Consider the following 72,089-nt stretch of genomic DNA (forward strand, 5'->3'; position numbering starts at 1 on the left):
CAATTTAATTTCATACCTGTGAAAACCCAAAATGTCCATCTATTTCTTACACTAGGATGACAGAGAGAGAAATAATACTTTAGGTTTACTTAAAAAAAAAAAAAAAAAAAACTTTCCAGGGCAGCTAGGTGGTGCAGTGGATAGAGCATCAGCCCTAAAGTCAGGAAGACCTGAGTTCAAATGTGACCTCAGAAACTTAATACTTCCTAGCTGTGTGACCCTGGACTAGTCACTTACCCCAATTGCCTCAACAATAACAACAAAAAATACTTTCCTCAAAACAAACCTGCCAGGTATTCTTAAATATTATTTTAAAACTATTATATTATAATACATATCATATATAATATAATATAAAGTCATATTATATTATAAAAATATTATCAGCATGATTTTAGAGAAAATGGAAACTGAAGTCTAAAAAATGTACCTGCCTTATCCAAGATTACACAATAATAAAGGGGCAAAATTGGAACTAAAGACCAGGAATCCAGGTCTACACAATCAAGTCTTTATTGCAAGTCTATTACATGCCAGGAATTATGTTTAGTGCTGAGGATCTGAAGAAAGGCAAAAGAAAAACCTTGCTCTTATGGAACTCATAGTCTCATAGTGGTGGGAGTAGAAGGGAGAAATAATATTGTACAAGCAAACTACATGCAAAATAAATTAGAAATCATGGAGGGGAGGCACATGTATTATATTTTTTGGTTTTTCATCAAATATTCTTCAATTACATGTAAAAAAATTGTAACATATTTTTTGAAAAATTCAAGTTTCAAATTCACCCTTTTCTGCTCTTCCCCCACTCATTCATGGAGAAGGAAATCAATGTGCTATCAATTATACATGTGAAATCATACAAACCATATTTCCATATTTGATATATTAGAAAAATGCAAAAAAACAAGAAAAATAAAGAAAGTAAAAAAATGAGTGTGCTTCAGTCTGCTGTCAAGTGTTCATCAGTTCTCTCTCTGGTAGTGAATAACATTTTTCAATGTATGTTCTTTGGAATTTTGTTGGACTGTTGTCAATCAGAGAAGCTAAGTTTTTCACATTCATTCTTACAATATTGCTCTTACTGTTCCTGGTGCTGCTCACTTCACTTTGCATCTCTTCAGATAAATCTTCACAAGTTTTTCTGAAACCCTTTTGCTCATCATTTCATATAGCCCAATAGTATTCCATTACATCTGTAAAATGAACTCCAAAAGGAAATGGCAAATCACACCCAGTATCTTTTCCAAGAAAACTTCAAATGGGATCACAAACAAATGAATATGATTGAAATGAATGAACAAGAAGATTCCGTTACAACCATATGCCACAACTTACTGTTATTCCCCTTATTATGGGAAATCCCTCAATTTTTAATGCTATGTTTGTACAGAGAGCTACTCAAAATATTTTTGTTTATTTAGGATCTTTTATCTTTTTTTTTATCTCTTTGGAATATAAAACTAGCAGAGGTTTTACTCAATCAAAGGATATGCAGAGTTTTATCACCTTTGAGGCATAGTTCTGAATTTTTTTTTGGAATAAGTGAACCAGTTCATAATACTATCAACAGAAAATTAATATCCCAATTTTCCCACATCCCTGGCAGATTTGTCATTTTCCTTTTCTGTCATATTAGCCAATCTGATAGGAATTCATTTCATGGAGTCATTTTAATTTGCATTTTTCTAATCAATAGTGACTTAGAGAAAGTTCCTTTTTCTTTCTTGCTTGTTTCCTAGGAGAGAAGGGGAGAGGGAGGAAGGGGGAGAGAGAGGGGGAGGGAGAGACAGAGGGAAGGAAGGAGAAAGAGGGGAGAAGAAGAGAAGGAGGGAGAGAGAGAGGGTGGGGAAAGAAAGGAGGGAGGGGAGAAGGAAGGGAGGGAGGGAGGAGGAAGGGAAGGAGAGAAAAAGGAAGGAAGGGGGAGGGAGGAAGGAAGGGGGAGGGAAGGAGGGAGGAAGAGAGGGAGGGCATGGAAGGACAGAGGAAAGGCAGGGAAAGAGGAGGGAGAGAAGGAGGGAGGAGGGAAGGAAAGAGGAAGGGAGGGAGTGGAGGAGAGAGGAAGGGAGGGAGGGGGAGAGGAAAGGAGGGAGGAAAGGAGGGAGAAAGGAAGGGAAGGAGAAAGAAATGGAGAAATGGAGAAACAGAAAGAAAGAAAGAGAAAAACAGTGAAATATCTATAAACATATATCTACATAAATATTTATATCTATTTATATGTATATTTATTGTGTGTATATTAGATACAGGTATAGTGAAAATTATAAGAATATGACTCATTTCCCCAGTTGATAAAAGGTCAAAGGATAAAAAGGAAGCAGTTTTCATAAAAAGAAATCAAAGGTATAGTCATATGAAAAAATGTTCAAAATTACTATTGATTAGAGAAATGCAAATTAAATCAACTTTGATACCATCTTACACCTATCAGATTGACTAATATGACAGAAAAAGAAAATTACATGTTGGAAGGGATGTGCAAAAGCAAGGACATTAAATGCACTGTTGGTAGGTTGTAAATTGATTTGAGCAATACCACCACTAGGTCTGTATACCAAAGATATTAAGATCCTTTCTTGAGTTGAATTGCCAAGTATCCATATTTTACTGCGAAGAGTGCATCTCTGATGGGCTGGTCATGTTATTTGAATGGCAAACAAATATTTGTCCCAAAACTATTTTAAGGACAGTTCACATAGAGGTCAGAGGAAGCCAGAGAAGGTCACCCTAAAGGTTTCTATGAAGAACATTGGCATTGATTGTGAGACATGGGAGACATGGCACAGGACCACCTCATATCAGGTGCCCACACCAAAGTAGGCATTGTTCTATAAGCAAAACACAGTTGTAGTAGCTCAAAAGAAACAAGAAACTTGAAATTTGGAAAATCTCTATCCCAAATAGTCAATAGACTATTTGCACCCACCTATGGTAGAGACTTTTGAGCTGGCATTGGTATAATCATCTATATTTGAACATACTGTACTTTGATGTTGACATAATTTTGATCATTTTGGTCCTCCTAAATTACAGAGAAAAAGAAATAAAAACAATACTCCAAAGAGATAAAAAATATATTTATTTATTATATTTATTTATAGTAGCTCTTTTTGTGTTGTCAAAGAATTAGAAATTGGGAGGATGTGCATCAATTGGGGCATAGCTGGAAAGGTTATGGTATATGATTGTGATGGAATATAATTGAACTATAAGAAATGATGAGCAGAATGTTTTCAGAAAAATCTGAGAAGGCTTACATGAAGTGAAACAAAGTGAAAAGAGCAAAATTAAGAAAACATTGTAACAGTAATAGCAATTGTAATCCCAAAATTGTAGGATAAATTGCGAATAAATTATATATTCTCAGCAATGTAATGATTCAAAACAATTCCAAAGGACTCAGTGAAAAAATGCTAACCACTCTAGAGAAAGAACTGATGTCATCTGAATACAGACTGACACGTACTTTTAAATTTTTCTTTATTATTCAGGGGAGGCATCTTTTTCTTTTGAAACTTGGCAAATATGGAAATATTTCAGATAATTACACCTTATAATCTATATCAAATTGTCTTCTCAAAGTAATGGAGAGGAGTAGAACAAGGAAGGGAGAGAATTTGGAATGGAAAATTTTAACAAACAAATGTTTAAATTTTTTGGTTTAAGTGTAATTGATTTTTAAAAATTAGTAAATGTAAAAAAAATTGTTAGCTACATTAAAATGAGAATGTCTGTTATCCTCTGGATTGGTACATTGAACTTTCTTTCCAATATTTCCCAGCCATGTCCTTGTATTTTTACTTCTAAAAATCCTAAACTTTTCTTTAGATTTTGTTGGAAGGCCAATAGTACCTAGAATGTTTTGTTAATTCCAGTAATCTAATTTTCTTCTTTTTGGTTGGAAAAAAAAAAAACCAGTCTTGTAGTTGCCATTGCTGAATTTTATGCTTCTTCTCCCTTTCAACCCAAGACCCCATCTTTTTATATCTTAAATTCTCATGTTACTCTTCTAAAATTATTTTTTTCCTCATCATTCTGTTTCCAATTTTATATATTCTAGATGTTTCTTGGGATCTATTATGATTCTCAACTATAGTAGAGATTCATGTGACCTGTGCCTTCCCTTTTATAATAGTCATATTACATTCTTTATTATAATCTTCTTTCCATCTTGAGCTTTTATTTTGCTTTTTCATTTCAGTGGGCCCTTTTTCTTTATTTTTTGGTCTATTAGTTTTTTGGGTTTTTTTTTTACAAGAACTTTCTACTTGCCCCCTTTTTTGGGTTGATCTTATTTGTGGTATGGCACTATTTTAAGTTGGTACAAGTAAATCTGAGCTTAGTCCAAAAAAAAAAACAGTTTTTCTTCTTAGGATTTTAGAGAAAAATTCATAGAATTTCAAAAATTAAAGGGACATGAGCATCTAATCCTACACACAGCTAAATCTCCTTACCCATATTCTTGATAGGTGTTGATTCAACCTTTTTTTTTTTTTTTTTTTTTTTTTTTTTTGAGGCCTCCAGTAAGGGAATATAATTTCCTTTGTATTCTGACAGACTTTGGGAAAGCATTATTTAATAGAATATTTTTCCTTGATGTTCAATCTAGAATTTACTTTCTTGTAGTACTGATTAATTGATTTAAGGTCAGAATGAGTGTGTATGTGCGTGTGTGCGTGTGTGTGTGTGTATACACACCTACATACACTATTACTACAAAAATATCTGTAGCTACGTTATTTGTATTAGCCCAAAATTTGAAATGTCTAACAAAGAATGACAATAAATCATGATATACTTACATAATTAAACAATTGCTTTATTTTAAATGATACATAAAAACATGGAAAGATATGAAAGGGTTTTTAAAAACGATATCATGAAAATGATGACTAGAGGTACATTATCTCCAACTTGAGATGAAAAATAGTAATTAAAATTTTTTCTTAATTGTCAGCAAATCCCTGTTTTTTGTAACATGCTACGGGTTTCAGATGTGATCATTTTCTTATTTTGCAAAGTGGATTATCTTTCCTAGTTAAAATTTATTAAAAAGTTTCTCTTAAAAAGAGAAATTGAACTACCATCATTATCATCATGGAACTATGAGATTCTTCTCATTTATGGTAGTCAATGTATTACCGTAGATCAAAATAGTCACCCCTATCAAAGCTAAGACTTGTGGTAAACTCAATGGCAGATTCTCCTCTTGTTTTTTGTGTGTCCTCCATTTCTCTCATGACCGACAAAAATTTGTCATTGTCAAGATAATCCTCCAGTAACTGAGGAAGAGGACCATGCTGGGGCAGGTTCTTACAACAATCCAAGAAAATTGAAAACGATATTAACTTCAGATTGGGCAGTTTATGCTGGCATGATCCAACAAAATAGAACATATTGAAGCTAGTTAGGGGATTGCGAGATAGACCAAGATGAGAGAGCCTGGAACAGAAATATAGATGGGGCAAAATTTCACAAAAGTCAGTGACGCTGATCCCACACATTGTCACATTCAGCCACCTCAGTGAGTTTGAGACTGACTTTAGAAGTTCCAAGAATGAATCTTGTTGCTCTGTTATGTTATTGCCTTCAAGATCCAACTTTATGAGCTGGGGGCTATGGTGACTTTGGGAAAGGTAGATTAAGTCTTCATTTGTTAGAGAGCAGTAAGAAAGTTGAAGGCTCTCCAGGGAGCATTGTAGACCTCTGAAAATAAAATAAAAAATAAAGACATGTTGTTAGTATGCTGAAACTCAAAGATCCACTTCTATCTCTATTTTCATCCCATGCTTGTGAAATACCTTCAGCTTCCAGACTTTCACTTGTATTGGACACATTTGCCCTATAGTTGAGAGATTTAGGTTTTGATCCAGATAAAGGTATAGAATAGAAAGAAAACACACAAATGAGGAAACTAGATAATACTGTAGATTTTTAAAAATATGGTTTAAAAAAACCATTCAATGATGACTATGATGAATCTTTTATGGTACCAAAAGAAAGTTTAGATGTAGGAAAATGATTATAAGAAAGGACTTTGAAAATGTTGTTAAGAAGAAATAAAAAGTATTCAGGCTGAAAGCTTGAAGAGATTTGAGAGAAACTAGCCTGGGGAGCCATATGGGACCTGTCACTCTAGAAATACTAGAATCAGAAATCAATCTAAGATTTACTTCTCATCTAGAAATAAGTAAAAGATTCTAATGTAGGTTGTTGACCTGACTTTTAGAAAAGTTAAAATCTCAATACTATCCCAGTATCTATGAAACATTCTCAACTAAAACTATAATGGCAGTTCAGATAAGACTTATCAAAATGTCAAGGCAGTGACTTCAGAGACTAAAGGAAGGGTCTTCCAGAAAAATCTAACTGATCCATGAGCTCAGAAACCTATCAATGGGGAGCAGAGAGATTCCATAGGTAAATGAAACCCACACTGATGGATCTAAGTGCTAGAAAATTATGAAGCTAAATGAACAAATAGGCATGGATAAAGTCAAAACAAGATACTCTAGGGACTCTTGAAGTATTAGGCAAGGCTGATCTGATATACCATTGAGGGCAAATATTCTGGGTACAAAAGAAAAAGTCTCAACAATATGGAGGATAGCTGAGGAATCTGACATCACTTGAACCTTAATTTCATTTGAATTAAGTCAAAGATTTGAACACATATGAAAACACAGAGTTGGGCGAGAAGGGGGAGGGAGGAGAGGAGAGAAATAAACTACATGAGGAAACAGAAGCTCTATTACAGACTAGTTATAATCAAATCCAACTCCAAATATGGAGATTGGTTTGTCACAAAAGGATAAAAAGGATAGATCTTAGAAATCTGAATAAGGGAAAGAAAAAGAAGAGGAGTAAAAACAGATCAACTGTTAGTGATACTTCACATTCAGCAGATTGGCAAAGATGATAAAGATAAATGATGACCATTGGTAGGGATTTGGAAAGAGAATAATAAGCATGTACTCTCACTGGAACTGTGTGGTAGTCTCCCAGCCTCACTTACCTAAGCAGATACTCCACCTGGTGAGAAAGACAAATACTATGTAGACTAATCTCCCTGAGGTGATTTAATTTGCTCAATTCTGCAGCAAGAATGTCAATGACAGTCTTCAGCATAGGGTGCTTCCCGCTTTGCATATCTTCATTAAAATGAGGTAATTTCAAGCTTTGCAAGTTTTGGAAGGTTGTAATCTGTGACATAAGGTTCCTGATATCCATCAAGATTAAAATACTATGACTTAGGTCCACTCTGCGGAGTACTAAAGGGTCCAAAAGAGCCAGGATTTCTAGATCACCATGAACCAAGCTGTGGAAAGTGTAGAAATCTTGGCAAGTCAGGTGGAGAGGGCTGTAGGTGTTGTCCAGGAGAGCTTCCTTTAGAAACTCCTGAGAGATAGAGCTCATCTGGAAATCCACTAAAAGTTCCACACGAGCTTCTACTGGGAAAGTCATAAGTGGGGATCCTTCTGCCACCTGGTTTCTTGCCTGGCTTTCTGAGTAATGTGTCTTCTTCTCTAAGGATTTACTGTAGATTTTCGCTCTAGCAATTGAGGTAGCCCACAGCCTCATGAGTTTTAAATTCCAAAGGTAATCTTTACCAAGTAATCCTGTCATATCCAGCTGTTGTAACCTCCTACATCAAGGACAAAAGAAGAAAAATATTAACACCCAGCCCAGAAATTGTTACCTTCTGCTTATCCTCATGATAGAAGGGCCTACTAGTTCCAAAATACATTCTTCCTTTGAATTCTATTTATTAAGACGTCATCAAACAGAAAACTAGCTGGGTTGTAGATAGGAATGTCAGAGCAGGTTAAATGACTGAGGGAAAAAAAAGTCCTTTCTATATAATCCCATAAGTCATTTGCTCCATGATCTTTTTTGGACTGAATAAATTTTTCCCAATCACAGACTTCTCCACTTCCACAATAGAGATAGATACTCCAGAATCTAACATCAATCAAAAAATAATCACAGCTCAGCAAGACTCTATTTGAAACAGCAGCATTCAAAGTCAGGAAGACCTGGATTGAAGTCTTTTATCTAATGTACTGAATGGGAAGTCATATAACCTTACAGTGTTCTAGCCAACTTCCTAAGATTTTTGGTGGCAGAAAAGTCAGCAACAAATATGGATTGGGGGGTGAGCGTGGGGAAGGGCAATTCATCCAAAAGTTATATATATATATATATACACACACATATATATCAGGAATATATTCTGGATCCAGCCATTACTCCCATGAAAACTACTGAAACATGAGACCCCAGACCAAATCACTCATACCTTCCTTTTAAACTTCTCAATCTCACCACACACACACACATACACACACACACACACACACACACACACACACACACCAGTCTTGCTTAATTTCATTTTTGGCTTTCAGATGTTCAAGAACCCAGACTTTACTGCCTTGGGGTATCACCAGGATCATAATAATACCCATTCTTTTCTTCCTGGCAGATAACATTCTATGACTTATATAGACTTCAGAAAGTTTCTCAGTGCAGAATCACACTGCTTGGACAGACATGAAGCCAGAAAATTAATGAGAGGGTCTGACCTTGAAACAAATCAAATATTAACTGATAAATCATAATTCCATAACCCCCATATTCAGTTACAAAACCCCATATGGGGATGCAACCCACAGTTTAAGAATCTTTGTTCTAGAACATCTTTTCCATCCTGTCTTTTCTTTTAAAATATGTCCTTTAGCTCCTTCAATTTTCTGGCACTCATTGAGATGTGGTTCCCTCCAGATTTCACTGCATTCGTGGCCATTGTATTTTCTATTGCTTCCTCTTTCTCTTACAATTCCTTAACTAACCGGTCTTGGTGGGAGAAGTCATGAGACTCCTCGATTTCCACCGACATTCTTCTCCCCTCTTATCTCTCAGAAACTATTCCTTCTTTGACATCCACTATTCAAACTGATCATCCAGGCTAGATCCTGAAAGTTTCTTCTGATCATTAGATATTTTCCTTCTCACTCTGGTAATTGACTTCATAGTAGAGGACATAGTGAGATTCTCAGTCTATTCAGCCCCTATATTATTCACTCTGTCATTCTGCCTCAGCGATCAACAACCATAATTTTGCCATCATGTGTGTTCCACTTTCATAACCATGAATTCTGAAAGTTCAGTTACTAATCATCATCTCCCATCATGTCATTTCTTCCTTTATCAAGTAAATCTGAAACCTTGAGTATGCTGGAGCCAGGTCAACAAGCTCTTGAGAACCACCTGTTAAAATTTTAATTTGATGTGGGAGAGAGGGAAAAAATGAGGAACATAAAGTTTTGCAAACACAGGTAGGTGAATGCTGAAAACTATTTTTGCATGCATTTGGAGAAATAAAATTCTATTAATTTAATTTTAAAAATAACTAAAAAGAAAAAAAGAAAAAGAAAAAGAAACCTTCCAAATCAACTCCTTTTTTAAAACATGAGTACCTTGAGACCAAAGAATGCTTTTCTTTGGACACCCCCTGTTCTCTGAAGAGTGCTTTGCATATGATAAGTATTTAATAAATGCTTAATTTGCCCATTCATTCAAAACTATGAAGCATAAAAAGCTCTGTATTAAGAGGTATAGAGTAAAGTAAAAAGAACCAGGAAAATAAAATATGCAATGATTACTATATTGTAAATATATAAAATATAATTAAAAAGGAGATGGGGGCTGGGGTGGGATAAAGGGAGGGAGAGAACTATGTAATTACAGTTATCTAACTCAGTGCTAAAGAAGGAAAAAGAAAATGCACTTCCCTGCCTTCTTTGCAGAAGTGGGAGATCATGAGTATAATTATTCTATATATCATACCCAACTGATGGGATATTTAATTCTAAGAAGCTAAGTGGTAGAATAGATATAGCGCTAAATTTGTACTCAAGAAGACTTAATCTCAAATCATGCCTCATATACTTATTAGCTATGTGATTCTGGGCAAGTCACTTAACCTCTACCTGCCTCAGTTTCTTTATCTGTAAAATGGAGATAAGAATATTTCCCAAAACTATTGTAGGACAAAATGAAATCATATTTAAAGTGCTATGTAAAAGTTAGCTTTATTATTTTACTGAACTGCTTTCTTTTTTTCTTTCCTCTTCTTTTTTTTTTTTTTTTTATTCTTTGTTATAAGAAATGGCTTCTGGGGAGTCAAGGTGGGGTATATTTCCAAATAAAATTAATATTAAAAATTTTTCAGTATGAGCATTGATACCTCAAATTGGTAACTGCTTCAAATCAGAGTTTTATTAATGTTTGTCTTGTTTATCTAGTCTTTAGAAAATGATAATAAAGACTGAACTTAAGAACACGTCATATGTGCAGGGGGTGAAGGAGGAGTAGCTGTTTCTCCCCTAGAGAGCCAGTTTTTAAAAATTGGCTAAAATACTTGACTCTTTTGATCTGGAGTTCCTATTATACATACATGCATGCATGCATACATACATACATGCAAATATATGTACATGTATATACATATATGTGCATATATAATATAATGACCCCCCCAAGGAGTTAGCTGTCATATAATCGAAAATATTATAATGGCATTTTTTGTGATATCCAAAACTTGGAAACCAAGTGTATATATATGTCCATCATTTGGAGAAAAACTAAACAAATTGTGGCATATAAATGTAATGTAATATTATTATTCTGTTATAAAAACCATTAATAGTAATAAACATGCGAAGACCTAGATGAATGTGATCAAAGTCAAGCATGTCAAGTCACAAAACTTATCCAATGACTATAACATAAATGTAAAGATCAATAGAAAATGAATATTTCTCTCATGTACCTAAAGATACATGTCTCTCTTGCAAAATTGTAACCATTCAGAGATTATTTCTCTTTGATAATTTTATCTCCAGTACCTAGTACAATTCCTGATAGGACTAGTGACAAGATAGGGGATGTAATTACTATATGAAGTTCAAGAAAATAATAAAGCTCATTTTCCATAGCACTTCAAAGATATGATTTCATTTTGTCCTCACAATAGTTCTGGGAAATATTCTTATCTCCATTTTATAGATGAAGAAATTGAGGCAAGCAGAGATTAAGTGACTTGCCCAGAATCACATAGCTAATAAGTATATGAGGCATAATTTGAAATTAGGTCTGTCTGAGCACAATACGTGTATACACATACATATATATGTGAGAAACTCCCTCAACCAATGCATGTCACCACCTTTTCTGCAAATTCTAATGAGCATGCCTGGAACACTGAAAGCTTCAGTGACTTGCCCAGTCAAGTATCAGAGGTGGGCTTTGAACCCAGGTCTTCCTGACTCTGAGACCAAATCAGTATCTGCTTTGTCAGTCTAAAATCCTTATCACCAACAGGCTGGCAACCATCTCTAAATGCTTTTGCTGTGATCCTTTAGGACCACAATCTTAGTATCATCTTTGCCTTTTCTCTTTCCCCTTAAACTCCATAGCTAGTTTCCTATCATTTAAATTCTTTGAACACATCTCTTTTCTTATCTCCTTATGGCCTTATATAACCTAGTTCAAGCTAATTGAACTGTTTGAATATTCCCGTGATTGCTTTCCTGCTTCCAGAGTCAGCCCACTCCAATCCAGCTTCCATACTGTCTCCAAATCTACAAGCCTAAAATGTAAGTCTGATGTCACTTCCCTATTCAATCATCAGGCACTTCCCATTTCCTCTAGATTGAGTTTTAAAAAAATCCTCAGTTTGACAATTACTTCTACAGTCTAACTTCCATACCTCTTTCTAGTCCTTTTGTGGATTTATCTCACTGACATCACTATATATAGTCCCAGTCAAGCTGACCTGTTAGCTATTGTTTCTTCCTTTCTGAACTGAACCTATTCTGAACTGACAGCTGGTTCCCATACTGAAAATACAATCCCTCTTCATTTTTATTTTCTTCCTGCTAGCTTTGTTTGAAGTCTAAAAAGAAGATTCCATCTCTTGCCACTCAGATGATATAATAAGTTTTAGCTTTATTTCTCCAAAAACTTATTCAAGTCTATATTTTCCTGGTTGCTTGTCTTTCCGTTAAATGTATCCAAATTTCAGAGAAACACATCACAGTTTCCTACTATTTTTTTCTTGTGGTTTAGTTAGTGTTCTCGCAATTCAGATAATTTTGCCTTAGTGAATTTAGGTGATCAAAGTTCTACTCAATATTTCTTGCATGTATGCTTTTCTTATCCTCCTATATCTGTTAATTTTCTTTCCATCTTGAGATTGCTCTGTATTAAGTAATCTAAATATGTGCTGCATCCATTCTCCCTTTGAAGCCCCACCCTAGTATCCTTGCATATAGTAAACACTTAGCAAATGTCAGCTGAAATAAATCCAGCAGAAAACATGTCCCAGAATGAGATAAAACCTTCCCGAGTACCCAAAGGACAAACCTGCATGGGATCTGCTGTGCACCACAGATGATTACTTTCCTTATATAACCCAACACTCCCAAGACGATGGCATCAATTGTATCTTTGTTCGACTCATTATATGTGAGTGGCCACTGATACTGAGGATATCTCTTAGAAGTCCCAGAATCGAATGGACATGTCTGAAGCAGCTTTTGGAATTTAAGTTGTGAGTGAGGCCATATCTTCAACAGTTCATACAGCAGCTTTGTCTTATTGTTTCTGAAAGCCACCTTGAATAGAATTTCAAACATGTTCTGGGGCATGAATTTCAAGATTTTACACATTTTCTCCTCATCTTGAGCCAGTATGCAATCACTTACAAAACTTGAGAAGTACTTAGTGTGGGCCATGGAACCTGGAATCCAAACACAGAATTGCCAGTACCTGCCAAAGGGAAAAATCACAAAACTAAGATTCAGTCATAACTGTAGCCTATCTTCTAAGTAACACTTATCTCGCTCCATATAACTACAGCATTTTTTCCCAACATAGTCGGCAGTATTCATTTGACAAGCTATTTTTTGAGAAGTTGCATAAGTAGTAAAGTCCTTAGCTAAGGCTAGATTCTTCTTCCCCCTCTACTCTTGCGATTGGCGCTGATCTGCAATTACTATGTTATAGTCATTTGCCTTTCTGGAAGATGCACTTCCAGGCTCTTCAATTTCTCTATCTTCCAGCCTGATTTCTTTAAGTCAACCAGTACTTTTCTTCTCACATCCACTAATTGAACCCTTTATAATTATAGCACAGTGCTGACCTTTATTTAACAGGCACCTCTATCTTTACCATTCTCAACATCCAACATCCTTATCTTTTTAACTGCGCCGCTTGTGATTGTTGATGCTGGAGAAAGTTATAAAGTTTGCCAAAAATATAAGTCCTGTCCTCAAGGAGTTCCTATTCTAACAAATGGAAAGGATGCCTCAATAATTATGATATGCAAGTACATTCAGTTATGAAAATAAAATTAATTGTTCCTTGAGCTATAAAGAGCAGAGAGTGAAGGACATAAGAAAAGAATAGTCAAAACTTCCTGAAGTAGTTAAAGTTTTATTTGAGCTTTGAAGGGTAAGTAGAAGTTCTGTGGCAAATGTGGGGTCAAAAGGAAAGGGAGCTGTGGTAATAATCTAAGAGATTCTATTAAGATGATATTCTAAAAGAGTGGCAGGGGGATGTTTTTAACAGATATAAAAACTGAACAAACAAAATATACTAGTTGTCTAAGAAAAATAAAATAAGGCAGAGTCTAAGATGATTTTAACATACTAAAAATGGGAGATCTCTGTCACCCGAGAGAAATAGTGAAGTCTGGATGTGAAAGAAATAATGATTTTGGCTTAAGGAATTAGTAGGAAATCAAGGGTTCAAGAATGGAAATGTGGCACTGGAGTTTAAGAATACAGCTGGTTTTAGAGCTTTCTACATTTGTTCAGAAAGCAAAACAACATGAGCTTGCCAAAGGAAATAAAAGGAAAAAAAAAACAAGAAAATCACAGGTAGACTTTTAGACTAGTCATATGACAGTCAAAAAGTGACTGATTAGAAAAAATGATTAGAGAAATAAGTGAATATCAACTGCTTAAGTTTAAGAATAATCAGAAAGCAAGCATTTATTAAGCACTTACTAATTGTCAGGTTCGGTTCTAAGCACTGAAGCTATAAGGAAGGGAAAAGACATTCCTTGCAATGGAAGGATTCCAATCTATTTGGGAAACAGTATTCAATAAATTACACCTAGAAAAATTATATACAGGATAAATTTAAAATAGCATAGTGAAAACACTAGAATTAAAAGAGCTAAGAAAAGACTCCTGTAGAAGGTAGAATTTGAACTGGGACTTGAAGGAAGGTAGAAAACCTAGGATTAAGAGTTGAATAGGGAGAGAATTCCAGATATGAGATATAGTCAGTAAAAGTGAAGTATCTTTTTTGAAGAAAAGTAGAGAAATCACTGTATTATGATTGAAGAATATGTGCAACAAGGCATATAGTGTAAAAAGACTGAAAATTCTAAGAGGTTCACCTAGTGAATGACTGAACACAAAACAGGTTTTTGTTGTTGATTTGGCAGATGAGAGTGACTGAAGTCACTTGACTAGATGGGGGAACATATGTAGATATGAACTTTTAGAAAATCTCTTCACTGGCAGAATGCAGAAGAATTAATCAAGGTCAGATGCAGTCCATTCATCAGTCCACTACTTTAGTCCAGGTATGAGATGAGGTTCTGAACCAGAGTGATAGCATTATCTAAAGATAAAAAGGGTCATATCTGGAAAATGTGGCAAAGGTGAAATCTAAAGGCCTTGGAAACAAATTAGATATGAGTAGTAAGTGAATAGTTAAGGAGAGAACTTCCAGCCAAGATGGTGGAGAGGACACACACATCTACTTAATCTCCGTCTTTGGTCTCAGAATTTATTTCATGACAAGCCTTGGAATTAGTGCTTGATTGAAAAAAAAAACACAAATAATTACCAACAGAAGATATCCTTGAAATTCACCAGAAAAGGTCTGTTTTTGCTTGAGGATGGGGATGGTTAGATCAGGTACAGACTGAAGGCAGGGCAGTGAGAGCACAGCAGACAGTGAGAGTATGGAGCTGACTGAGGGGGGTGGGGTGTGATCTCAGCCGTTTCTTTGGGGAGATCTTTATCACAGTGTGGATACTTTGCCCTGGCAGCAATCCAGTAGATCAGCAGAGGAGCTATAAAAACAGGAGGTAAAGACTATAACCCCGAAAAGCTAGGGTCTCTTGGGACCTGGCCACACCCACCGGGAGTGTCTCAGCATGTTCTCAGAGTTTCAGAGCGCAGACGCAGCACAGCCATTGCTGTCCTGACCCCCACAGTCTGTAGAGGAAACTTGGTAATACAATCCAGCCCTCCCCCCCCCCAAAAAAAAGCAGACTGTATTTGTTTTGGGTTTTTTTGCTTGTTTGTTTTCTTTGATTCTTCTTTGACAAAAGTGAGTAAAAAATTAAAATGGACTCTATTGATAGCTTCTATATGGATAGAGAGCAGACTTTAAACCCTGAGAAAACTAAAAACAGACTGTCTCCAGATGAATCCCCAAAAGGGGATATGATCTGATCCTCAACACATAAGACTCTCATAGAAGAAATTAAAAAGGCTCTCACAAGAGAGCTAGAAGAAAAATGGGAAAAGGAAAGGGAAGTTTGGCAAAAGAGTCTGGATAAGTCATTCAACTCATTTAAAGATAGAGTGGATAAAGAAATCAAATCCTTGAAAAACAGAATTAGTAAAGTGGAAAAAGAAAATAATTCTCTAAAAAATAAAATTGGCAAAATGGAAAAAAGTTCCATAGAACAAAACAACTCACTTAAAAACTCAATTGGACAATTAGAAAAAGATATAAATAAAGTGAATGAAAAAAATAATTCATTGAAAATTAGAGATGAAAAAATGGAATTGAATGACTCAAGGAGATACCAAGAATCAGTCAAGCAAAACCAAAAAAAAAAAAAAATGAAACAATGGAAAAAATGTCAAATACCTTCTTGGGAAAACGATAGATCTGGAAAATAGATCTAAGAGAGACAATTTGAGAATTATTGGATTCCCTGAAAAATATAATGAAAAAAAGAGCCTGAACACTATTTTCTATAACTTTTAAGCACTATTAAGCAAGTGGTGCTCATAAGTTTAATACTGGAGAGGGAGGTAAGAGGGAAGGAAAGGAGAAAAGCATAAGTAGGGGTTAACAAGATGGCAAATAATACAGAATTGGTCATTTAAACCATAAATGTGAATGGGGTAAACTCCCCCATAAAGAGGAAGTGGTTAGCAGACTAGATTAAAAGCCAGAATCCTACAACATTATTTACAGGAAACACACTTGAAGCAGGGCAATGCATACAGAGTAAAGGTAGAAGGTTGGAGCAGACTCTACTATGCTTCAGGTGAAGTCAAAAAAGCAAGGGTAGCCATCCTGATCTCAGATCAAGCAAAAGCAAAAACTGATCTAATTAAAAGAGATAAGGAAGTGCACTATATCTTGCTAACAGGTAGCATAGATAACGAAGTAATATCAATATTAAACATATATGCACCAAGTGGTGTAGCATCTAAATTCTTAAAAGAGAAATTAAGAGAGCTTCAAGAAGAAATAGACAACAAAACTATAATAGTGGGAGATCTCAACTTTGTACTCTCAGCATTAGATAAATCAAACCACAAAATAAATAAGAAAGGAGTCAAAGAGGTAAATAGAATACTAGAAATCTTAGATATGATAGAACTTTGGAGAAAACTAAATGTAGACAGAAAGGAGTATACTTTCTTCTCAGCAGTTCATGGAACCTATACAATAATTGACCATAACCTCAAATTCAAATGCAGTAAGGCAGAAATAGTAAATGCATCTTTTTCAGATGCAATGCAAATTACATTCAATAAAAAGCCAAGGGAAAATAGACCAAAAATAATTGGAAACTAAATAATCTTATACTAAAGAATGATTGGGTAAAACAACAAATCATAGACATAATTAATAACTTCACTCGAGAAAGTGACAATAATGAGACATCATATCAAAATGTGTGGGATGCAGCCAAACCAGTAATAAGGGGAAATTTCATATCTCTAGAGGCTTACTTGTATAAAGTAGAGAAAGAGAAGGTCAATGAATTGGGCTTGCAACTAAAAATGCTAGAAAAGGAACAAATTAAAAACCCCCAGTCAAACACTAAACTTGAACTTCTAAAAATAAAAGGAGAGATTAATAAAATTGAAAGTAAAAAAGCTATTGAATTAATTAATAAAACTAAGAGTTGGTTCTATGAAAAAACCAACAAATAGATAAACCCTCAGTAAATCTGATCAAAAAAAGGAAAGAAGAAAATCAAATTGTTAATCTTAAAAATGAAAAGGGAGAACTTTCTGCTAATGAAGAGGAAATTAGAGCAATAATTAGGAGTTACTTTGCCCAACTTTATTTCAATAAATTCATTAACTTAAATGAAATGGAAAAATACCTTCAAAAATATAGCTTGCCCAGATTAACAGAGGAAGAAGTAAATTGGTTAAATAGTCCCATCTTAGAAAAAGAAATAGAACAAGCTATTAATTAACTCCCTAAGAAAAAATTCCCAAGACCAGATGGATTTACATGTGATTTCTACCAAACAATTTAAAGAATATTGCTATATAAACTATTTGAAAAAATAGGGATTGAAAGGCTCTTACCAAATTCCTTTTATGACACAGACATGGTACTGATACCTAAACCAGGTAGGTTGAAAACAGAAAGAAAATTATAGACCAATCTCCCAAATGAATATTGTTGCTAAAGTCTTAAATAAAACATTAGCAAAAAGATTACAGTATGACCAAGTAGGAGTTATACCAGGAATGCGGCTGTGTAAATATTAGGGAAAGTATTAGCATAATTGACTATATCCATAACCAAATTAACAAAAACCATATGATCCTCTCAATAGATGTAGAAAAAGCATTTGATAAAATCCAACATCCATTTCTAATAAAAACACTTGAGAATATAGGAATAAATAACCTTTTCCTTAAAATAGTCAGCAGCATATATTTAAAACTGTCAGTAAGCATCATATGTAATGGGGATAAACTGGAACCTTTCCCAGTAAGATCAGGAGTGAAACAAGGTTGCCTACTATCACCATTATTATTCAATATTGTATTAGAAATGCTAGCCTCAGCAATAAGAGTCAAGAAAGAGATTAAAGGAATTAGAGTAGGTAATAAGGAAATCAAATTATCATTCTTTGCAGCTGATATGATGGTATACTTACAGAACCCCAAAGATTCTATTAAAAAGCTATTAGAAATAATTCGCAACTTTAGCAAAGTTGCAGGATACAAAATAAATCCACATAAATCCTCAGCATTTTTATACATCACCAACAAAATCCAACAGCAAGAGATACAAAGAGAAATTCCATTCAAAATAACTATCAATAGCATAAAATATTTGGGAATCTATCTGCCAAGGGAAAGTCAGGAACTATATGAACAAAATTACAAAACACTTTCCACACAAATAAAGTCAGATTTAAATAATTGGAGAAATATTAAGTGCTCTTGGATAGGCCAAGCAAATATAATAAAGATGACAATACTCCCTATACTAATCTATTTATTTAGTGCTATAAACAATCAGACTCCCAAGAAACTATTTTAATGACCTAGAAAAAATAACAACAAAATTCATGTGGAAGAACAAAAGATCGAGAATTTCAAGGGGATTAATGGGAAAAAAAATCAAATGAAGGTGGTCTAGCTATACCCGATCTAAAATTATATTATAAAGCAGCAGTCACCAAAACCATTTGGTATTGGCTAAGAAATAGATTAGTTGATCAGTGGAATAGGTTAGGTTCACAGGACAAAATAATCAATAACTATAGCAATCTAGTGTTTGACAAACTCAAAGAGACCGACTTTTGGGATAAGAATTCATTATTTGACAAAAACTGCTGGGAAAATTGGAAATTAGTATGACAAAAATTAGGCATAGACACACACTTAACACTGTACACCAAAGATTAAATCAAAATGGGTCCATGATTTAGGTATAAAGAATGAGATTATAAATAAATTAGAGGAACATAGGATAGTTTACCTCTCAGACTTGTGGAGGAGGAAGAAATTTGTGACCAAAGAAGAACTAGAGATCATTATTGATCACAAAATAGAAAATTTTGATTATATCAAATTAAACAAAATTTGATATAACAAATAAATAAACAATTTCAAACAAAACTAATGCAAATAAGATTAGAAGGGAAGCAACAAACTGGGAAAACAGTTTTATAGTTAAAGGTTCTGATAAAACCTCATTTCCAAAATATCTAATTAACTCTAATCTATAAGAAATCAAGCCATTCTCCAATTGATAAATGGTCAAAGGATATGAACAGACAATTTTCAGGTGATGAAATTGAAACTATTTCCACTCATATGAAAGAATGTTCCAAATCACTATTAATCAGAGAAATGAAAATTAAGACAACTCTGAGATACCACTACACACCTGTCAGATTGGCTAAGATGACAGGAAAAAATAATGGTGAATGTTGGGAGGGATGCATGAAAACTGGAACATTGATGCATTGTTGGTGGAGTTGTGAACTAATCCAACCATTCTGGAGAGCAATTTGGAATTATGCCCCAAAAGTAATCAAAATGTGCATACCCTTTGCTCCAGCAGTGTTACTACTGGGCTTATATCCCAAAGAGATACTAAAGAAGGACAAGGGACCTGCATGTGGCAGCTCTTTTTGTAGTGGCTAGAAACTGGAAATTGAATGTATGCCCATCAATTGGGGAATGGTTGAGTAAATTGTGGTATATGAATGTTATGGAATATTATTGTTCTGTAAGAAATGACCAGGAGGATTAATACAGAGAGACTTGCAAAGACTTACATGAACTGATGCTGAGTGAAATGAGCAGAACCAGGAGATCATTATACACTTCAACAACAATACTGTATGAGGATGTATTCTGATGGAAGTGGATATCTTCCATAAAGAGAAGATCTATTTCAGTTCCAATTGATAAATGATGGACAGAATCAGCTACACCCAGAGAAGGAACACTGGGAAATGAATGTAAACTGTTTGCATTTTTGTTTTTCTTCCCAGGTTATTTTTACCTTCTGAATCCAATTCTTCCTGTGCAAGAAGAGAAATGTTCGGTTCTGCACACATATATTGTATCTAGGATATACTATAAGATATTTAACATGTATAAGACTGCCGGCCATGTAGGGGAGGAGATGGAGAGAGGAAGAGAAAAATTGGAACAGAAGTGAGTGCAAGAGATAATGTTGTAAAGAAATTACCCAATCATATGTACTGTCAATAAAAAGTTATAATTTAAAAAAAAGAAAAAGAAAAGAAAAGTTAAGGACACCCATATTGCAAGCCTGGGTAACTGGAAGGATATTGACACTCTCAACAATAATGAGGAAGTTTAGCAAAGATAAAATTTTTTTGGAGCAAGTTAATGAGTTCAGCGTTAGACATGTTCAGTTGATGTTGTCTATAGAAAATTCAATTTGAGACTTTAGGCAGAAATTTGAGCCTGGAAGTCAGCAGAGAAGGTAGGGCTGCTTATGCATATTGAAAATCATCAGCATAGAGATGATTATTTAATCCAAGGGAAATGCTGAATTCACCAACTGCAGTATTACAGAAGGAGAAGAAAACAAGATGCAGGACAGAGTGCTGAGGAACACTCAGAATTAGATAATATATGCTCAAATGAAGATTCTGCAAAGAAGAATGAGAAGGAATGATCAGATAGGGAGGAAGAGAACCAACAGTGAGAAGTATCATGAACCTAGAGAGAAGAAAGTATATGAAGGAGAAAATGAAGACCTCTTGAATCAAAGGTTTCAAGGAAGTAAAGAAAGATAAGGATTCAGATAAGTGTATTAGATTTTGTCATTGAGAGGTCATTAGTAATTGTGGGCAGAGGGATTTTGGCTGAATGATGCAATTGGAAACCAGACTGTAGAATGAATGTGAGAGAAGACATGAGCAACAGAATGGTGGACTAGATACTTTCTCTATTTCCAGAACTTCTCAAATATCTCTACAACAGAAATTAAAGAACCAAAATGTAATGTTCTTCTTTTTCTAAAATGTAATCATTCTCTGGGAGCAGATTTCTTGCAGGGCTTCTGGAGGCAGCCTTAGTTTCAGCTCAAAGTGTTAATCACCTCAAATGCAGCCAGGGATTAAAATACAGTCTTTTATTGTCTCTTCCAAAATAGCCCAATAAGCTTTCTTTGGTTCCAACAGTTCTTGTTGCTAGTCCTTTGCTTCTGCTTCTGCTAGCTTCAGCCTCTCCTCTTCTGAATCCCCAGTTTAAAGTACCAAAAGTAATTTCAGCTATCTTCATGGTCTAGGACTTGTGAAATTAAAAAGAAAATTTTAAAAATTACTCTATCCCCCCAATTACTCTTTAAATGGACCCTTGATTGCATTCAGTATGCTCTCCTACTTCTAACATTACCAATAGGGAATCTGTATTAGCAGATCCAAAGACATGACACAGGCTTTCAAAACAGCCAAGACTACACCCCTCAAGCCAATCCCTTGTTCCAGTTGTTTTTACTCTGTGAAAGGCAGTCAGCTTACCCAGAGTAAAAACCTCTTGGCACCATGATCTGGTAGCACAAGCAATACAAAGGTGTGAAATGCTGTTGCTGGGGCAGACATCAATGTTGCACCAGTAGAGTCAGGGCCCATCCAGTATCCTCATTTCATCTGCAAATTGGGCATTAGGACAGAAAACTTTGAATTTCTGCAAAAACCTGGAGTTGGACCCATACTTGCACAGTCTAGAATTACTTTCAACATCCCTATGGCATCAGCAGTAAAAAGTTCCAAAAGATTGAATTGAAGTCAAAGAACTGAGAATTAGAGCAAGGAAGACAAGACACTATTCATATGATGGGGTCATGTAGCACTCTACCATACCTAAGATAAAGAGCATAGCAATTAGCTGGGGCCAATTCTGACCACCCAAAAGTCATTTGGGACAGAGATCTAGATTGGTTAACCATGAATTGTTCAAAATGGAAGAAGTCTGAGGCACTTTGAGATCCAGTCCCCCCAAAAAAAACAGAAAAAGAGGAATAGGAAAAATATGGAGGAAGGAATGAAATAACCTTCAGAATTCAGAATTGGATGGAATTTAATTCCATTATATTTGAATGAAAATAGATCATTGAAATGAAAAAACAATATCAACAACAGGAAATATTTCTTTCAGATCTAGTTAACTAAGTTAATAGTTACTACAAGTAAGTACTGCAAAACAAAGGAAATTAACCCATAATTTGCTTAGACAAAGAATCCTGCAAAATTTGAGAATAAAGAACAGAAACTTGCTAGTCTTGCATGGTTCAAAATAAAAATGAGGCATATGAAAACAGAATTTAAGACCTCTACCACAAAAATAATAAGCAGAACAGAAAATGGAATTTGAAATAGTAAACTTCAAAGAAATAAAGAAAAAAATTGATTGGGAATGCAAATATACAGAACAAAGGAAACAAATAATATTATTAAAAGAAAATATGCTAACCATAAATGAAAAATATAATTGTTTTGAAGAAAATATATAGAGACAACCTCAAGATCATATATCTAATATAAAAGTCTTTAGTAAGAAAATCATATTTTATAAGCATATAAATGCTTATAAAAATTATAAAATTATAAAGCATATAAATTTTTATAAGCATATAAATTTTTATAAACATATAAAATCAACAAATAAAAAAATTAAAATAAGCTTAAAAGAGGCAATGTGAAAAATTAAAGGAAAAATTGAAAAGAAATACCTCATAGAAATGGTGTTCTTTGAAAAGACAAACAAAATTCATAAAAGCTTAGCCAATCTAATTAAGAAGGGAACATCAAAATCCTGAAATAGCAAGTGAACAAATTTCAATCACAGAAAAATCAGAAGAAATATAAAAAATAATCCAAATATTTTATGCACAGTTATATGCTAACAAAACTGAACACAGGAGACAAAGGAATACATTCAAAAACAGAAACTACCAAAAACTATCAGATTCCCAACTTCCTTAGGTGAGGAAACCTCAGACTGTAGATATGTTAGTACCCCAATCTTTCCATTTCCTCCTGGACACACTGTGTCCCCCTGATGAAATTCTCCTCCTGCTTTATGGCCAGTCTTTTTAGATGAGAAGACCTCAGATAATGGGGCTGCTGGGAGCCATTCATGGGTTTTGGGGACCAGGCTGTGAAAACTGTCTTCACAGTTTAACTTCAATCTTCACAGAACTGTCTCCCATTTCCTGCTGCCAGCTCAGCGTTAGCATCCTTGGCTGGAACCTCAGTGCACTAGGAACAGGCTTGCCAGGCACAGCATGTTCCCCGAGGAATGTCGGCCAAGGCCAAGGTCTGCCCCAAAGCAAGCACTCACAAGGCATCTTTCACCTTATTCTCCCAGCCCAGTCTCCCAAATTGGATGTGGAAACCTTTCAGTGCAAAGAAAAACAATCCTGCTTTCTACTTGAGGCCTCCCATCTCCTGCAGTCCTGTCCTTTGTGGATAGAGGCTCTCCATTTAATGATGATCATTCCCATACCTGTTCATACTTCTCACATCACAGTGATTCAAAAGTCCTGACCATCATCATCCAGTCCCTATTCCACACCTCTACTGCTTAATTCCTTATTCCTGTCTATCTCATCTCCCTACCCCAGAGTTTTATCCTAAATTCATGGATATGTGTCCTCTAAAATAACTGTTCTATAGTTACAAGCTTTACTTCATCTTAAAATCATTGCTTTCCCTTTTCTTAAATTTATTAGCTCTTATTTAAATCTGGCTTTTCACAGATAAATCTCCCTGGTCACCCTGGCCCTGTCCTTCATTCATTCTCTGTTGGAATCTTTACAAAGTGTTTAAGTCATTAGAGTTGATAGAGACAATAATTATCTAATTTAGCATGGTTCAGTATGACTGATCTGATCTTAGGAGATATTATGGACCAGAAGAAACAAGATACTAAGTACAACTGTTAGAAATGATGGTTGTGTTCACACCTTTAGAGAGCTCTTATAAGCAAGAAGTATTTAAGTACTCATTGGAGTTCACACGTTTGGGAGATTTCAGGGTTCAGTATGAGATATCCGAATTCACATCTCCCTTGAAGCTCTTAGGGCCAGAGAGCACTCTGGGAGAATCCCATAATCCCATTCTCTCAGAGGAGGAGTTAACCTTTGGGAGATCATATATATATAGAGGAAGCCCTAAGAGCAAAATGACAAATATTGGAGAGGATGTACAAAAATAGAAACACTAATGTATTGTTAGTGGAGTTGTGAACTGTTCTACCCATTCTGGTGACCAGTTTGGAAGTACACTCAAAGGGCTATCAAACTATGCATACCCTTTGACCCAGAAATACCTCTACTAGATGTGTAACAAAGGTACTGACACCAAAGTTCTTTCTTGAGCTGAACTGCCAGGCATTTATAGTGTACTACAGAACTTAGATGGGCTGGCCACATTTTTTGAATGTCAAATGTACCTTTGTCTAAAACTTTTATTTTACAGAGAACTCACAAAAGACAACCACTCACACAGAGACCAGAAGAAACAATATAAAGATACTCTCAAGGTTTCTTTGAAGAATTTTAGAATTTATTGAGTGACATAGGAGACACTAGCACATGACTACCCAATATGGTGTACCTGGATCAAAGAAAGAGCTATGTTCTATGAGCAAAGAATTGCAGCAGTTGAAAAGGGAATGTGAGATGTGTAAATTTAGAGACATCTCCACTGCAAGTGTTCATATGGACTATTCACGCCCAATATGTAATAGTCTTCCAACTTCATAATGGTATGATCAGTCATGGTCTGACACACTGTACCTTGATCCCAACTTTTATGATGTCATTTTGGTCCTCTTTGAGTATGAAGGATAAACAAAAACAAGACCCCAAAGAGATAAAAGTAAACAGAAAAGGACTTATAAGTCCTTAGAAGTACAAATACATAGAAGCTCCTTTTATGCCATCAAAGAATTGTAAGCTGAGAATATGCCCATTAATTGGAGAATAATTGAGCAAGTTGTATGTGATTGTGATGGAATACTATTGTGGTACCAAAAAATGATGAGCAGTTTGTTTTCAGAAAAAACTTGGAAAGATTTGCATGAACTTATATGCAAAATGAAATGATCAGAACCAGGAAAATACTGTAACAATTGAAGTAAAAATTATTTATTTTCAGCAGTATAATGACCCAAAACATTTCTAAAAGACCTATGATGAAAAGTGCTATCTACCTCGAGATAAAGAACTGATATCCATCTGATAGTTGGATAAAGAGTATCCAACAAACTCCAGCAGGAAGAGATACAAAGAGAAATTCCATTTAAAATAACTGTAGATAATATAAAATATTTGCCAGAAACTATGGCATTGAACAATACCTTACACCCTATACCAAGATAAGGTCAAAATGGGTTCATGATTTAGACATAAAGGATAATAATATAAGCAAATGAGAAGAACAAGGAATAGATTACCTCTCATAGCTATAGAAACAGAAGGAATTTATGGCCGAACAAAAACTAGAGAACATTTAAAAATGCAAAATGGATGATTTTGATTATATTAAATTAAAAAGGGTTTGTACAACAAATGCAGACTAGATTAGAAGGGAAGCAGAAAACTGGAAGGAAAAATTTATATCCAAGGGTTCTGTTAAAGTCCTCATTTCTAAAATATATAGAGAATTGACTCAAATTTATAAGAATACAAGCCATTTTCCAATTGATAAATGGTCAAAGGATACGAACAGACAATTTTCAGATGAAGAAATCAAAGCCATTACTGGTCATTGAAAAAAAAAAAACATTTCTAGTCATATGAAAAAATTCTCTAAATCACTATTGATCAGAGAAATGAAAATTAAGACAAATCTGAGGTACCACTACACACCTCTCATACTGACTAAGATGACAAGAAAAGATAATGATAAATGTTGGAGGGTGTGACGTCCGAATTAGCTCCCTGTTGACCTCAGGATCAGCCAAAGTCAGGATCAGCAAAAGTCCTTGGTCTTTAAGGGGACAAGTAAAGGAGATGGACGAAACTGTCACAAGTTCTCCCCTACCAACCTCCCTTCTCCTCTTACTCCTGCAAAGTGACTCTGGCTTGTCTTACTCTACCCCCTAATCCCTCCTACAATTATCTGTATACCCCAAAAGTTTGAGCCAGCACAGAATAGTGAGAAGGGCCATTTTCCAAGCATATGCTAATAGAGTATTGTCCAACAAGTAATTAGCCTTAAGTGCTCAGTTATCTGATTCCAGTGCACCTATTCAGCGTTTCAGCCCTTTACAGGAGGGGAGGGGAGAAAACAGGAACACTAATATATTGTTGGTGGAGTTGTAAACTAATCCATTTTGAAGAGCAATTTGGAACTATGCCCAAAAGGCTATCAAACTGTGCATACCCTTTGATATAGCAGTGTCACTAACTGGGCTTATACCCCAAAGACATCATTAAAAAAGGGAAAGGACCAAGATGTGAAAAAATGTTTGTGGCAGCCCTTTTTGTAATAGCAAGGAATTGAAAACTGAGTGGATGCCCATCAGGTGGAGAATGGCTGAATAAGTTATGGTATGTGAATGTTATGGAATACTATTGTTCTGTTTAAAAAAAAAAAACGATCAGCAGGATGATTTCAGAGAGGCCTGGAGAGACTTACATGAACTGATGCTAAGTGAAGTGAATAGAACCAAAAGAACACTGTGCACAACAACAAGATTATGTGATGACCAACTGTGATGGACTTGGCAACAATGAGGTGATTTAGGCCAATTCCAATAGACTTGTAAGGGAGAGAGCCATCTGCACCTAGAGAAAAGAATTTGGGGATTGAGTGTGAATCACAACATAGTATTTTCACTTTTTTGTTGTTTGCTTTTTTTTTTCTTTTTTTTTTTCCTTTTTGATATGATTTTTCTGGTGCAGCATGATGAATATGGAAATATGTATAGAAAAATTGCATCACTTTAACATACTGGATTACTTGCTACCTAGAGAAGCGGATGGAAGAAAAATTTGGAACACATGATTTTGCAAAGGTGAATGGTGGAAACTATCTATGCATATATTTTGAAATTTAAAAGCTATTTTAAAAAAAGAAAAAACATGATATTTGAATAAAGATTAAAACAACTTTAGCACTTTATTATTCTTAGTTTTGGAGGGGCTGTATTTTTTTGCAATATGGCTAATAGGGAAATATTTTGTATATATGCATATGTGCAAAGTGTACACAAATTGGTGTTTTAAGGAGGGAAGAGGAAAGAAGGGAAAGAATTTCTAACTCAAAATTTTAACAAATGAAATGTTAAAATCTTTATTTACATGAGATTGATAAAAAAAATTAAATATAGAAAAAAGTTGACTGCATTTCTTGAGGTAAAATGAGAATGTTTATTAGCATCTTAAAGTTTCCTACTTTGCACACACTTTCCAATACTTCCTGGTGTTCTTGTATTTTTTCCTTCTAATAAACTTTGCTTTTCATTTTGCTGGAAAGCCAATAACATCTAGAATGTTTTGCTAATCCCAGTACCCTTATCACTGCTCCTTTTATTTTACAAAATATAAGGTTGTCTTGTTGTCATTTCAAAATTTTGTGCTTCTTTCATTTTGATATGTTTTAATTTCTGCCTGTGCCATTTTTGTTCTGTGATTCTACTGGGTCTTGAAATTCCCCTGCCCCGAGACATTTTTTTGTATTTTTAATTCTTCTCATGTTAGTCTTCTTAAAAAAAAAAATCCCTCAGCATTCCATTTCCCATCTTATAGATTTTAGATGTTTCTTTAGATCTGTTATGATTTTCAACCACTCTAGAGGTTTATGTAGCATGAGCCTTCCCTACTTACAACTGTAGTATTGTTGTAGTTATCTTTCCATCTTGATCTTTTATGTCTCAATATGTTATAACTGTTTTCTTTATTTCTTTGGTCTTAATTTATCTGCAAGAATTCTCTTTCTGTTCCGTGTGTGTGTGTGTGTGTGTGTGTGTGTGTGTGTGTGTGGTTAAGCTCATCTGGTGTATGTGTCACTGATTTGAGCTGGTACAGGTAAATCGGCTTAATCAAAAATTCAACTGCTGACCCATCAATTTTTGTCCTAGGATTTTAGAGAAAAATTCATAAAATGTCAAAGTTGAATATAAGCCATCTAACGATACCCACAACTGAATCAAATTCTCTTTTCCAAAATTCTTGATAGTTGTTGATTCAGTCTCCACTTTATTTGAATGTTTCAGTTCCCATTAATGGTTTTTAGGTCTATTCATTCTCACTCCCATTCCTACTCTGTCTATATCTATATATAAACTATGAGAGATGTAACATATGTGTATATCTATATACATACATATATAAATATACATATAAAATGGCTACTTTATTTGTATGAGCATAAAACTGGAAATATGTTTAACAAAAATGAAATAAATTATAGTGTATTCATGTAATGACACTTTAAATTCATTTATTTAAAATATTTAAAAACATGGAAAGATATAAAGGGTTTTTACACAAAAAGATCAGGAGAATGATGACTAGAGCTGTAATATCTCCAACTTCAGATTAAAAATAACTAAAAATTGTTGTCTTTTAATCACTTTTCCTTTGTAAAATGCTATGAATTTTAGATAAATTTTATTCTTATTTTGTATATTTGAGTATCTTTCATGGTTAAAATTATATTTTAAAAATTCTTAATGAAAAAATTAACTATCTTTATTATTATCACAGGAATATGGAATCTTCCCCAATCCTGGTAATCAAACTACTTTCCGTAGGTCAAAATAATCACCAATGTCAAAGGTACGACTAAAATTATATTGAATGGCAGAGTCTCCCATTAAGACTGGCAACTGGCACATTTCATTCACGACAGAAAAAAACTTCTCTTTATCCATTTGATCTTCTAAATATATAGGAAAAGTTTCATCATCGGTCAGATTTGGGCAGCAGTCCAGGAAAACTGGAAATCCTATTGCTTTCAGGTTACGCAGCTTTTGGTGACACGGCCCCAGGAAAGTTAAAATACTTATGCTAGATAGTGGGTTGCCACACAGACCAAGATGGGAGAGTCTGGTACAGGAATATAGATAGGGTAAGGTTTGATAAAAGTCAGTGTCCTTGATCTTACATGTTGTCACATTCAACCACATCAGTGAGGTTGACAGTGACTTTAAAAGTTGCAGGAAGGAGTCTAATTGCTCAGGTATGTTGTTTCCTGTAAGATCCAGCTTTATGAGATGGGTACTATAGTGACTTTGGGCCAGGTAGGTTAGGTCTCTGTTTGTTAGAGAGCAAAAAGAAAGTTGAAGGCTCTCTAGAGAGCACTGTAGATCTCTGAAAATAAAATAAAAAATAAATGTTATTTATATACCAAAATCCAGATACCTCCTTCCATATTTGCTTGCATTCTATGCTTATAGAATACATTTAGCTTCTTGTCCTCTACCTGTGCTGGACACATTTGTCCTGTAGATGAAAGATTAAGGTTTACCCAAGGTACAGAATAGAAACTAAACACACCAATGAAAAAATTAGCTAATAGGTTTTTTTTTTTTTAACTAAAGTTAAAAATCTATTCCATGACCATTAAAATGAATCTTTTATAATAACCAATGAACATGTGAATGTAGGAAAATGACAATAAGAAAGGGTTTTGAGAAAATTGTTGTGAAGAAATGAAAAACATTTGGCCCTGTAAGCTTTGGAAAACCTGAGAAAAAGTTACTTGGACACATGGGACATGTCCCTCTGGCAGTACCAGAATCTGAACTAAATCCAAAAATCAATCTAAGATTTGTATCTCACCTAGAAAGAAATGGAAGGTTCTAATGCAGATTGTTGAAATTTACTTAACCTAACTTTTGATAATGTCTCAAGAAGAGGCAATACCTCAAGGCTCTCGCAGGGGTCCTCAAACTACGGCCTGCGGGCCAGATGCGGCAGCTGCGGATGTTTATCCCCCTCACCCAAGGGCTATAAAGTTTCTTTATTTAAAGGCCCACAAAACAAAGTATTTGTTTTTACTATTGTCCGGCCCTCCAACAGTCTGAGGGACAGTGAACTGGCCCCCATAAAAAGTTTGAGGACCCCTGCTAGTATGCAACAGCATTAGCTAAGACTATAATGGAAGCAGAGATAACACTAATCACATTTTCATGGTTGCAGAGACTAATTAAAAGGGTCTTCCATAAAAGCCTAATTGACCCATGTGCTCAGAAACTTAGCAGTGCTAAATAGAGAGGCTTCTTGGGTTCATGAAACCCACACAGATTTGTCTCAAACCAGGAAACTATGAAGCTTAGTGATCAGATGGGCATGGAAGAGACCAGACTAGAGCACACCAAACCCTCACAGTATTGTGGCAGCCTCACCTGATATGCCTTTTAGGTATAAATTCTGGATGCAAGAGAAAAAGTTCCTGCAAACGTGGAAGATGAAGTAAGGAACTTGACATCACTCAAACCTTAAATATGAACGAATCAAAGGAGGATTAAATGCAAATGTGAACATAGAAACAGAGTTTAGTGGGCAGGGAAGATGTTTGACTACATAAGAGAAATAGTCATAAGCAAGTCCAACTCAAAATATGGAGATTGGTTTGTCAAGAAAGGATAAATAGGCAAGAAACGGGTTAAAAAAAAAAAAAAAAACCTCAACCTCAGAGGTATGAACAAGGGACAGACAGAGGAAAAGTAGAGTAAATCACATACAGACCACAATTAGACTGGCAAAGATGACAAGATAAAAGACTGTTGGAAGAAGATGTAAATTGTCAAGATGTTTCAGGAAAGTAGTGTGAAGTTATATGCTAAATTATTTAATTGCATATATCCTTTATTCAATGAGAACACCCCTAGTCTTATGCTCCAAAGAGGTCCAAAGCAAAAGGAAAGAATTCTCTTGTACTAAGATATTTATAGCAACTAAAATATTTATATAAAATACAAAATATTTGCTATAAATATTTTATTATTCTGAAGAAGTGGAAACTAAGAGTATCTATTGTGGGAAATGATTGAACAAATTATGTTATATGCATATAATGGAATATCATGCTTTAAGAAACAATGAAAAGTATAGATTCAGAGGATAGATGCAAAGAGAATAGAACAATTAATACAATAATTATAACATCATAAAGAACGACTTTGAAAGATTATCAATACATTGGTCAACCAGGACTTGGGAAGATAGAAACATGGGATTCGTGGCCTTACTTGACGTGACTAATATGCAGATTTGCTTTGCTCTTCTATGTTCATTTGCCATAAGGAAGGTTTGATTTGTTTTTTATTTGTTTTAATTTGGGGCATTTGAGAATATTATGATACATGGCTGCCCAATTATGAAAAATGAGTACTGGACTTGACATCAGGAAGATTCATTTTCATGAGTTCAAATCTGGCCCTAGAAACTTAATAGTGTGATCCTAGACAAGTCATTTAACCCTGTTTGTCTCAGTTCCTCATCTATAAAATGAGCTAGAGAAGTAAATGGCAAACCAATCCAGTATCTTTACCAAGAAAATTTCAAAATGAAGTTATAAAGAGTCAAACATGATTAAAACTCAACAACAAAATTATCATGAGTTGGCCAAAGAAATGAACAACAACAACAACAACAAAAATCAGTCCTCCTCCAGGCCACTTCTTTCCTGTGTGGGAACAGAATGTTACCTTCTTTCAGAAGACCATAATATTCAGTGGATACTGAATAGCAGATTTCAACAAGTTTTTGAAAGGATGTTTGCCTAATGATGACAATAATTATCAAATCAGAATGGAAGGTGACAACTTTACCTAACTTTGGAGACCATCAAATTGAAACTGGATGGTCAAATGCCACCTCCTCCTGAAGATCTTTCCTCATCCCCCTAATTGTGAACACCAGTCCCTCTACATGATAACAATGATTCATATTTATTTTGTACGTTCTGATTTATGTTTCAAGATTGTAAGCTCTGTGTCCTGAGAGCAGAGAAAAAAATTTTTTTCCTTTGCATTCCCAGCACAATTCCTGGGATATAGTAATAGTGCTTAAGAAATGCTTGTTCTTAAGTGTTGAGAGATGATGGTAGAGGAAATAACCGTTTCAGGCATGTATTAGATTATATAACTGTGAGTTCCCTTGTTCATTGTAGGCTTGAAGTCATTTCATAAGTTTCTTTGACTAAATGCTTTTTTACCCACAGAATAGGATCACAGAGTTGTAAAAGACCTCAGAGATCAATGAGTCCTCATTTTATATATAGGAAAACCAAAACCCAGAGAAGTTAGGTTACTTGCCTCAGACCTCATAGGAAATATCAGTTTTATATTTAAATCTAGGTTCTGTGACCCCAACCCTGACACATTGGTTCCAATGCTTCCCTGCAATGACCATACAATGGATATGAAAATATCTCTGAATTCAAGAATTCAACTTGCATTGCTTAGATGAAGGAATCAGATATTTCTTACAAAAATCTTCTAGTTTCCTAGTAAGAATTTAAGACAGGATGTTTTAAGATGGTGGGGGTAAAGGGAATTGTCTCCCCCCCCCCTCACTTACCCAAGCAAATACTCCACCTGACCTGAAAGACATATATCATCTAAGGCGATCTCCTTGAGGTTTTTCAATTTGTTCAGTGCTATTACAAAAAGATCAAAGGTGGCCTTCAGTTCAGGATTTTCCCACCAATGTTCATCTTTAATAAAAGAGGGCAATTTCAAACTCTGCAAGTTATGAAAGGTAGTGATCTGTGACATAAACCACCTGATGTCTATAGAAGTTATATTGCTGTAAATTAGGTCTACTCTACGAAGTGCCAGAGAGTCCAAAAGAGGCAATAAGTTTACAGCGCTACAGCCAGAGAGGTACAAAGCATAGAAATCCCGGCAAATCAGACGCAGAGGGCTGTTGGCATTGCCCTGGAGAATTGGTGTTAGAGAGTCGTTAAAGGTAGGGCTCATATAGAGGTCCACCAGGAGATCCACATGAAATTCCATTGGGATGGGGGATGTTTCTGCCCCTTGATCTCTTGTCTGACTTTGTGAGTCACATGTGCCCTCATGTGAGGTATAGACTCGGCCTTGGCTTATTAAGGAAATCCATAGGTCCATGGCTCTCAAGTCCCAAAAAAACCTATAACCAAATAATCCTGTCATATCCAGTTGCTGTAGTCTCCTGCATCAAGGACAAAAACAAAACAAAAACTAATAAAAAAGCCAGGTCATAACCTGGCCCAGAAATCCTTGAGAGTTCTGATTACCCCCGTAATAAAAGGGCCAACACAGTATAAAATGTCCTCCTTCTTGCATTTCCATAATAAGAGATCACCAAGCAGAACCAACTAGGTTATACTCAGGGAGATCATAGCTGGTGAGCGACTGAGAATAGACCCTTTGTTTTTATCCCGTAAATCATTGTCTCTATGGATTCTTGGACAGAATGGATCTTTCCCAACTATACCCTTCTTTATCTCAATAGTGGAGATGGATTCCCCAGGGTCTGATATCAACTATAAAATAATCACAGCTCTACATGCCTCTATTTAATCATCCTGGAGAGATGTTTGTGGCTTAGTGGAAACAGGATTCAAGGTCAGAATACAAATCCTGACTCTGACACCTATAGACTGGGAAAGTTACTTAAGCTTTCAGGATTCTAGACATCTTCCTAAGATTTATGGTAGCAGACAAATTACCAACAAGCATTTTGTTAACTCACCAAAGAGTTCTCCATGGCAGTGATATCATGGGTCCAGCCCTTATCTCCATTAAGACTGTTAAAATGTAAGGACTCAGGACAAATCACTTATGCCTTCCTCCTAAGTTTCCCAATCACCTTACTCCATGCTTTCCTACCTCACAAATATAAGGACCTAATTTTGCTTTCTTCTATTTTATCCTTTTAGACAAGCAAAGGACCTAGTTCTTACTGCCTTAGTCAATCCCCAGTGCCACAGCACTACCTTATACTTATTTTTCCTGGATGAGGACATAATTGCTCCAGCTTTAGGTTAAGTTCAGAAGCATTCTGAAAGTCCCTCAGGGAAGAGACATACTGCTAGCCATGAGTCAGACAATTACTAATTAGGCCAGATTTTGAAACTTCTAATTATCTGTCCTCTTCAATGGATCTCTTCCCACCCACTGATACTCTGTCTGGACTCATTTCCCAATATTTAGCCTATCCCCATAGCTTCTTACTTAACTTAGTGATACTGAACTCCCAGCTGTCAAAAAACACAACTTTCTTCTCAAACCTAGCTGTATATTCTCTCAATTCAAATTATCTTGCCAAATATATTACTCCTTATATATACACTTCTTCATTGGACCTTCTAGAACACGTTTTCTATAAGTAACATTTTTTTTCTTTTACAACTCTTGCTCTACTTCCTTCAATTTTCTGGCACTCGTTGAGACATGGCTCCCTTATGATTCTACTGTATTTCTGGTTATTGGATTCACTATGGGTGCCTCTTTCTCTCTTAACTCCTGACTCTCTGGTCTTGATGGGAGAAATCTAATGACTCTTTCCTCTTCCTTGATATACTTTTACTCTTTTCACTTACAAATTCCTCCTCCTTTGAGATTTACTCTTTTCAAAATTATTACTTAAGCAAGATTGTGAATGTATCTACTGAATAGTGAGCCTTGTTTTTCCTCATTCCAGTTCCTACTTATCATACAAAAGAAGGTATTGTCTTTTAAGCCCCTATTACTTACTCTGCCATCATGCCTTAGCTACACTTAGAAGTTAACAACCATAGCTTTCTCATCTGTGTTCCACTTTCATGTTCATGAATTTTGAAAGTTCAATTATTAATCACAATCTCCCATCATTAGCTAGCTAAAAATAGCTCTGAAGAACCAATTGTTAAATTCAGAGTGAAAATTTACTCCTCAGAAATGGGTTTTATTGATTATCTAGTCTTCAAATACTAATGGAGAACACACAAATTCACTTTGCATGTCACATGTACAGTAATTTTTTCCTGGAGAGCCAGTTATTAAACATTGGCTAAAATACAAAAAAAAAAATGTTACTGTATATATGCAGTATATGTCTTCATACCCCAAGGAGGACATTAAAAGGAAAGCCAACCTGAAACCTAGTTATAATGGCATTTTTTATGTTAGCAAATAAGTAGGTATCTATTATTCATGGAATGACTAAAAAAATTTGTTACATAAATATAACAATATTATTGTGCTGTAAAAATACCATTAATAGAAAGAACATGCAAAGACTTAGATGAGCTGAAGAAAAGTCAAATAAATAAAATCAAGAAACTTGTACAATGACAAAAGTATTATAAACGGAAAGAACAATCATCAGAAAATAAGTCCTCTGCAAATTCTCATTGGAACTGGCTTCTTATTGGAATTATTTTTATTTCTTATAACACTCCCATTTGTCTACTCCCTAACCTGAAAAAAAAATACCATCGCCTACCTGAGGCCTTCTCTGAAGAAAAAAAATTTATCTTGCATATTTTTAAATAAATATGTTTCTTACAATTAGCTTTTTGATAGCAGGAATTATTTTCTTTTTTATTTTAAATTTCCAGAGCCTGATGCAATACATGATAGGATTGGAGACCAGACTGGAGATGTAATTGATATGGGAAATTTTATTATTTATATATATTTCAATATGGGAAACTCCCGCAACCAATGCATGTCACCAAATTCTCTGCAAATTCTAGTGAGAGTAGCCTGAACATTGAAAGCTTCAGTAATTTGTCCAGTCAGTGGTCTCAGAGCTGGGTCTTAAATCTGGATCTTTTTTGGCTCTGAGGCAAAATAACTACTATGTCAACTTTACATGTTCATTATCAATTGGTTTTTGGTCATCTCTAAATGGTTTTTTTTTTGTTTGTTTGTTTTTTTTGGTCTTTCTGGACCACAATCTCAGAGTCATCCTTGCCTCTTCTCCTTTATGCTCCACAGCTATGTTTCCAGTTTTCTTAATTCATTAAACATTAAACAACTTTTGTTGTCTTCCCTACCTCCTGTCACAAAGTCCCCAGGCTAGTTCAAGCTAGTAGAACTGTTTGAATAGCTTCTGGGTTTGTCTCCCTGCTTCCAGAATGAGCCCACTTCAATCGAACTCTCATATTGTCTCCAAATTTACATTTCTAATGTGTAAGTTTGACATCACTTCCCTACTCAATTGTCAGGTGCTCCCCATTTTCTGTAGACAGAGTTACAAAATTCTCAGCCTGGCATTTGAGTGCTCTGCATTCTAACTCCCATGTCAGTTTATAGTCCTTTTTTCAAATTCATATCATAAGACATATACCATACATTGTCTCAATCAACCTGGCCTCTTAGCACCTGTTTCCTCCCTTCTGAATTGAGCCTTTTCAGAGATCATTTTCGTAGAGAAAATATACTTCCTCTTCTGTTATCTCATCACTGCTAGCTTTTTTAAATGTCTACAAAAAAGATTCCATTGCTTAGCACTCAGATGATGAAATAAGTTTTTAGCTCTTATTTCTCTAGAAACTTGTTCAATTCAAAATTTTCCTTTTTACTCATCTTCATGTTAAATGTATCCAACTTTAAATGAAACATATTAGTTTTCTACTAATATTTTCTTGTGATTTATTATTTTTGCAGTTTGTTAGATTTTACCTTAGTGAATTTAGGTCATCAAAGTTCTACTATTTACTTGTAGACTTTTCCCATCTCCAACCTGTTAATGTTCTCCTCATCTTGAGAATGCTTTGTATGAACTAATCTGAACATGTACTGTATCCATTCACCCATGGAATCCCTATCTTATTTCCCTTGCATATAGTAGATGCTTAGCAAATGAATCTAGCAGAGTCCATTTACCAGGATGTGAGAAAACCTTCCCAGGTACCCTAAGGACAAACCTGTCTGGGGGCTGCTGTGAACCTTCAGTGATTACTTTCTTTATATAGCTCCTCACTCCCAAGATGACAGTATCAATTTTATTTCTGCTTAATTTATCATACACGAAAGTCCACTGACATTCTGGACATGTCTTAGAAGAAGTCCGAGAACAGCACCAACATGTCTGCAACAGCATTTGGAATTTAAGTTCGGAGTAAGGCCATGTCTTCACTAGCTCATACAGCAACTTTATCCTATTATCTCTGAAAGCCACGTTGAATAGGATTTTATATGTGACTGGTGGCAGATATTCCAAGATTTTACATGTGGCTTCCTCATCCTTGGCCAGTTGCTGAGCACTTAGGAAAGTCAGGGAGTACATGTCAGGAATTAAGGAACCTGAGACCCAAATATAGAATACCTGTCAAAGAAAAAGGTCCAAAAGCTAAGAATTAATCCTAGATTTTTGACAGCTTTAGTCTACCTTTTTAATTCCATTTATCCCATTCCATGCTACCAGTAAACAGGCCAGTAAATGTAAGAATAACTAGGAAAATAGGGATAGGAGAGGTTTAATCCCATCCTGTTGCTTCTGCTCCCTCAGCTTGCCTATTCCCTGAGCTGAACTGGAAAGACATCCACGATTTTTCTCTACGGTTCCCATTCTTCATATTGGCCACAATTTTTCCCCCCAATACCTAAATCCAAACATGTGGTCCGAGAAAGGTCACCATTGTTATCGTCATAAGGCACAGTCATCCTGGCTCGGCACAAATAACTCTGTGTTTAATGTCAAATCAATTTTCAGCTCATCTCACTTTTTTTTTTTTTTTTTTTTTTTTTAACAGTTGTGTGCCTTCAGATAAGTTGCTTAAGGCCTATTGTCCTTCTGTGAAACTGAAGACATAATACTTCTACCTACCATACAGGGTGGCTGGAGGAAGGAAGTTTCTGATATTTAAAGCACTGTATAAATGTATACTATCATGATGACTAGCTTGAAATAGGAATAATCCTGAAAAATCAGAGAAGATTGACTTTATTTTAGCCCTTTCCATCAGATCCTAGGCCAGCTAGAAGGCTCGAGGGTAGAGTACTGGGCCTGTACTTTTGCAAAGAAATTCCTCCAAAAAAGATCACAAAGAGTTGAACACAATTGTAAATGACCAAATAATAAACAAACCAAATACTATTTTATTCTCCTTTGCCCCAAACTATCTTATTTCTAGACACATGAACCAACCCTTCTTACATTCTTCATGGTATGCCTAAGTGTAAGTCCTCATAGTAACAACATAAGTCTGCTGCCTCCTTTTTATAGAATTCTAAAGAGCTGCAGAAAACAACTTGGGGACTACCAGTTTAAACTTTTCTATGTCATGATTGGAAACCAAGGCCTAAAGAAGAAAAAGATCTGCCCAAATTCAAAATAAGTTAGTAACCTAACCATAATTTAATATCTCCCTCTTCTTCTCAGTTCCTCTCTTCAGTTCCTTCTTACCCTCTAATAAAAGCATGAGCCTCACACACAGTAGAGGCTCAGTAATTTCTGTGAATAAACTGAGTGTGGAATCGAATTATAACCTCCTGAGGAGACCCTCAAAAGATAAAGGCCTCCTACTGCCCTCTCCTCTACCTAAGTTTTTGCCTTGCTACTCTTACTCAAACCTTATCACCTTTATGTTTTGAGATTACTTCCAACCATGCACTTACCTGAAGTCTTCTCAGGAAATATTCTCATAAAAAAGTGTTATGGTCAGTTAGAGCATACACTTAACTAAGGTCCTCTAGGCATTATTTGAGGACCCACAACTCAACTTGCTTTGGGGTCCATTTAATTTAAACTATTATGTCCTCTGTTACAATAACACACCTGTGCCCAATTTCCTTGTTAGGTATAGACCCTAGAGAGATTACAGCTGTCTTTCTTTACCATACTGATTAGTTGACATTAGTATTCATTAGTTGATTTATTTTCTTCAGCAATTCAAGGGCTTGAATGTATGGATGCTTGTTAGTGCCAAAGTGAAGACAGATGAAAGACATTTCAGAATGAATTGCTAGATGCTTGGGATCTCTTGAGGAGAGATGAAGAGTTTGTAGACAATCTAATAGCAAAAATCTATTAAAAATCTGAGTTTCCTGTGTGCTCCTCTGAACCAAATAAATTAATCTGAAGGAAGGGAGAATGTAAGAATTTGTTGGCAAGGCTCCTGTAGACAAAGGCTTTCTTTTGGGGTAAGTAAGCAGCAAAATGGCAGAATTAGAGAGAATGTGACATATTATCTGCCAAAAAGACAGGATTCATGAGACGCTGGTGCTGTAATTTTATAAATTATTCTTCTAATTCTGCTCATTTTCCTCTATATCAATCCATACATTTCTTTCCAGATTTCCCTGAATTCATTCTCTATATAATTGATTATAACTCAATTATATCCCATTACCATTATTAATCATTATTTCTTCCGCAATTCTAAAACCAATGGCCATAACTCTCCCAACTCCCAATTTTTGTATTACACTTAGTGCTGCTATAAATATTCTACCATGTATGAGACACATCATTCTGTCATTTACTTCCTTGGCATACAGATTTATCAGTGGGATCATTGGGTCAATGGCTTTGAATTGATCGGTTATTTTCTCCCAATCCAAACAGATTTCTAGAATAGGTAGTCCCATTCAGAATTGTATATTTCCATATCTAACTAAATTTCTATTACTTTATCTATAGTAAGAAAATTACTATGGCACTAGATAGACAGAAAATGCTGTAGGTTTATAAAGAACTTCTTTCAAACAAGCCTATAGGTAGTAAAAAGTATAGAGAGTTTACCTGACTTGTCAAAGGTTACACAGTAAAAAAAAAAAAAGTACAATGAGTTTAGATAAGTAAGCTCATTTTTATCAAATTACATTTTTTTATGAATTTTTTTCTAGCTCTATAAAATAAATTTTGGTAATTTGGTATGGCAATGAATATGTAAATTAATTCAGGCAGAATTGTTACTTTGGCTTGGTCAGCCCATAAATGATTAATATTTCTTGAATTGCTTAGATTTTTTTCAATATGTATGAAATGTATTTTATAATTATGATCACTTAGTTCCTGGGTTTCTCTTGGTAGGTAGAGAGTATTTTACACTATAATTACTTTAAATGGAATTTCATTTTCTATCTCTCAAAACATATTTCCATAGTAATCATGTTGTGGAGTGAAGAGACAAAAAAAGAAACAAAAAATAAACTGAAAAAGTATGCTTCAGTCTGCACTCACACTCTGAGTTCTTTCTCTGGAGGTGGAGAGCATTTTCATTTCTTTAGAATTGTCTTGAATGATTGAACTGCTGAGAATAGTTAAGTCCTTCATAGTTGATTATCATACAAAATTGCTGTTTCTGTGTGCAATTTTTCCTGACTCTGCTTGTTTCACTTTTCATCAGTTTATGTAAGTTTTCCCAGATTTTTTTAAAGCATCTTGCTTGTCATTTCTTATAGAAAAACAATATTCCATCATGATCATATACCATAACTTGTTCAGCCATCCTCAATTTCTAATTCTTTGCCACCAATTAAGATCTAATATAAATATTTTTGTATAAAAGTCTTTTTCCCTTTTTAATCTTGTTGAGATCCAGACTTTATAGTGGCATTTCTGGATCAAATGGTAGGCAGAGTTTTATAGATAGCCCTTTGGACATAGTTCTAAATTATCCAGAATGGTCAGGATTCTGATTTTTTTCCCATATCTCCTCCAAAATATTTTCATTTTCCTTTTCTATCATATTAGCCAATATGATAGGGGCAAAGTGGCACCTAAGAGTTGTTTTAATTTGAATCTTTATAATCAATTGTGATTTAAAGCATTTTTTTCATATTACTATAGTTTCAATTTATCTAAAAATTTGCAGTTTATATCCTTTGACCATTTATCAATTGGGGAATGACTTCTATTCTTGCAACGTTAACTAGGTTCTCTTTATGTTTGAAAAATGACAACTTTATCTGAGAAATTTGCTGTAATTTTTTTCCACAGGTACATTTCTTAGCTCTTTATTTCCCTCCATCCTATATTCCTCCCATTTATCCTTCTCTCTCTTTCCTTTAATGCTGTCTCTCCTCAAAATTGTTTTACTTCTGTCTCTTGCTTCTCTTAAGCCACTTCTCATTTTATGAGTCCCCCTTCTGTTATACCTCTCTCTTCCAACTTCCCTATCAAGTAAGACAGATTTTTTTTTTTACCCAACTGAGTGTCTGTTACATATTCTTTGAGCCTGTTCTGAAGAGAATAAGGTTCAAATGTGCCACGCCTCTACAATCTTCCCCTCTGGTGTATCTCTTTTATATGAGGTAATTTATGCTATACTACCTTTCCCTTTCCCATTTTCCCCAGTGAATCCTTTTTTCCCATGAATTAATTTTATTTTTCTTACATAATCATCCCATCATGTTCAACTCGCACCCAAGTGATACATTACAAGTATCATCTTCCCATGTAGAAATATAAACAATTTGATCTTATTGAATTTCTTATTTCTCTGGAGTCTTTTATTTGATAGTCAAATTGTCTATTGTGCTTTGGTCTTTTCATCAGGAATGCTTGATAGTCCTCTATTTCATTTCATTAAATATTAATTTTCCCCCTAAATGATTATGCTCAGTTTTACTGGGTAGATAATTATTGCTTGTAATCGTAGTTCCTTGGCCTGATGGAATATTATATTCCAAATCCTTCAACCATTTAGCAGTAGGAATTGCTAAATTATGTGTGATCCTGTGGCTCCATGATATCTGAATTGTTTCTTTCTAATTGTTTGCAATATCTTTTACTGGACCTGTGTCTTCTGGAATTTGGCTACCATATTCTTGGGAGCATTTGTTTTGGGATCTCTTTCGGGACATGATCAATATATTCTTTCAATTTTGCCATCTGGTTCTAGGTTATCAGGGCAGTTTTCTTTGAAATATAAAGTCTGGGTTTTTTTCCTTTTTTTTGGCTCATGACTTTTAGGTAATTCAATAATTCTTAAATTATTTATCTTTGATCTATTTTCCAAGTCAGATGTTTTTCCAATGAGATATTTCACATTTTGTCTATTTTTCATTTTTAAATTTTGATTGTTTCTTGATATTTCATGAGATCATTAGTTTCCACTTGCTCATTTCTACTTTTTAATGAATTATTTTCTTCAGTGAGCTTCTGTATTTCCTTTCCCATTTGGCCAATTCCACTCTCTATGGAGGTCTTTAATTCATTGATTTTTGTGTGTGCCTTTTTTACCTTTGGCCTATTCTGCTTTTTTCAGGTTTATTTTCTTCAGTCTTTTGCTGACTGTTTTTCATGATTTTGATTACTCTCATATCTTTTTCTCTATTTTTCTTCTACCTCTATTATTTTATTTTTAAAATCCTTTTTGGGTGCTTCCAGGAATTCTTGGGCCTGAAACCAGCTAAAAGTCCTCTGTAATCCCCTGACCAGTTTTCTGATCATCTTATCTCTTATGGGGTAGGAGTTACAGAAACTGCCCCTGCTAAGGCTACTGATTTTTTTTTTTTTTTTTTACTGGAATGTTGCCTATATAGACCATACTCCATTTTCACTTCACTGAGACAAATTTTCCTGCCAACTTTCTAAGTTATCTTGGGCTGGAAAAGTGTTTTTACCTTGCATTTTGTTGTTAATGATGGTGCTGGTGGTAATTCTGGTGCTCTAGAATTTGTTTTTAAGACACTGTTTTAAAGTTGTCAGGAGGGAAATTTAGGAGCAGTCAAGTGAGTCCCTCCTTGCCTTTATTCTGCCATCTTGGCTCCCCCCAGTTTTTATAATTTAATCTTGATTTGTGTGTGTGTGTGTGTGTGTGTGTTTGTACTTTCCATTTATATCACTGTATTAATTGTGCATATTTTTTCTTGGCTCTGCTTACTTCATTCTGCATCAGTTCATGTAGATTTTCCTGTAATGGGCTGAAACTGAGCAGATACACTGAGGTTCAGACAAGCAAGCACTTAAGGCTAATTACCAATTGGACAATATTAGCATTTGCTTGGAAAATGACCCGTCCCACCATTCTGTGCTGGCTCCATTGGTTGGTGTATAGAAAGATTTGAAGGAGGGGGGGGGGGGGGGAAAGGGTGGAGTAGGACTAGCGAGCGTCTCCTGGCAGTTGAAGAAGGAGGAGATTCCTGTGTCTACTCTCTCCTCTCCCTTCAAAAAAGAATAAAGATTAAGGACTTTTGCTTATCCTAACTCCGATTGATTCTTAAAGTATCCAGGGTGCTAACAGTCTTCACATTTTCCTATGCTTCTTTATATTTATGTGACAATTTAAAACTGATTAAAATAGAATCAATTGATAATTTGTTTTAGCTAATTCAGTTCTTACCGTAATTGCAAATTAAAGACTAATCATTGAAAAATTATATTGTGATCTGATAAAAAATTTTGGTTTTGCTGGGTAAGCTTAAATGATAGTTTCTGCCTAGCTCCCCTAAAAAGGATTTTCTTTTTTTGTAGCCTATGAGTCTGTCTTATCATTTTGTCTATGTTTTTGTGTAATTGTAAAAGGTGGGATTTAAAGGAAAAATGCAACCAGATAGAAAAACTGCTAAAAATCTGTAATCGAAAAATTAGAATGTGTGTGTGGGGGGGAATTAATGAAGATTGTACTTGAAGCAATTGTCCCAATAAGCAAGACTAACTCCCACTTAAAGCTTTCAGAAAATTAGGTTATAAGAAAAAAGAAAAATGAACCTGCAAAATACTTTTTTGGTCATTTCAGCCTTGATCACATTGGAATTACAGAATAAAATCAGATAAACATGGTTTGTAGAACTGTCAAAACAGTCGATTTTGAAGGTTTAGATATTAATGGCATTGGAAATTAGTCAGTAAGGAGTTTCACTTAGCAACATATGCTAAAATATCTTGGTGAGTTTTGGGATACAACTCTGTAGAATTTGTTTTTTTTTTTTTTAATAAGAATTAAATTCTTTAAAAGTTTCAGAAGTAAACATTTCCATTTCCACTCACCCACTCCCACCCACAAAGATTGATAACCCTATTGTTTTAATGCAACGAAGGAAAACAGCTAGTTTTAAAACAATTCCAGAATGAAGAAAAAACTTTTAAAATGTATCTAAAACTTAAATAGCTGCTTCTGGTTAACCTTTCCTTGACCATTAAAAGAGAAAATGTTCCTTAAATCAAAGATCCCCTGAACCTTTCCCGCCTTGGTTCAGAGATCCCTTTGATTTGTTCAGGCACAGATAAAGTGTAGAGCAAAAGCATTTATGGGCAAGTACATCACCCTTGCTTAAGAACAGTAAGAACCAAGCCTACTTCTCTGAAGATTGGAGGTTTAAGGAGTGATTGATATGGTTTTAAAAGAGAAGAAAAAAGGTGTTGGGTGCATTCTAGGGGGTATTCTCGGGGTGTTTGGGGAAGGAGAGTTCCAAGAATTGGGCAGAAAATAGGGGTGCAAAGTACCTGGAACTAGGATGTTTGTGTAGCCCTGTCCATTTGGGACAGGTATGAACCAGTTTGAATTAGTCTTGTACTCGCTGGTTCAGCAAAGGTGTTCGAGGTTCACCCAGTAGACATCACTACTATGTCAGATGTGAACAACACTAATTCTGCCTTCTGATTGGCTGATTCTGCTTCTCAAATTATTTTGGCTTCTTCTAGATAGGAGTTCAAGCAAATCCAGATGATTAGCAAACTCATTATTCATCCCATTTCTACATCCCAAGAATGATACAAGAAAATCATGAAAAAAAGTTGATAGCTTAGTAAAGAAGGCACACAAAAAAAATCTGAAGAAAATAATACCTTGAAAAACAGAATAGGCCAATGGTAAAAATAAATAAATAAATAAATAAATAAATAAAAAGACACAAAAATGCAGTGAGAAGAATTCCTTAAAGCAAAATTGACCAAATGGAAAAAGTTGTACAAAAAATCATTGAAGAAAATTGGACAAATAGAAATTGAATGCCAAGAAACAATAAAACAAAATCAAAATAATTTTTAATAGAAGAAAAGGAGAAATATATCATTAGAAAAACAACTGACCTAGAAAACAGATAAAGGAGAGATCATTTAAGAATTATTGGACCAGGGGCAGCTAGGTGGCACAGTGGATAGAGCACCAGCCCTAAAATCAGGAGGACATGAGTTCAAATCTGTCTTAGACTTAACACTTCCCAGCTGTGTGACCCTGGGCAAGTCACTTAACCCCAACTGCCTCAAAAAAAAAAAAAAAAAAAAAAAGAAGAAGAAGAATTTTTGGACTACCTGAAAACCCTGAGCCCAAAAAAGAGCTTAGATACCATCTCTTAAGAAATTATTATAGAACCAGAGGATAAAAATACAAATTGAAAGAATCCCTTGATCACCTTTTGAGAATCCCAGCTCTGATCATGTTAACCTCTCTCATTTCAGGTCAGATTCACAAATAAAAGTGCTTTTTAAAAAAAAAAAGCCAGAAAATGCAGGAAAACCTGAGTTATATTCAAGTGCAAAAATTTATTAGCTGTATAATCTTGAGCAAGTTACGTTATCTCTGTTTACCTTAGTTTCCTGATATGTAAAAAGAAAAATAATAATGGTACCCACCTCCTGGATTTGTAAGGATCAAATAATATAAAGATTATAAAGTGCTTAATACAGTGACTGCTATATAGTAAACACTCTGTAAATATTAACTATCATTATTATTTTTAAATTAAATGTAATTGTTCCATGCTTGATAACTCTAAAGTGGGCTTCATATGATTAGTATAAAATACCAAAGGTGATAAGGTTAATTATTTTTATATAGCATAATTTGGAAATACATTTGGCTGAATTGATGTCATCTGATTGGTAACAAGTTTCACTTCAGTTTTAAATTCATAATATTAAGATGTCATTATTGAATTTCTAAATTCTCTTGTACTATGAAATTTGAAAGATCATTATATCAGAAATGTAGTCAAACATAACTTTTTTTAAAAAGTCTACTTGCTGTTAAATTATGAATTGAGCTGTTAAAAGAATGTGATAAAAATAGGTATCTGAACATCATTAAAAAAATATATTGTTTTGAAACCAATAATAGCAATGATAATATTTCTTTTTTTTTTATTTTTAATATATTTTTATTTTTTTTTATTTAATAGCCTTTTATTTACAGGATATATACATGGGTAACTTTACAGCATTAACAATTGCCAAACCTCTCGTTCCAATTTTTCACCTCTTACCCCCCCCCCCCTAAATGGCAGGATGACCAGTAGATGTTAAATATATTAAAATATAACTTAGATACACAATAAGTATACATGACCAAAACATTATTTTGCTGTACAAAAAGAATCAGACTCTGAATTATTGTACAATTAGCTTGTGAAGGAAATCAAAGATGCAGGTGTGCATAAATATAGGGATTGGGAATTCAATGTAATGGTTTTTAGTCATCTCCCAGAGTTCTTTTTCTGGGTATAGCTAGTTCAGTTCATTACTGCTCCATTAGAAATGATTTGGTTGATCTCATTGCTGAGGATGGCCTGATCCGATAATAATATTTCTTAAACTAAAGAATGAATTCTTGAAAGGCAGCTAGATGGCACAGTGGATAAAACAGTGGCCCTGAAGTCAAGAAGACCTGAGTCCAAATATGGCCTCAAACACATAACACTTAGTAGCTATGTGATCCTGGACAAGTCACTTAACCCCAACTGCCTTGCCCCCTCCCCAAAAAAAGAATGAACTATTATTTGAAATTTTTAACTATATCTTATAAAAATTATGAAAACATATAGGAGGTTTAAAGATGTATTGAGTCAACTATCAAGAATTTGCTGAAATAATGTTTTGGTCATGTATACTTATTATGTATCTAAGTTATATTTTAATATATTTAACATCTACTGGTCATCCTGCCATTTAGGGGAGGGGGTGGGGGGGGGGTAAGAGGTGAAAAATTGGAACAAGAGGTTTGGCAATTGTTAATGCTGTAAAGTTACCCATGTATATATCCTATAAATAAAAGGCTATTAAATTAAAAAAAAAAAAAAAAGAATTTGCTGTATGTAAAAGCCCAACTGAGGAAGAAACATGACAAAAATATTCAAGCCCTAAATTATAATTAGTGAAATTTTGCTATTTGGAGTCAAAACTCAATAATTTGCTATTGTTTTCAGTTTTGATTTTATGGATAATTGTCTGAATTATAATGAAGCCAACAGTAGAAAATGGCATGTGCTTCAATCTGATAACTATTAGAGGTGGACATCTGTGACTGGGGAAAGGTATGGGAACAACCTTGGCTGAGCATAAAATAAAATTCTATTGAATCATTTTTTCATTGTGCTCCCACAGGAAACTTCCCCACCTAGTTAATCTTGAGCCTGGCTTTTGATGCCCTGTGACTACGATTGGCTATCAAATATGACTTATGCCTGGAATAAAAAAGAGCTAAGGAAAATTTTCCCTTTTGGGGGTATAACTATACCCATCCTTTTCCTTTCATAGCAAATTTCTGGTATCAGGCAGACGAGCTTTTTAATTTAATTCAATTTAAAAAGTAGAAGCTTTTTAATTACAATATTAGATCTATTAATTGACCGATACTGAAAAACTCTTGAGTTACTATAAAATGCAAGTGTGAAAAAATCTTACAATTATAGTCTGTATTTGTGGTGTGAAGGTACCTTCAAAATTAATGTCTATTTTCTCTGAATTACTTTTAACAGGAAGGTTCACCAGATACAAAATAAGTCTGTTTGCTGAAAGGAGTTGGTCAGCAGCCTACAGTGAATCAAAGTATTGCTCACTCCCAAATGCCTTTGCTGGTGTTCAATGGATGATCTTGCTGAGCTGTATACCCCAAAACAGCCTAAATCAGATCAACTGTTTCAGCAAACTATCAAGCTTCTCTGTCCTACCTGTTCCTGGGACTGTCTATTCTTTACCTTAACCCTTGCTGAACTTCTTGTGGTTTTTAATTATAAATTGTCCTTGTTTTTCCTAGGCTGTAGGTTCCCTTTTGTTTTGTACTAGAGTGTCTAATGTCAAATTTTACTTCTAATAAATTTTTTTTGCTTTTGATTCAGCTTGGACTTCTTCAGATTTTTGAGAGGAGGGCTTCACCCAGTTCACATAATATCAGAAGTGGGATTCATCATGGTGAGAGGCTTCTTTGTGACCACTTACATGAGGTCATATGCCAGTGTCAGTAAAGGCCTATCATGGGTAACATTGGTCACCCAGTGAGGCTCTATAGATTAGACACCTGTGGAAATTCTACAGTGTAGGGACCCTTATGTGAAGGAATAGGTAACCGGTGAAAACCTGCATGTTGGGACAGACAAGTTCTAGGTTTTACAGTTTAGTCAGGAGTAGGGACTGATTAAAAAATTCCATAATAAAATTACATTCCAACATGGGAGGATGATGATGCTTGTAACTCAAAAGAACTTTCTCATTATCAGAAGAATTAAAAGGGCTATATGTAAGAGGATTCTGGGAAGATAGTGATGTAGGTCAGAAAACTTTCAGCTCTCCAAATTTCCTTCACAAAAAATATACATGCCATCACCACAGTGCAGCAGAAAGAAACACAGGGTTAAAGCAATTGTCCATCTAACATAATCTGAAAAGATTCCAGGAAAGACTAGAAATAGAATGTGATTGAGCTGGAATATTGCTGTGGTATAGGAAATGATGAGCTGGTTGGTTTGAAAGAAGATGCTCTTTACCTTCAAAGAAACAGCTGATACGAGAAAATAAACATAATCATACATATGTGTATGAATGTATATGTTTATAAATGTCTATGCATATGTATATCTGTGTGTGTGTGTGTGTGTGTATCAGCGCTTAATTGTAGCCTTCTTTAGAAGGAGGGAAGAAGGAGAGAAGAAAAAAAATCAAGAAAAAAGTGCACAACAGAGAACAAAAGAAACCCAAGGAAGCGAAGAAAAGCTGGGCAGCTTTGAAATAGGTAGTATTTATAGCACCTTTATGGATACAATGGGTAGCAAATAAGGAGAAACAAATTATGTAAATATCAATTGTGGAAAGATTGTACAAACTTTGGTCGTGTACTTGAACTGGAATATTATTGTGCAGCAAAAAAAAAAAAATAAGATAAATTCAAAGAGTCATGAAAGGTTCTATGAAGTGATATAGAAAAAAGGAGAACCAAAAACATGAGGCAAAATTATTACAACAATTAAAATTAAGTAATTTCTAAAATGCTTCTGATTAATTATAATTATATGCTTCATTCCCTGAAAAAAAGAGGAAGAAATAGTCCTCCAACTTTTCACTAGAGAAGTGGGGGAGTATGGACATAAACTGTTGTAAATATTATCAAATGTGGTTGCTTTGGCTGTTGGATTTTATTTGTTGTTTTTTGTTGTTGTTGTTGTTAAAAAAGAGGATTTTATGTAGCTAGTATATTTGGCAGTTATTCTAGTGATTATAAAAAGCATAAAATAATTACTAGAAGGCAATTTGGGGAAAAAAAAACAATGTATTTATTATATAGGTTTTTTAAATGGAAATTTGTTTTATAGTGAATCTTTTTTTTTTCCCTGAGGCAATTGGGGTTAAGTGACTTGCTCAAGATCACAGAGCTAGAAAGTGTTAAATGTCTAAGACCAGACTTGAACTCAGGTCCTACTGACTTCAGGGCTGGTACTCTATCCACTGCCCCACCTACCTGCCCCCTTGACTCCTCTCTTATGATCTGATGTGTACATATTTCTTTTCTTATTTTGTATTTAAGTTTAAAATTAAAAAAAAATAAGAAAAACAACTACTGTGCATATCCCTTGATCCAGCAATAACCATTGTTATGTCCATATCCCAAAGATATACAAAAAAGGAAAAAGGACCCATTTTTACAAAAATATTTATAGTGGCTCTTTCTGTGGTGGCTAAGAATTGGAAATCAAAGGGATACCCATCAATTGGGGAATGGCTAAACAAGCTATTGTATCCAATTGTAATGGAATATTGTTGTGCTATAAGAAATTAAAATGGGATGATTTTAGAAAAACCTGGAAAGACTTACATGAACTGATGTAGAATGAAGTGAACAGAGCCAGAAGAACATTATACACAGTAACAGCTACATTGTTCAATCAGAATTGTGAATGACTTGGCTGTTCTCAGCAATACAATAATACAAGGAGTAATGACGAAATATACTATCATAATTCCATTTCAGGGCCTTATCTCATTTCAGCATCACATGTATCCATATGTTTTTGATGACAAGGATGACCTTTATTTCTTACTGTTCTGAAGTCAATGTATCCTATGAATGACTTGGCTATTCTCAGAAATACATTGTTCCAAGAAAATTCCAAAGGACTCAGTGAAAAATGCTTTCTATAGCCACAGAAAGAACTGAATGCATATTAAAGTATTTCACTTTTTTTTTTGTTTGTTTGTTTTTGGTCTGTTTCTTCCTTTACAACATGACTAATATGAAAATGTCACATATATAACTTCTATCAAATTGCTTATTAGGAAGGGGGGAGGTGAGAGATAAAGAGAGAAAATGTTCATTTAAATTTTTTTGACTTCTACGTTTAAAATTCTTTACATGTATTTTTTTTTAAATACCACATTTTAAGATTATCATCCAAACAGTAATGAATACAATGTCTCCTATTACTATATATGCTTGCTTCAAATAAAAATTTGTTACATATTTTGAATTCTCTCTGGGCAGATGGAAATTTTTTTCTTTTTCTGCCATTTTCTATTTTGTTGTTTTTCTTGTTTTGCACTTAATAAATAAAAATATTTTTTAATACAGCTATAACAAGGAGTATACAATTGACTGGCAAGCTACATTTATAGAGAAGTTTGGCAAGGATCTACAGGATGAACATATCTTTTATAGAAGAAATAAAACCTTAGGGTTCTGATATCATAACTTGGCAATTATGGAGTTTCTAGAGACCTCCACCTGGGATGGGACTGTAATCAAAAGTCCATTTAAACAAAAGGCCCACTTAAGAACTAAAGGCTAAACAAAATGAAAAGAATCCATTTATAACCTTCTAGTGCTCATCCCTGCTTGCCTCAGGAAGTAACTTGGTTTCCAGATTGTTTAGAGATTCAGGCTTTCTCTGCCAACTGCCTATCTGGCTACCAGGCCTCATTAGCTTATTTAATTCATATACCTCCTCTGGAGGTCCTTCTGTTATGAATATCTTCCCGGTTTTTTTTTTTTTTTTAATCTGCTTATGCTCAAGGTCTTTTGAGTTTTCTTCCTCTTAAAATATGTAATTTCTTTATTTTCTCTGGTTGTTTACTCTCCAACTCACGCTTCCTCCCTCTTCTTTCACATTCCCCTATCTCACACTCCCCTCTTTCAATCTCCCCTTACCCCCTCCCCTCTCCCCCCCTCACCAATGGCATTCTTCTGGACATCTCCCACCATGTCTCAGAAATCTCTGCATCTTAGAAAATTATTTCAACCCTGGAGTTCTCACCTTCTTCTATGTCCTCTGCCCTACAGCCTCGTTCTGTAATTGGAGAGACCTTCCCAGAATCTCCATTTAAGAAGTACAAAAAGGGGTCAGAAAGATAAGAATCCAAGCACAGAAGAACAATAAATTTATTTGGCATCTAGACTACTGTGAAAATAAGAAACTTCCACCAATGAAACATTGCAAGTCATTTATAGGAAAGCAAAGAAATAAGGAAGTAAATTTTCTTGGGGTGAAGAGAGTATTCGTTTCACAACCCACAAAGGACTATATCTGTCACATAGTCCCAAGAAATAGAAATGTCCTGAAGGAAAGCTCCCTAAAGTATAAGAAAGCTCTCTCTCTGAGTGACAACTCAACCTACACTGCAAATGTCCCACAACAACATAAAAGAACCTAAGTGAGGAAGGAGTTGGAAGAGGCAGATTCAGGGAAATAGGGGAAAAGACATTATAATAAGCATTAATTCCTATAAAAATTCCTCTGATGGGAAGCTAGAAATTCAATTACAATTTAAGTGAAATACATAGTTCAAAAATAACTGAGCACTTCCATACATACTTTAGCTGTCTCACATCTTTGCCTAGGAGGATAAGCAGAAACTCAGTAAGGAAAAGATAAAGAGTTGGGAAGACATATAGGGAAAGGAAGGGCCACACTTAAGTAATGGATATAGTGTAATATGACAGGAGGAGTGTGCAAAGTGGAGATAAAAACAAAAAGATATAAACTAAAACAAGGTGAGCTATTAATTGGTATTGTAGCTAAAGGAATTTGACTCTATTCCATAAGCTACTAAAGGATTTTTGACTATTAAATAAGAGTCATAAATATGCTTTAAGAAAAATATTCTGACACTCTGTGCCAAAATAAATTAGTAAAAGGAGGTGTAGATTAGCTAGGAGACTATCAACCAAGGCAATTAAACTTGGAATAGAAAAGATAAATGACATCAGATGAAGAGAACTAAATTCTGTACATTCAATTTTGTTATTTATCCTTCATTTCCCATCTGACTTCATTCCTCTGGACTTGAATATGCCATTAGAACAATTATTCTTTCCCCCTCCCCCATTCCATTCCTTCTTTTAGTTTCTCCAACCCCCAAAATCTGCTCTTTTCTCCTCCCCACATTGGACTGTGTGTGAGCTCTTTGAGGGCAGAGACTGTTTTGCCTTTCTTTTGTTAACCTCCAGCCAGAACTCTTATCACAATGCCTGACACATAGTAGGCCTTAATAAATGCTGACTGAGTTATCCACTGATTATCTCACTGTCTCTTTGCATACAGGGAAGATTTTGGCTTATTCAGAACTGGGATCAGGCTAAGAACAATCTACTTCCAAAAGAGTGAATTGGATGAAAAAGTTGATGACAGGGTAGGACATAAAAGAGTTTCTATTTTCCCTTAAGTCAAGACTTTACATAATTTCATTGTGTGTGTGTGTGTGTGTGTGTGTGTGAGAGAGAGAGAGAGACAGACAGAAAGAGAGAGAGAGACAGAGAGAGACACACCACTTCCGGTTTCCTTCTCTTGCATGACTCAGGTACCTGGGAATAAGAGGATGTCAGACTAGAGGTGGGGGGGAAAAGGAGGACCCTCCCAAATCCCCTCTCCCAATTTTCCTCCCAAATCTTTTTCTGCCCTAATTTGCCTGAATTTTAAATACCACCCTTTCTCCTCATTTGACTGAACAATTTTTAGACAGCCAGCAGTTAAAAACCAGTCCTTATTGGGCAAGTGAGCAGCTGAAACAACCTACAAGTCCAGATTTCCCCTCCTTCCCAATCTCTTGTTCTTTTCACTATATTCTATCCTCTGATGTGTGATAGAGGAGGTAGTGATTTAACTTTCAATCTCAAGCTATGCGATCCCAAACTGCTGAATGAGTTATAACTACCATTGCCATGGCACTTTAAAGTTTGTAAATAATTTCCTCATGATCCCTATGAGTTTGGGGAGTATAAGACCTAATGCCATTTTACAGATGAAGACACTGAGGTTCAATGAGAAATGGTGTCTCCAAGATTACTACTGTAATTAGTTACTAATGTAACTACTCTTAATTACCACATCCAATCTGCTGCCAAGGTCTGTCCATTTCACTTTGAAACATTTCAAATATGTCATCTTTTTCCTCTGCTCCTGGCACCATGCTAGTATACAATCTCATCACCTCGCTTCTTGATTAATGCCTCAAGTCTCTTCCAATTGCAAAGTTTCTTCCATTCAGTCGTTAAAATGATTTTCCTGAAGCACGGTCCTATCTTGCCACTCCCCCACCCCTCCAGGAACAAATACAAGCTCTGCTTGGCATTTAAAGTCCCTCATATCGCAGTCCCTTCCTACCTTGCCAGTCTTCTCATACTTTACTCCCCCACTTGCACTCTTCAGTCTTGGTGACACTGGCTTCGGGGCATTCTCTCTTGACTGTACTTACCTGGAATGCTCTCTCCTCAGTCCTACTGACCCCCATGGCTTCTTCAAGTCCCAGCTAAAATCCCACCTTCTAAAAGAAGCTTTCTCCAATCCCTCTGACTTCGTGTCTTTCTTCTGTTGATTATTTATTTATCCTGTCTATAGCTTACTTTGCATAGATTTGTTTACATGTTACCTCCCCTGTCAGATCACAAGCTTAAGGCCTGGGACTGTCTTTTGCTTCTTTTTCCATCCTTTGTTAGCTTTCTTTTTTTCACCAAGGCAACCCGAGTTAAGTGACTTGCCTAGGGTCACACAGCTTGTAGCAATTATCTGAGCTCGAACTTGAACTTAAGTCCTCCTGCCCCCTTGATGCTATGGTCCTCTTCAAGAACAAGGACAAACAACAACATTCCTAGTTCTTAGCACAGTTCCTGGCAAAAAGTAGGTGCTTAATAAATGCTTACTGATTTAAATGATTGAATCTAGGTCTGGAAGCTACTAAGCTGAAATTGCATATAACTATGGCTCTTCCCACTACACTGCTGATATTCAATGAAAAAGAGTGCTGAATGAATGAAATTGCTACAATTTCCAATTTAACTTGAATTAACTGAAGCCCGGGGAGGTGGAGGGGATCGTCCAAGTGCGGGCTGCAGTTGGGGGTAAGGTGAGCCAAAAGCAATGGTTTCCGGAGGTCCAATCGGGACTCTCCCTCTTTCCGTGCGATCTCAACTGTTTTTATTCAATTCAGCCTTCTCTTATCCCCAGAAGTCAGAAAGGAAAAAAACACAAAAAAACATAGAGCTTCAAGCCTTAGAGACTCAAAAAACATCGGAGCAGGGAGCGAGTCCGTCCTTGGGATTCCGGAGCTACACACACACACACCTTACAGGTGGGAAAGCTGCTAACTGTCAAGAGATTGGGATACAAATCTCTTAATTTGCTTTCACCCAGAGCCCATTCCACGGGTTCTCCTAGGGCAAAATTCTAAATGTTCCTCTCCATTTTTCTACCTTTTTTCTCTGAATTTTCCTTCACCATTAAGATCCAAACTGCTTCTAACCACACTCAAGTCTCTAGCACCGTGAATAGTGGAAAAGGTGAATTGACCTCTGTCTTTCTGGCTTTATCCACTGTCCCTGTAATTTTCCCAACCACAGTTCTTGACCATCTTCTGCCATTAGAATGTTAGCTGCTAGCGGATAGGATTGATCTTCACTTTTGTGTTCGTCTAATAAGGGATCGAGACTCTGGACCAAAGTCCAAATATGACCTATTAAGGAGAATCCTGTCAGCTATCTGAGCCTCAGCTTTCTCATGTTCAGTTGGAAATCGGAGCAATTTCGTTCATTCAACTATTCATTCTTTGAGTTAGCCTGGGGATTTGAATCACATTTGGAAGCTTTAAAAAGGATCATAGTAATGACAGGAAAAGATAACGTGTTGGAGGAGATGTGGGAGAACTGGAATGCTAATGCCTTGTTGGTGGAATTATGAAATGATCCAACCATTCTGGAGAGCAATCTGGAACTATGCCCAAAGAGCTATCAAAGTGTGCAAGTGACCCAGCAATGCCGTTAGTAGATCTGCATCCCAAGGAAATCATAAAGGAGAGAAAAGGACCCACATGAAATCTATCTTCTCTGTGGCTGGATTTGAACTCAGGTCTTCCTGACTCCAAGCATGACTCTCCATGGGACTAGCACCTCTGGTGTGAGGGTTTGCCGAGCTCTTTTCAGTAATGTTCATCTACCTTTGGTGTTTACCTGGCACTCAAGTCTCAGTAAAGGACTGATAGAGTGGCAAATTTAGGGTTAGGAAGGAGAAACAGACTTTATGCTAAAAAGTCTGAAAGATTCTTAGGGGTGGCATATAGACAGAGCCACTGACAGACAATTAGACCAGGCCATCCACAGTCAATCCAACAGGCTTCTATGGGGACTATCCTTTACAAACATATTTTTTCAAGCTCATAAGCAGTTGTTCCTTCTTCCTAACAGCCCTTATTCTACACAGGCTTGATAACAGCTTTCGGATGTATCAATTTCCCCTACTTATTCAGGATAAAAAAATGCATCCTTCGGAACCTGGAGAGAGGCAGAATACCTGTAAGAGAGCAGAGTTGAATCTAAAAGTAACTAAGGAGAGAAGTTGGGCAAGATGAGCAAAAAATTCAGCTAGATTCTCAACAATTGAGTCAATCTTCAGTAAATGGCTTCAGCTGAAGTAAATTGCATACACTTCTAATCCATTATATATAAATGTAAACAGAAAAAATCGATTCTGAAGTCAAATATGATTTTGGAGAAAGGGTCTGCTTTTGCTTCCTTCCCTTTTCCATTCTTCTGTCAGGAATGTAAAAGAACTGTATGCTTTGGAGATGAAAGGAAGCTTAGAAGTCTTGGTTCCCTTTTAAATCTGAGGTGCTTTGATCCTATGATAGTCCAAGTATTTTATAGTACAGAAGTAAAAAGAGATGAACTAACTTGCCCACAGTCACAAAAATTAACAACTGAGCCATGATTCATACTGGTCCCTGGTCTCTTTCTTCACCATTTGGTTAGGAAAGCTCTAGGGCCTTTGTATATAATCCACTCTCTCATTTTATTATGGAATCACAGAACTAGAAAGAACTTCAGCCTTTATTTCAATCCCCATGTGTAGTAGGAATACCTCCTATAATACACTCAAGATAATGCAATCACTTCTTGAAGACTTCTGGTGATGAGAAATTCACTAACATTGCATTTATTTATAATAATAACAATACTTTATTATTATATTATTATTATTTGAATAATTATTGTATTAATAATTGAAAGTAATAATTATTACATTATTAAATTATTATTAAAATAATTTTATTATTGCAACTGACAGGAAGATTTTCCTTACATCAAGCAACAAGTCCATTTCCCTGTATTTAGTCTAGTTCCGCCTTCCATAGATAGATTGAATTTAATTTTTCTATGAGAAATTAAGGCAGAGCAAAGAAAAATGAATTGACTAAGATCACAGAAAAAAAAAGTGTATAAATTGTTGGGCCTGTTAGGGATGACCTAAGTTCAAATTCAACTTCAGACATTGGTTGTGTGACTTTGGGAAAGTCATTTAAATTCTCTTTGTTTCATTTACCAGTACTGTAAACTGGGGATAGAAACACTTAAGTGGCAAGGATCAAATAAAATAATATTTGTGAAGAGCTTAGCATAGTGCCAGACACATAGTAGGCACCTTCCTCTCTTCCCTATTCCCTTCCTCCTCTTCCTCCTGCTAAAGTAAATGACATGGCTATGACTTCAACCAAAGTCTTCTGACTAGCAGTCTTTATCCTTTCCCTGGACCACATTTCATTCAATCATTCAACAAACATGAATTGAGCAGCTTCACCAAATGGAGTTCCCCTCCTCAAGGATATTCTACTGGCAAGGCCACAAGTACAAAGATAAATAAACACAACATCACATGAAGGATAGGGCACTTTGGCCGCCTGTCAGAAAAATGATGAGGATACACGAAAGCATCCTTGACATCCCAGAACTTCAAAACTTTAGTCTGATGCTTCTCTGCTCACCCCCTATAGACCTGCCCTTTGCTTAGCTCTGCGCACCCTCCCCATTTTGCCTAAATCTGTTCACTCTGATCCAAGAAGACTCAGGGAGGAGTCATAAAAGGCTGGGGCCATGAAAAAGGAAAGTTGGGGTGACCTGCCCTTCCCCCACCCCATGAAGAGAGGGAAGGGGCTCTCAGCAAGCAAGCAGGGGATGAGCAGAATGTGCTAAGGTCAAATCCCTTCGGGCTCCTCCCTTCTTTCATCATATTCCCTTCCTCTTCCCTCACACATTTCTCCCTTTTCCCAGGCCCTGCTCTTTCTGCAGACTTCCTGCCTGGAACTCCTCCTCCTTCTCAGCCCCACCTAACCAGAGTACCGACTGGCCTCACCCATTCCAACAGCATCCTCCCCTCCACAGCCACTGCCCTTTCCTTTCTTACCTGCGCTTTCCCCTTTTTCAAATTCGAACTTATGACTATGAATATGAACTCCATATTGTAATAGAAACTCCATATTCTAAATTTTTCAAGTAAATTTTACAGAAGATCCTTAGAAATTGTCCAGAAAGATATCACCTATCAATCTTCTGCAAACTCTGATTTCAACATATCCTCACATTCCAGAATTTCCATTGGCAAATTTCTATTGGCCCCCTATTATCTCCAGGATTAAATATTAAATCTTATGTTTGATTCCATAACCTGGCACCCTTCTACTTTTCCAGTCTTTTTACACCTTACTTCCCTCCACACCCTTTGCAATCCAATAGTAATAGTGGGGTGAAACCAGCTCAAGGGCCTTATCAAGAAGATAAGCAGTGGGACAGGCAGAGACTTCGATTATTGAATTTCAAAAGTTCGTTTATTGATCTGAGAGACAAGGTTTACATACTTTTTATGCTAGTATTACAATAACTCCAGATGTTTCTAAGTTACATAATGTATATTTCATTGTTATATTGAAACTAGACATTAATATTTTAATAGCTTTTTATTTACAAGTTATATGTATGAGTAATTTTACAGCATTGACAACAGCCAAACCTTTTGTTCCAATTTTTCCCCTCCTTCCCTCCCACCCCCTTCCCTAGATTGCAGGATGACCAGTAGATGTTAAATATACTAAAGTATAAATTAGATACACAATAAGTATACATGACCAAACCGTTATTTTGCTGCAAAAAGAATCAGACTCTGAAATATTGTACAATTAGCCTATGAAGGAAATCCAAAATGCAGGCAGGCAAAAATATAGGGATTGGGAATTCAATGTAATGGTTCTTAGTCATCTACCAGAGTTCTTTCGCTGGGCATAGCTGGTTCAGTTCATTACTGCTCCATTGGAACTGATTTGGTTCATCTCATTGCTGAAGATGCCAGGTCCATCAGAATTGGTTCTCATGTAGTATTGTTGTTGAAGTATATAATGATCTCCTGGTCCTGCTGTAGACATTAATATTAAACAGTAACGAACAATATCTATGTACCATAACATAATTATAAATTGTCATTTGTGACACCTTGTTCCTGTTTCATGCATTCATCACCAAAGTTATATTGAATTTATACAAGATGTTTTCCTGATACTTACATGTTCACATAGGCAAATTCCAGATTTATTACATTTTTGTTTTAGAAACACTTGTTTGATCTAACAGATCAATACTACTTATTCTCAACCATGGCTATGAAGGAATGGTGAGCCTGCCCCACATCAATCCACAGTTGCACAGAGAGTATGTTAACTCCTGCATAGCTGTTTACAAAATCTGTTTTTTGCTGGCCCTCGACACTAGGGTTTAGAAATGGAAGCCCAAAATGTATAAATTACTAGTTTTTTAGGGTATTAATTTCCAGTTTACTTAGTTTCAAAGAAAGTCTTTGATTTGGGGTTTTTAATATTTTATTTTTTATAATAGCTTTTTATTTTTCAAAATGCATGCAAAGATAATTTTCAACATTCACCTTTACAAAACCTTGTGTTACATATTTTTCTCCTTCTCTCTCCTAGACAGCAAGTAATCCAGTGTAGGTTAACATGTGCAGTTCTTTTAAACATATTTCCATATTTATCATAATACACAAGAAAAATCAGTTCAAAAAGGAGAAAAAATGAGAAAAAAACAAGCAAACAACAAAAAGATGAAAATACTTTGTGGGGATCCACATTCAGTCCCCAAAGTCCTCAGGATGCAGATGGAAAACTTTTGATTTAACTTTATGAAGGGTAGAGATATGCTAATAGTTCAGTTCTAGGACTCTACTATATGCTAATTATATGATTTAAAGCAGGGGTCCTCAAACTTTTTAAATAGGGGCCAGTTTACTGTCCCTCAGACTGTTGGAGGGTCGGACTATAGTAAAAACAAAAACTTTGTTTGTGGTCCTTTAAACTTCATAGCCCTGGGTGAGGGGGTTAAATGTCCTCAGCTGCTGCATCTGGCCCGTGAGCCATAGTCTGAGGACCCCTGATTTAGAAGTTGGTGATAATTAGGGCTAATATTCTCCCTTCCAGAACCATAATTACAGTTGTTAGATCTTCCAAAGCCAACTCTTTTAGTTAGGCATATTCCTTCCTAAAGACCAGAGTTAAGAAAATACCGCCAAAAACTTGCAGCTTCCCAGAAACAGGGACACTGCTAGCTGCGGGCATTTGCAGGAGGGTAGAGCTCTTAGTTTGTGTTGGAAACATATGTAACTTTGCTTTACCTCTGGTAGACCTTTTCTTCTCTTCTTGTGAAAGGATGATGGTGATTCAAGGAGACTGAGTGGCAGTTGCTGTTCTCTGACTTCCCCACTGACAGGCCATTGTGTTGTCTGACCTCTCTCCTCTTTCCTCTGTCTCCAATTTATTTTCCCAATCCACAAGCAACACCTCTATCAGTAAAGGCTGCTTTGCAACTCCTTCAGATGTTCACAGCTGTGGAGATTCTTGGAGAATAGACCTACCTCTTACAGTGCACTTAGGCATGGTCCTTAATAGGTTTGGAATTCCAAATCAGAGGGGAGAGCTGAAGTGAAGCTAGAGGCACCATACCTCCACCCCACAATTAGAGAGACTTACACTAATACCTCTTATTAAAAAAAAAAAAAGAAAGAAAATTAACCAGCAAAGAAAAAAGAATCCTACCATAGAAACTTACTATGGGAACAGGGAAGACCAGGATTCATCTTTAGAAGAGACTGAATTAAAAAAAGCTTCAATCCCAAAGAGTAATGTAAAATGGCTCCCTGCCCAGAGAGAATTTATAGAAGAACTAAAATAAAAGTTTAAAAATCAAATGAGAGACATTAAGGAAAAAAAAAAAAAAGATAAAACTTACAAGAAAAACAAGATCATGAAAAAAAAGTTAACTAGAAAAGGAGATACAGAGTCTCAAAGATGAAAATAACTCTTTGAAAATTGGAACTGAGCAAAGCAAAGCCAGTATGAGAAATTAAGAAATAATAAAACAGATAATAAAGAATGAAAAAATAGAACAGAATGTGAAACATTAAAAAAAAATCTGGAGAACAAATCAAGAGAAAACACAATAATTGGACTGCCTGAAAGTTGTGACCAAAAATAGAATTTTGACACAATAATGCAAGAAATAATCCAAGAAAACTGTCCTGGAGTGACAGAACATGAAGTAGAAATTTAAAAAAAAAAATCTGGAGCAGCTAGGTGGCCCAGTGGATAGAGTACCAGCCCTGAAGTCAGGAGGACCTGAATTCAAATCTAGCCTCAGACACTTAACACTTCCTTGCTGTGTGACCTTGGGCAAGTCACTTAATCCCAATTGCCTTAGCATTAAAAAAAAAAAAAAAAAATCTGCCAATCACCAACTCAAAGAAATCCTCTGTGGAAAAGGAATTTTTGCCAAATTTCAAATCAAAGATTTGATCAAAGAGAAAATTTTTCAAGAAACAAGGAAAAAAAAAAAATCAAACATGCTGCTGGAACCACAATTAGAATTGTACAGAACTTAGCAGCAGCCACAATAAAAGACCACTGGTCCTAGTATCATATTTACTGACAATTAAAAGAACTAGGGCTATGGCCAAAAAATATCATATCCAGCAAAATTATCTATAATATTGAATGAGAAAAAGTGGACATTCAATGAACTTGCAGATTTGAGGGATTTTCTATCAACCGAACCCAAACTTAATAGAAAATTTAACTTGTAAGAGCCAATGTCAAAGATCAATTTCAAGGAACTCAACATGAACAAATTGTCAATGTTTTCTTTTTAACATGAGAAATGTATACTATATACTTAAGAATGACATCAACAATAGGCTAGCTCAAAAGTAAGACTGGAACAGAGTTAAGATAAAAACAGTAATTATTTTATACAAATGAGGGGCAAAGGAAGAATAGACACAGAGGAATTACAGGAGAGGGAGGAGGCCTTATAATAAGTTCTGAAAACCTGCTCACATTGGGAATGGGTTAAATAAGCAATATTACATATATACCATGAAGGATTCAGCACCCTCCAAAATCTATAAAGAAATAAAAGAAGGATGAGCATATGAGGAAGCAAAGGGTGAGAGAAGAAAATAAAGGAGGGATCCATTGATGGGGGGAGGTAAAGTAATAACAAGGCAAATTAAGGAAAAGAATTAAAACAAAGAATCAGCAGGGACAGGAGAGATATGTGTGTGTGTATATAGATCTACGTAAGTATAAATGAACATATCCTTTCTTAACTATAGCCTGCTTGTTTGGGGGGAATGATGAGGGAAAAAAGAATAAAATAAAAAAGGTGAGCAGCAGAGAACAAAAAAACAATTTACAAGGAAGTAAAGATGAACACGTATGAATATAATTAAATTCAGCCCAATAGTCTTGCCTGCCAAAATACTTTTGAATCTCTACTGTCAATTAGGAAGCCCAATTTTGTGTCATTTTCAGACCAGAAAAATATACCATTTATGTGCATAATCTTTGCCCCAGCAGTTTCTATTGGGTTTATATCCCAAAGAGATCATAAAGGAGGTAAAAGAACTCACATGTGCAAAAATGTTTGTGGCAGCCCTTTTTGTAGTGGCAAGGAACTGGAAACTGAGTAAATGCTCATCAGCTGGAGAATGTCTGAATAAGTTATGGTATATGAATGTTATGGAATATTATTGTTCTGTAAGAAATGATCAGCAGGATGATTTCAGAGAGGTCTGGAGAGACTTACATGAACTGAAGCTAAGTGAAATGAGCAGAACCAGGAAATCTTTATACATGGCAACAAGATGATTACATGATGATCAACTCTGATGGACATGGTTCAGTTCCAATGATCTTGTGATGAAAAGAATTATCTATACCTAGAGAGAGGACTGTAAGAATTAAGTGTGGATCACAACATAGTATTTTTACTTTTGGTTGTTGTTTGCTTGCATTTTGTTTTCTTTCTTTTTTTTCCCTTTTTGATCTGATTTTTCTTGTGCAAGATAACTGCATAAATATGTATACATATTATTTAAAATATTTTTAACATGTTTATCATATATTAGATTTACTTGCCATCTATGGAAAAGGGTGGGGGGGAGGGGAAAATTTGGAACGCAAGATTTTGCAAAGTTTGGTGTTGAAAAATTATCCATACATATGTTTTGAAAATAAAAAGCTTTAATAGAAAAAAGAAAAGGGATCCTAGGAATCTCCTAGAAGAAACTTTCACTATTTAAAAGAAGGGTTTTGGTCAGGTGTTGGTTGGACTAGAGATTTTTTGAGGGTCTTATTAACTCTGAAATTCTGAGATAGTGATTTTGCAAAATTAGGTTGTTTTCAGTCCTGGCTCTACAACTCATTTGTTATGTGACTTTTGGCAAGTTACTGCACAATTTATCCTTCTGGAAAAAAAAAAAAATACCATCTATGTGTTTAACAAGTCACTGATTAAAAAAAAAAATGTTAAGTACAAAGGAAAAGACAGGTCCCTAGGTAAATCTACTGGATTTATCCATTAAAACAAGTATCCCATCCTCAACAACTTCTGCCCACACCAAGCAAGTGTGTGAGCAGGAAAATGAGGGCTATCAGACCATGTCTATGAAAATCTTTCCTCCCTACTATTTATAGACAGCCATTATTGGCTGTCTATAATAAAAAAAAATTATATATAAACCTGAGAACAGGAAAATATGATCTCAGAGACTATTCCTCTCCCAATAGGAGCCCAAGATGCAACTGATAAAATAGAACAAAAGTAAAACCTCAATCTAGTGCACCATTCCAAGAATGCTTCTTAGAGAATAAGAACCATTCCTCAATTGACAAAATGCTCAAAAGATATGAACAAGTTTTCAGAGGAAGACATTCAAGCTATCAATAGTCACATGAAAACATATTTTAAATAATTATTAAAGAAATGAAAATTAAAACAATTCTTGAGTTTCCACAGAAAAACTAATGCATTGTTGGTGGAATTATGAACTAATTCAGACATTCTGGAAAGTAATTTGGAAATATGCACCAAAAGCTAAATTTTGTCAAAGATCTTAGTGATACTATTAGGTCTACAGCTTCCTCCGTACTCTATCTCCACCCCCCCCCCCCAAAAAAAATGAAAGAAAGAGTTAAAGGACCTGTAGGTGCAAAAATATTTATAGTTTTTGTGCTGGCAAAGAAATGGTTGAATAAATTATATAACATATGTGATAGAAAGCTATTCTGCTATAAGAAATGACAGAGCAAGTTGTGGAGAAACCTGGAGACTTAAACTGATGAGGTGAGTAGAGCCAGAGCAATTTATGCACTAACATTGTAAAGAAAAATAACTTTTTAAGACTTGGGAACTCTGATGAAGAAAATAATCAACCACAATCCCAAAGGACTCAAAATAAAACATTTTTATCCACCTTCAGATAAAATTGATGGATTCAGAGTGCAAATTGAAGCATATTTTCTTTTCTCTCTGAACATGGCTAATTTGGGAATTGTTTTGCTAGACTCTACAATGTTTAAAACAGTTTTTTTGTTTTGCATTTTTTTTCTTTCTCAATGGGAAAGAATGAAGAGAAAGTGATAGGGAAAAGGAAATGAAAATATTTGTTTGAAAATAATTTTTTAAAGAAAATTATTTCTTAGAGACAGTGCAAATTATTGAAAAGGACATTGGATCTGGAGTCAGAAGACTCAAGTTCAAATTTCAGCCCTAACCAGCTATGTGATCACAGGCAAATCATTTAACTGTCCAAAGGATTGGTTTCCTGTGTGTAAATGGGAATAAAAATAACTGCACATTTAGTTTACCTGGTTATTACAGGATTCAAATATGAAAATCTGGGTAAAGTGCTTTGCAAATTTTTAATCACCATTTGAATATCAGTTACTATTTTTATTATTACTTCACCTCCTTGGGCTTCAGTTTCTTCATCTGTACACTCAGAATATTTTACCATTTATCATGAAGAAAAACGTTTTATAAATCCAAACACTATTTAAAAATGTTAGTTGTTATTATGAAACTCATTCTATGCCTTCAGAGGTGACTCGCAGCAAGTAGGCTTTGATGAAGTTTTGCAAGGAATTTATCACAAAGAAAAATCCTATACAATCCATCAACAACCCTACAATGTTGTGAGGAAAGCACTCTGTAATCCTTAAAATGTCATATAAATGTGAGCTTTTTTTTTTTGTTTCTCTAACAGTTTTAAGTTGCAACTGATTATGGCAAGTTCACCTGTGATCAACATTCACAGCTGTGTTCTACAATATGATCTACACCAATGTTAATCTGAAAAGTAATATTACGCGAAACTGTTACGGTAATGTTTGGCAACTAAGCATACAAAATAAACAATTCACATAAGTTATTTAAATTAATATTACTGCTCCAATTAAACCAATTTTTCATGATTTTCCTTCTCTCTCTTAGTTTCCTGCTAAGGATAATTAATGTCAATTTTGATAGCCTTCCCTGATGCTAGATAAGATTTGATTCTCACCTTGCTCTCTAAAAGCTACAAACCTTAAATGAGAAATATCCTAGACTTGGTATTCCAGCAGCCAGGGTTACCTTCCTTCTTCAGTTCCAGGCCTAAAGTTGCCTCTGTGTCAATGTATCCTCAAACCCTCATTCTCACCTTGACAATTTTCAAAGATACTTCCAAATTCTAGTAGATAAATCAGATTAGCAATGTTTTTCTAATCTGATTCCAATAACTCCTACATTTCCAAACAGCCTTGACCTTAAGAATCTTGTGAGTTTGGGTAAATACACTGAATCTTTCTGTAGCTTTCTCCACTTATTAGATCACTTTCCAGTGTGAATACTCTATTCCTAAATAAAGGCTGCACTGACACCAAGACTCTACCATATTGGTAGGAAGATCTCTTATATAAAATTTCTGATGTTAAAACTTGTGTTCTAACTAAACATATTTCCAATCATTACAGTATATAGGCTCATGTGAATTTCTTAAGTTGTGAGCTCTAATGAAAGGGTTTTTTTCCCATTTCTGAATGTACAAGGTTTTTCTCCAAAGAATTTTGAGACATTAGTAAGTTTCAATTGATTTCTGGGAACAGCTACTTTTGGAAGTTTTTTGCTCATTCATTATACTTATATTAATTTTCTCCAGAGTGAATTATCTGATGTTTAAAGAGATTTGTTCTTTGACTAAAGACTTTACCACATTTATTACACAAGAAAGGTTTTTCTCCAGTGTGAATTCTTCGATGCTGAATAAGATTTGAACTCCTACTGAAATCCTTCCCACATTCATTACATTTATAAGGATTCTCTCCAGTATGACTTCTCTGATGCAACATAAGTTCTGAGTTCACACTGAAAGCTTTGCCACATTCCTCACATACAAAGGGTTTTTCTCCGGTATGGGTCCTCTGATGTCTAATAAGTCGAGAACTCCAACTAAAGCCTTTCCCACATATATTACATTCATAGGGTTTTTCTCCACTATGAGTTCTCTGATGTTGAATAAGGTTCGCTCTCTGACTGAAGCCTTTTCCACATTCATTACATTCATGAGGTTTCTCTCCAGTATGAGTTATCTGATGCTGCATAAGATTTCCTTTCTGGCTGAAGGCTTTCCCACATTCACATTTGTGGGGTTTCTCTCCAGTGTGAGTTCGTTGATGTCGAATAAGCTGTGAGTTCAAACTGAAGGCTTTACAACATTCATCACATTCATAAGGTTTCTCACCAGTGTGAATGCTCTGATGTTGTATAAGATTTGCTCTCTGACTAAAGTCTTTCCAACATTCACCACATTTATATGGTTTTTCTCCAGTATGAGTTCTCTGATGTCGAATAAGTTGAGAGCTCTGACTAAAGGCTTTGCCACATTCTTCACAACTATAGGGTTTCTCTCCAGTATGGATCCTATGATGCTGAATAAGTTGTGAGCTTTTTCTAAAGCCTTTTCCACATTCATCACACCTATAAGGTTTCTCCCTAGTATGAATTCTCTGGTGATGAATAAGATCAGAAATGTATTTGAAGTTTTGGGTACAGACATTACATTTATGGGGTTGCTGTCCTACAGTATTATCCTGAAGGATATTAAGGTCTGAATTCATAATGGAGTCTCTCCAAAATTCCAGGCTCCTTTCCTCCACAGGAGGAGGGTCACAGTTACTGGCTTGAAGTTTTTCTCCAGTGAAATTAACTTTGAAGAGTTTCCCTGTTGACTCAATAAATTTCGTTCTAATTCACAAGCTTTTTCAAAACCATATTTTTGAGGAATGACTTTTAGAAGTATTTTTGATATCTCTCCATGTAATTCTATGTCTTCTATATCTTGAAATGATATATTGTTCTCAGTCCTTATCTCAGAATCTGAAACAATAAACAACAAAAAAATGTTACCTATTAGCTATGCTAAAAGGAAATTACAAGAGTAAAAATATAATCATAGAAATTAATGTCTAAGAAGAGTAAGGGCTTTGAAAATAATCAAGACAGTCCTAGAAAGAGGAAATATAGAAAGGAAAGATAGAGATTAGTGAGAAAGGGAAGAAGTTGTGGAAGGATTGAACAAAGCTAAGCAGAGGAATTTAGGATAAGCTAGAAAGTCAAAGGATAAGCTGTTGAACCAGGATAAAGGAAATGGAGTTCATGAAAATGGTGGGGAATGATATTAGGTGAGTAAGGCAAGGGCTTCAATGATTAGGTAATAATGGGTAAAGCAAGGTAAATGCTGTGAGTGATAAAGATATGCTGTAGAAAAAGGAAAAGAATGGTGTTCCTGCCTGGCTCCACATGTACTCTCTAAATTCACTCAGTGAGAAGAATTTTTTAGGAGGAGAAGGTTAATACAACAAAACACTACAAAAGCCTTCTTCAACACCATATTTCATCATATGGTCCCATCATATGTAAATGATATTTAGATAACACTTTTAAGGTTTATAAAGCATTTCATATACAATATCTCATTTCTGCGAAAGAATTGCTAGACTCATTATTCCATTTTATGGAAGAGAAAATTGAGGCTGAAATTAAATACCTAACCAGGGTCATCCAGTTAATAAGTATATAAAGCAGGGGTTCAAATCCCAATCCCAAATTCAGCACTTTATCTACTACATCACTCAATTTTTCCAATGTCATTCATAGCAAAGCAGGGGCAATATACTGTACCACAGAGAAAACCCAAATTCAAATTTGTTATCAGAAGCTCTAAGTGTGAATCCCAGTTTTGTCACACACTAGCTGTAATCTCCAACAAGTCACTTAACCACTCTGTGGTCCTGTTTCTTCACCTATGAGCTGAAAATATCATTATCCACTCTGATTCATTGCATTGATTCTCCTTGCTAAGAAAGATACATGATAGCTAAGGGTAACAGTGATTTATTTAGCTGCCAAAAAAAGATCTTCCTGAAGTACAGATCTGGCCATGGCATTCCCCATTTAATAATGTCCTGTGACCTCTAGGATTGAATATAAAATCATCTGGCAGTTAAAGCCGTTCAAAACTAGTCCCTTTCCTAGGACTGTCATCCTTTCCCACCTCCCTACACTTTATGATCCAGGGACATGGAGCTTTTTGCTGTTTCTCACACCCCACACTCCATCTCCTTAATCCTTGCCTTTTTACTGGCTGTCCACTATGTTTAGAATGTTGTCCCTCCTCACTTCCACCTCCTGATTCCACTGGCCTCCTTCAAGGCTAAATTCAAATCCCTCCTTCAGAAGGTGGTACTTCTGTGACCATTTTTTCCTCCTCTTTTCCATCCTCCAAACTGCCAATTTCTTTTCTTGAAAATTACCTTCCATTTACATTCTATAGCTATCTACCTATCTATCTATATGCATGCTGACTCTCCCATTAGAATGTGAAGTTTTTGAACCATATAAAAGGGTAGGAACCATATAAAAGGAGAGACAAAAAGGATGACCCAGCCATAAAACGTGATTAAAGGATTATAGTGTTCCACTCATATTCACACAATCTCAGAGTGAAGACACCTGTGGACATTCATACATAAGGTAGATACCTTTGTCCTGGACAAGAAATAATAAATAATGAATAATCATGAATGGATTGCAACCGCATAAGCAAAGAAAACACACATTGATAAGACCACAGATCCATCAAAATATTATTATTATTACCATCATGACTTACTGGACTTAAGTTTCATGAGGGAAAGGAAAAGAGCTTGATCTAGACTGCTTTCCCTTGCACAGCAGAACAAAATTCACATACTTTACATATTTATTGAATAGAACTGAAATGAATTTTCCTTCCTCCAGTCTGACAATGTTTCTTATCTGAATTAATGTAAATCCTTACTTGAGAAAAAAAATCTTCCTTTTCTTCTCTATCTGTTCTCTTTCTGAAAAAGATGATGATGATGATAGCTAACATTTGTGTATATATATACATATATATATTATATATATATATGTATATATATACACATATCTTTAAGGTTTGCAAAATACAAATAGGTACATATGTACACATATATATTTACATACACAATATTAGGTCATTTTATTCTCACATGACTCATATGACATAACTGCATGAAGTGAGTGTTAAGTCCATTTTACCAATAGAAAATTGATGCTGAGAAAAGGTAAGTAAATTTCCCAGAGTTACCTGAGGCAGGATTTCTGACTCCAAATGACTCTAGCATTCTATTCAATATGCCACAAGTTCAATTATGTCTACTTATTTCATTCCCAGATTTTCAATCTATATCTATCTCAAGCTTTAGTCTCTTTTCTAAATTCTCAGTGTACCTAACAAACTTCCCATTAGACATCTTCAGCTCTATACATCTCAAATAGAATTCACTATCTTTCCCCCTACCCTTTCTCCTTTCTCTATTAAGATGCTATCATTTTTCCAAGTCACCCATATTCATAGTCTTAGAGTCATCTTTTAATCACTATCTCTTACCTCTTATATTCAATCAGGTGCCAGATCTTATTATTAATACCTCCATAATGGAATACATTAGGTACACAAGACAAAATCATCATGACTAGAGTAATCTAGTATTTGATAAACCTAAAGACTCCAGCTTATGGGATAATAATTCTCTATTTGACAAAAATTTCTGGAAAAAATTGGAAAATAGTATGGCAGAAACTAGGCATTAACCAGCATTTAATACTCTATACCAAGATAAGGTCAAAATGGGTTCATGATTTAGACATGAAGGGTGATACCATAAGCAGATCATGAGAACAAGGGATAGTCAACCTCTCAGATCTTCCTCAGAAGGAAGGAATTTATGGCCAAAGAAGAACTAGAGAATATTATGAAATGCAAAATGGAAAATTTTGATTACATTAAATTAAAAAGCTTTTGCACAAACAAAACCAACGCGGCCAAGATTAAAAGAGAAGCAGAAAACTGGGAAAAAAAAATTATTACAGGCAGTATTTCTGATAAAGGCTTCATTTCGAAAATATATAGAGAATTGAGTCAAATTTATAAAATACAAATCATTCCCCACTTGATAGTCAAAGGATATGAACAATTTTCAGATGGAGAAATTAAAGCCATCTATAGTCATATGAAAAAAATCCTCTAAATCACTTAACAAAATCACTTAAATGCAAATTAAAACAACTCTGAGGTACCACTTCATACTCTCAGATTTGCTATGGCAGGAAAAGATAATGATGTATCTTGGAAGGGCATGGGAAAACTGGGACACTAATGCATTGTTGATGGAGCTGTGAAAAGATCCAACTAGTCTGAAGAGCAATTTGGAACTATGCCCAAAGGACTGTCAAACTGTGCATACCCTTTGATTCAGAAGTGTCACTACTTGGTCTGTATCCCAAAGATTATAAAAGAGGGAAAAGGACCCACATGTGCAATAATATTTGTAGCAGCCCTCTTTGTAGTGGCAAGAAACTGGAAATTGAGAAGATGCCTATCAACTGGGAAATGACTGAATAAGTTAATAGTATAGGAATGTAATGGAATACTATTGTTTTATAAGAAATGAGCAGACTGATTTCAGAAAAGCCTTAGAAAGACTTACATGAATTGATGCTAAGTGAAGTGAGCATTACCAAGAGAACATTGTACAAAGTAACAACAAGATTAGGTAATGATCAACTGTGATAGACTCTTTTCAATAATGAGGTAATTTAAGACAATTCCAATAGATTTGTGATGGAAAATGCCATCCACATGCAGAGAAAAAACTATGGCAACTGAATGTGCATCAAAGTATAGTATTTTCACCTTTTATTGTTGTTTGTTTGCTGGTTGTTTTTTTTTTTTTTTTTCACTTTTGATCTGATTTTTTTTTTTTTTGCACAGCATGATGAATATGGAAATATGTTTTAGAAGAACTGTACATGTTTAACCTATATCAGATGGCTTGCTGTCTTATGAAAGAGGGAGAGAGGAGGAGAAGAAAAATTTGGAAGACAAAGTGTTACAAAGGAGAATGTTTTTGAAAACTATCTTTGTATGCATTTGGGAAAAATAAAATACTATAATTTTTTTTTTTTAATGAGCAGGCTGATTTCAGAAGCCTAGAAAGACTATATTAACTGATGCTGAGTGAAGTGAGCAGAACCAAGAGAATATTGTACACAGTTAACAAGATTAGGTGATGATCAACTGTGATGGATTTGGTTCTTCCCAACAATGAGGTGATTCAAAGCAATTCCAATAGTCTTGGGATGACAAATACCATCCACATCTAGGAAAAAAACTAGGGAGACTGAATATGAATCAAAGCATAGCATTTTCACCTTTTTTTGTTTGTTTGTTTCTCATGGGTTTTTTTTTTTTTTTCGCTTTTGGTCTGAATTTTCTTGCACACATGACAAACACAGAAATATGCTTAAAAGAATTACATATATATATCAGATTATTTGTTATCTTCGAGAGAGGGGAATTAAGAGGGTGGGAGAAAAACCTAGAACAAAAAGTCTTACAAAAATGAATACTAAAAGCTATCTTTATATATATTTGGAAAAATAAAATACTGAAAATTAAAAAAAAATAATAACCTCACAATCTCTTTTTCTTCTATCCTTTCTCCCCAGTCACATGGCCATTACCCTAGTTCATCCTAAACACTCCTCACGTCCTTCCTAAACTATTGAAAGAATGTCCTAACTGGTCTGCCTGCTTCTAAACTTTCCCTTCTCCAAAAACTCTCTATAAAACTTACATCAACAGGATATAAGTTCAATGAAAACAGAAATAGTAATTTTTGTCTTTGTATCGCCAAAGTATAGCACAGCAGATACTTCTGGCACA

The 72,089-nt window shown here is 35.2% G+C and overlaps 3 protein-coding genes across 3 annotated transcripts in view; all 3 read right to left on the reverse strand.

Annotated features, from left to right (window-relative positions):
* Window positions 1–4,807: 4,807 nt before the first annotated feature.
* LOC116420721 (leucine-rich repeat-containing protein 14-like) lies at window positions 4,808–12,829 on the reverse strand. The gene is made up of 3 exons (XM_031947338.1): window positions 12,430–12,829; window positions 7,016–7,645; window positions 4,808–5,706 (listed from the first exon to the last, which is right to left on the reverse strand). The coding sequence occupies exons 1-3, from the start codon at window positions 12,798–12,800 to the stop codon at window positions 5,139–5,141; spliced, it is 1,569 nt and encodes a 522-aa protein (XP_031803198.1). The 5' UTR covers window positions 12,801–12,829; the 3' UTR covers window positions 4,808–5,138.
* Window positions 12,830–28,738: 15,909 nt separating this feature from the next.
* On the reverse strand, window positions 28,739–38,756 carry LOC116421383 (leucine-rich repeat-containing protein 14-like). The gene is made up of 4 exons (XM_031950563.1): window positions 38,631–38,756; window positions 36,938–37,338; window positions 32,617–33,231; window positions 28,739–29,400 (listed from the first exon to the last, which is right to left on the reverse strand). Exons 2-4 carry the CDS (start codon window positions 37,297–37,299, stop codon window positions 28,824–28,826), a joined length of 1,554 nt encoding a protein of 517 aa, XP_031806423.1. The 5' UTR covers window positions 37,300–37,338; window positions 38,631–38,756; the 3' UTR covers window positions 28,739–28,823.
* A 27,187-nt stretch (window positions 38,757–65,943) lies between these two features.
* LOC105749403 (zinc finger protein OZF) overlaps window positions 65,944–72,089 on the reverse strand; it is a 7,406-nt gene continuing 1,260 nt past the window's right edge. Inside the window, exon 3 of the mRNA XM_031947555.1 lies at window positions 65,944–67,019. Within this exon, the coding sequence (XP_031803415.1) occupies window positions 65,944–67,019 (1,076 nt within the window). The remainder of the gene's footprint in view (window positions 67,020–72,089) is intronic.

This window comes from Sarcophilus harrisii, chromosome 1, assembly GCF_902635505.1.
Source record: "Sarcophilus harrisii chromosome 1, mSarHar1.11, whole genome shotgun sequence".
Taxonomy (NCBI): domain Eukaryota; kingdom Metazoa; phylum Chordata; class Mammalia; order Dasyuromorphia; family Dasyuridae; genus Sarcophilus; species Sarcophilus harrisii.

Excerpts from the sequence above, each read along its gene's own strand:
- LOC116420721 (XM_031947338.1), bottom strand. The coding sequence starts at position 12,800 with ATGGCCCACACTAAGTACTTCTCAAGTTTTGTAAGTGATTGCATACTG. Across the intron at positions 7,646-12,429 it reads GCACAGCAGATCCCATGCAG|GAGGTTACAACAGCTGGATA; the intron begins GTTTGTCCTTTG and ends TCCTTGATGTAG. Across the intron at positions 5,707-7,015 it reads CAGGTGGAGTATCTGCTTAG|AGGTCTACAATGCTCCCTGG; the intron begins GTAAGTGAGGCT and ends TTTTATTTTCAG.
- LOC116421383 (XM_031950563.1), bottom strand. The coding sequence starts at position 37,299 with ATGTACTCCCTGACTTTCCTAAGTGCTCAGCAACTGGCCAAGGATGAG. Across the intron at positions 33,232-36,937 it reads TCACAGCAGCCCCCAGACAG|GAGACTACAGCAACTGGATA; the intron begins GTTTGTCCTTAG and ends TCCTTGATGCAG. Across the intron at positions 29,401-32,616 it reads CAGGTGGAGTATTTGCTTGG|AGATCTACAGTGCTCTCTAG; the intron begins GTAAGTGAGGGG and ends TTTTATTTTCAG.